Below are 72,089 nucleotides of genomic sequence, written 5' to 3' on the forward strand. Positions count from 1 at the left end.
CTTCTGTATGACAGAATCCATTTGCATGATATTTATTAGAATGTGTGTCTTACAGTTGCGCAAGTTCTAAGACAATTCATAAGCTTTCCTTAGGCTTCATACGAATAGTAAAATTGCTTCGCTGTGTTGCCCAGTTAATAGTAGGCCTTCAACGCTCTCTCTCTCTTTCTCTCTGCTTGTGCCATTATTTACTGCAATGTGCGCTTACTAAGTAGGGCCTACTAACTGTGCTTTAATTGTATTTGGATTGTGGTAAATAAGTGCAGCAGCATTCTCAACTGACATGTCATTCAGTTTGAATCAGTTTTATAAATAAAGAGCAAACGCAGTTCCAAGGTTTCACTTCTGACATTTATAGAATAAGACCTTGGAATAACAGAATAGCTTGTTCCTTATTAAGATTTATACAAGTGTTTAGTAAACATTTTTAATTAAAGCGCAGTTAGGTACGTTTATAAATTTAAATATTTGTGTTTCTCATAATAGATAGACCTAATGTTACAGAATTTCTATTCTTTAACCATGATTCTCCTTAAACTAGGCAAAATTAAGAAGTGAATAAAAATAAAAGATGGTATTTGAGTACATTGTTTATAGGTTTTTAAAGAAATTGACCCATAATAGATTGATAGCAAAATACCCACCGTACATTTTGCTCGAACTCGACAACACTTAGATCTCCGGCCTGTGACATAAACGTGTGTATTGTATGTTATCGTCACGAAGTCACTGAAAGTGTGCGTTACAGATTGCTAGCCAGTGGCTCTGAAAACGAACGAGGTGACTATGCGAAATATAGGCCTATTGGTGGCGGTGGTAGATGATATGATGAGACGAAGATTTGGCAGTTCATTTTAGAGTGACTACTGCCTCAATAAATAAGGAAAGTTATAACTGGAGACCAGATTTTAAAGGGAATCCCTTTTTTTATTACGATGTTCAAAACTATCTTCCACTAACCAAATTATGTGGCTTTGAATCCCCCTTTTTTCCCCCTTTTTAAGTCCATATTCCCTTTTTTCTCCTTTTTTAAAAACATCTCTTACTTTGATCCTTTTTTGACAGAATATAGCAAACATTTAGATAATTTTCCTATACTTTTTCCGATAGGCCTATAACTTCCTGAGCAAGCGAAAATAAATATCGTTCTTCTTCTGATTCCAGACATTGAAAAACTAATAAAGTGTGCTGATTTTATAGTTCATTATAAAAAGAAAAATTTCACCTCCGCTTTCAGTTGATGTTGAGCTGTCATTTTTTGTTTATAAAGACATTCTGCATTCAAAGAGCCAGAATCATATTGAAACATATTGAAATGTTGAATGTGATCAAATACAACACTTTCCTTATGTTGTGAAGCGATAAATATAAGCTTGTGTGTGCTGTGTGTATCCATGAATGTGCTGAATTGCGTTTTCAATTAAAATATCACCCTTTTGAAGGAATAATATAAGTAGTCCTTTTTGAAGTCCCTTATTTGACTTATAACACTTTCCTTATGTTGTGAAGAGACAAATGTAAGATTGTGTGTGCCTTGTATTTCCATAATGTGCTGAAGTGTGTTTTGGGGAGTAATATAGACCCTTTTCAAGTCATAATTTATTTATTTATTTTTTTTTTTGCTATAACTTTTTCTTTCTTTTTTTTTTTTGCCCTTTTTTGATGAAAAATTTCCGCTTTAAAATCCGGTCTCTAGTTATAACACTTCATTTAGGAACCTTTTTGTTAGTTTTATTGTTTTTAATAGACCTACATAATAAACAACGTTGGGGAAATTAACGAAAGAGAGTTTTAATTCGGAAATATTTGTTACTTTTGGTTTTTAGTTTATGCAGACTAATTACGCAAGATACGCTCGGCTCTACTACGTATCTCTCCTTTCTGTCGCTCCTCATACGCGTAGAGTAACAACCGCTCATTTTCGCTCTATCAGTAGACCTATTGATAGAATCAAGCTGCATCCATAAGTTGTAGCTCGTATGAGTATTGTTAATTTTCTCATTACTCTCAGTTAGAGAACGCGTCGCGGAAGTCTACTTGGCGCAAGGACGCAGATCGGAACACATCCAGCGCCGAGCGACGTCGACGTCGGGTTGGACCGGCTCATTGAAAGCGGCGGCTGGCCGGCGTTTCCGCCTTGAGGCCAGGTTTTAACAATGATTGTTATATGTCTGCCCCCTGCGTGATTAGATTGGGCCGCGCGCGGCGTGGGAAAATCTGTAACTACACCTGGCTTCCTACCCAGGGCCGCTTAAGTGGACATATTAATAATGAAGCGATTGTGTCTAAGTGGCTGCAATTCGCCACAATAGACTAACTGCGCCCATCACGTTATCTCTCTCATTACGTCACGCGCGTGGATTCTGCCTGCCTCCCTGCCAGCTTGTTTCTCACTTTTGTCAACTTATTTTGACAGCCAGGTAACCCAGGGGCTTGCGCTCATTCATTTCAGGATTGCCATGTATCGCTCAAGAAAGTTCAGATACTCGAGACAGTGTCAAACCAGTACTGTACAATATCAACGCTGGCATGTAGATAGGCCAATTTTATGCTTGTACTTTCTCACTTTATATGCAGTGCGTATTAAATTAATAAGTACTGCACAGTAATTTGAGCCAGACGAATTGTTCTCATTTAAATTTTTCTTATTGTATCCTCCTTCATTCTTCATTTTCATTCCTTCTATTTGCGCTTACCTTCCATTCCTTTTCTTCTTCTTTCCTCCCGTTTCCATTTCTGTTCTTTTCTTTTCATGTTCTTCTTTCAATTTGTTTCTTTTATATTCTGCTTTCATTCCTATTTTCTTTTTTCTTTCCCTGTTCTTCTCTTTACTTTCCTTAGCCTTCCATTTTCTATTCCTTTCTTTTCCTTTTCCATGCCTTTCCTGTCTTCGTTTTATTTTTTCTTATAAGTTGGATACCTCTCATTTTTCCAAAGCTACGTTAGTCATTCTTATTTTTCATTTTAATATCTGAAAGAAATTTAAACGAAGATGTCTATTTCATCACATAGTTTTAAACTGATAGGAAATAATGTAATTCGCATTATTTCGCATCATCACATCGTCTTATCGCAATGGCGATTGTGGTTGTCGTTTTAGTAGAAACAATACAGAGTATTCTATTCTGCTTCGGCCGGGATCGCATACGAGCCATGCATGGGTGGTCGGCCTAGATTTCGATCCATATCTTCCCTCGTAATTCTAGTCATATAACTTTGATTAAAAATAGCATGGACAATTATATTTTAGGCCTAAATGTAGCCTAGTAATTAGCGATAATACTCCATGAATTACGATCTCATGACGATGTAAGTCAAGTGAATTTCAGCAATTGAGTTTTACAAACTTTATTGACTATGTTGTTGATCCACATTTAATAATTTTCTCAATGACGAGTAGTTTTATTTAGGCTACGTGGTAATGTTGCAAGACAAATACTAAGAACAGAAAGAGAACCTTTGCGTATGAATGAAAATTTTGTCAAAAGATGACAGAAATAGGTGAATGCACACGGTCATAATTTTGAACAATTCCTATAAAGCAGGCTAGTATTAATATTATGAAATAATAATATAATTGTGTGCATTATAAGCAAACTTTTATGACTGTAAATGCGAGGAGGATTACTTACTTACTTACTTACTGGCTTTTAAGGAACCCGAAGGTTCATTGCCGCCCTCACATAAGCCCACCATTGGTCCCTATCCTCAGTAAGATTAATCCAGTCTCTACCTTCATATCCCACCTACCTCAAATCCATTTCAATATTATCTTCCCATCTACGTCTCGGCCTCCTCAAAAGTCTTTTACCCTCCGGCCTCCCAACTAACACTCTATATGCATTTCTGGATTCGCTCATACGTGCTACATGCCCTGCCCATTTCAAACGTCTGGATTTAATTTTCCTAATTATGTCAGGTGAAGAATACAATACGTGCAGTTCTGTGTTGTGTAACTTTCTCTACTTCAGCCCTCTTAGCCCCAAATATTTTCCTAAGCACCTTATTCTCAAAAACCCTTAACCTCTGTTCCTCTCTCAAAGTGAGAGTCCAAGTTTCGTAACCATAAAGAACAACCGGTAATATAACTGTTTTATAAATTCTAGCTTTCAGATTTTTTGACAGCAGACTGGTTGATAAAAGCTTCTCAACCGAATAATAACAGGCATTTCCCATATTTTTTCTGTGTTTAATTTCCTTCCGAGTATCATTTATATTTGTTATTGTTGCTCCCAGGTATTTGAATTTTTCCACCTCTTTCAGGGATAAATTTCCAATTTTTACATTTCCATTTCGTACAATATTCTGGTCACGAGACATAATTATATACTTTGTCTTTTCAGGATTTACTTCCAAACCTATCTCTTTACTTGCTTCAAGTAAAATCTCCGTGTTTGCAAGGGGGATTATGGATCTATAATGGCGTAATTAAGTCGGCCATGCATGCATGGCTTATGTGCGCGTTCCGTTCGGGAGCCGAATGGAACTCTGTGCAATACCAATAGAGAAATGAGTTTCTTTTAATTCATTGCTCTAAATGAACAGAGATTATTAAACATGTAATAGACATTTACAGTTAGGACTATTATTAATCTGATCATGTTAACATGACGAATTACATGCATGTCCATAACCTGATTATATTGTTATGTGACTGGGATCTGCTGCCTTTTTAGAAAGAAGTGCCATCATCACGTGCTTAAAATTGTTATGCGAAGGGATTAAGAGGAAGCCAAGATAAAGTGTAAGATTTTAGGATTGGAAACAAATAATTGTTGAGACATTTTCCGAATTGTGGCGATGGACTAAACGAAAACATTCCTGCGCGCTCATTATATGTGATCGGAGCCGTGTGTCAGCAAATAGCAGGGCTGCGTGGCGCTCGGCAGATGTTTCATTCACGAGTGAGCTACTTAGCTCTCTGATTTGCACTCCTTCCAAATACAATGCAGACATACTAACGCTCGGCTGGCGCCTCGTGCTCCGATTGTTTTACTTCATGTTCTTTTTCGTGATTTTTCTCGGTCAGTATAAACAATTGCTACAAGGCACTTCTCGTAATCTCATTCACATTTGAATCCAGCTGTAACAAATGGGACTTCAAATCACAATGAACTAAACAATACTACAGGAATAGAACGGCAACTCTTAACTGCTTCGACTAATTTTAGAGTTCAATAGTTACAATGGAAACCAAATATAGTTATAGAAGCATAGAGCAGGACCACGTGTGCCAAAATGAAGGCCTCAGGCACCGGCCTACCCGTCATACAATTAAGCATGTTTAAATCGCTACTAAGTAAAAAGCTGATATTTTAACATTTCAGTCTTATTCACTATGTAATCCAAAGAAAGATATAACACTTTCGACTGTCATTCCTTCTTCAGGGTAATCTGAAATGACTTTGTGACACTTAACAAGCAAATGTTCTGAGGGGGGGGGCAGACAAAAAGTTCATTTTTTTTCTTTCACCATGTAAATAATGTCAAAAGAAGTATTTATACAAATTTTATCCACTCGACCGCAATTACGAGAGCCGTAAAAAAAATACGTTCGCCAGGAGCCGTTAACAAAAAAAAAAAAAAAAAAAAAAAACAATTTCATTGGAAAATTTCATTGGGATAGACAGCAATTGTTGAGATATTTTTCAACATATTCCTCACCAGAATTGAGACATTAGTCATATGGAATGACAGACAAGTGCAGACGGCTGTCAAACTCTGGTTCCGATCCCAGGCGGCTGACTTCTACGACACAAGGACACAAAAATTGATCCCATGGTATGATAAATTACTCAACTGCAGTGGGAGATACGTTGGCAAATAGCGCAACATTTTCTGTATCTGTTTCAATAAATCTTACTCTGCAATTGTGCTATTTTTCTGCAAACGGCCCCAGGGAAAATCACTTTCTGAACGGCCTCGGAATTGTGGTCGAGTGGCCAAAATTTGTATAAGCACTTCTTTTGACATTATTAACATGGAAGAAAAAATGTAAGTTTTTATCTGCCACCATCAAAATGTTTGCTTCTTAGACAGCAAACGACAAGGAATAACCACTCACTCCCGTGGAGGAAGACAGGAATCGAACCAAGGACCGCTTGTATGGAAAGTGCATATAGGCCTAATATCCAGAAAGCCACAGCGGCATATTCATTTCTGCCGGGCGTGGCGCGACAGCCCATGAAGAGCCAAGGTCGATCAGCCTTACGTCCACATGTCTAAGCAGAGGTAAACAATCAGACAACCATTACGGGGATATCGTGTAGCCAGCATGATGATCCTTCCCGGTCGTTATAGCTGACTTTCGAAACCGGATTTCCCTCCCCAAATTCATCACGATGCTAGGTGAGCACCGGTCTCATACATTGACCGAAATTTCTTCTCCATGAGGACTCAACTACCTTAACACTAGTACAGACATAACGCCCTAGACCATGACGCTACGGCGCGGGACACATATTCATTTGCAATTCACAGGGATTAAATAGCTACGTCATGCCAAGTAATCTACTGTATAAACTCGCAGAGATTGATTTAATTCCTTTGGAATCGTCCGCACTCAACTAACACTTCAGAAGAAATTTGAAGAGTGCTGCATTCAGATCAGGGAATTGGGACAGGTTATATGAAGAGCTTCTTCCTTTCCAACCCTTCGGAATTTCTTGAAATTTCTATCATTTCTTTGGCCATTGGAGATATCCGTATATGGAAACGCTAGGCCTATGTTATAATAAAACACATAAAAAAGTAATAGAGTTTAAAAATAAAGTCCGTGGCGCGACATCCCATGAAGGGCCAAAGTCGACAAGCCGACTGCTGGCCTCATGTCCATCTGCTTCAGCAAAAGCGAGCGATTATGCATCCAGTATGGAGGTAATGTGTAATTAGCACGATGGTTTTCCCAGCCGCCGTAGGTAGCTTATGAAACCAGATTTCGTTACTTAATGTAACTTAATGTAAAAAGCTCTCCGTGGCCGCCTCTGCCATGCAGTGGTCGAGATTTCATGAGAATTCTCTCCTCCCCCCATGAGAACTCGAGCTAGTACTCATTTTGTCTCTCCACTGACGCCTTACACCACGCAGTTACGGCACGGGACAAGTAGCAGAGTTTGAAGACTAGATTTTAATACAACTACAGTAGATAGACCTAGACTGAAAGTCATTATTTTAAGAAATGTCCTTCAAAGCGATGCGTCTTTAGCTTTTCTGACTACGCACCATGTAACCTGATTCTATCACTAGTTCCAGGCAAGTAACTAACGCTACGAAATAGTACTTTGAGATCCTAATTTCGAATCTCCATACCCGAATTTCTTTTTTTGCTTTATCTTGCGTTTTGAATGATATATGAATGAATGACTGAACGAATGAATGACTGAATGAATGAATGAATGAATGAATGAATGAATGAATGAATGAATGATGTGCCATGTTGGGCAAAGGCCTCCTGTGCTGGGGGTAGGACCTACTTTACACGAGTGGCTCATGAGTACTCGCTTAGTGAGCCGTTCCAGGCGAGTTGATAGTTGTCGTAGATAAGTCGTGGCACTGCAAACTTTAACTAGTATCGGTACTTTGTCCTTTGGTCCTATTATGCACTGTCCACGTATCATTAACACCAGCAGACACTGAGATTACTATTTACAATATTTTAACTAGCACTTTCACAAACACTGATTTACTATATACAATATTTTAACACTATAACAAACACTGGCTTTACTATTTACAATATTTTAACTAGCACTTTCACAAACACTAACTTTACTACCTGTCATTAATAATCTATTTTTATGTTACCGGTAATTTTATACCTTATCGAATTTAACATTTCTTTAATTAATTAATTCATTCATTCATTCATTCATACGTAGTATTCTGCCCAATGTCAGGTCTTTCACTGAAAACCCAGCATTCTCCAAAGGTATTTCCTAACTTCTCTTCTGCAATTCAGTTACAAATTTTCAACCGTTTAATCAATGTTCTTACACCACCAACCTCCCAACGGACAATCAGCGAGTATAATGCCTGATCCAACTGGTATTAGGTATTTGGATTTAAATTGTAGTTCCCATATAGGCCTAGGTATAAAGACTTAAAATCAAACAAAAGTGCTCATCATATATTTGAGTGTATTACAGAATAGAGATTTTATATCTTATGTTAGCTATAGTAAACCAATTGTTTCATTTTTAAACACTTAAAGAGTATTAACTGTAAAAGTGTTAAATTTAACCTTAATTTATTGTCTCTAATTGAATGAACATTTAAAAAGATTTACTACACATTTGCAGCGTAAGAAGTTTCACTTCTGTTACAGATCCTACATTCATTGTGTTATAATAACCTTTTATCTTACACAGTCGAAATTTTGGAGTTAATAGGTAGGCCTAATGGAATGGAATTTAACTGAGGGGGCACGGATGGCCCAGCACTGCGACCTGTTGAGATCTATTGCGCTAACCCTCGATATGGAATGAGTTGCCTGCCATAGATCCCCTATGTGCACCAACCCTAACCACATGACTCCCTTAACAACCGGTCCCTACAGCCGACAGAATCCATATACCATTCCTGCTTCGGCAACTTCCCCCAAGGCCCTCCTGTCGGTCCGAGGCGAAACTCCTCCCCCGAGTAGGTCTGCCTCGGGTGCTCTTTGCGGAAGCCATCCAACGTCGCTTAACTACATTCCACGGAGGCCGGTCGAGAGAGTCAGCAGCTTCGTGAGGCCGCCTGTAGAGTGATCTGAAAAACCAGAAACAGGATGATGAGGAAAGGATGATGGGGGGAGAAAAGGAAGTGGCGGAAATGAATGGGGTTCCAATCGCCTGATAAAGTTACCTGATGTTCATCCATAGGAGTGAGGGAAAAACCCCGAAAAAACCTCACACAGGCAACTCGTCCTGACCGGGAATCGAACCCGGGACCACTGGATTCGGAGTTAGACTCGTTAACCCCTCAGCCATAAATTCTTCTATAATATGTAAATTTGTCATTTAAATTTCTTATATTTAATTGCATATGAATCCCTGTCTTGATTATGTTTGTCATGTACGTATCACTTAAAGATAGTTCGCATATCTATAACACTGGTCTGCGTCATTTTTCAGGTCAACATTTTTCCAGCTCTTCTTTTATATTTAGTGCATGCTGAATTCAAAATAAAACTCATTTTGCTGAATCAGATCAGGTTTTCTTGCTATCGCATTTTTTTAAAAAGATGATATTTCACGAATAAATTTTAACTTATAGTTATAAAACTATGGTAATTATGTTTTAAATTCAGACTTATATTTGCATGAATAGTAAACTATATGTTTAATGAAACATCAATTCAATTATTGTGGAAGAAAGGGTCTTTTCAAGGACTTTCGTGTGTGTTTTGCTTCTGGAACATCCCTCTTGAGGCACCAGAAATAGTCTCCAAACATGTTCACATCCCAACGACCCTGGTACCTTTCTTCCATCACTCGAATGTCTCTGTGGAAGCGCTCACCTTGCTCCTCGCTGTAATCCCCACAGTTTTCAGGAAAGTAATCTAAATGCGAGTTTAGGAAGTGCAATCTTTATGGACATACGTGCACCAAGAGCCTGGTAGCTCCGCAGGAGTTCCTCAACAGCTTGTTCGTACTCTGGGCTTTTGTGGTTGCCTAGAAAGTTCTTAATAATAGACTTCAATGACAGCCAGGCATTCCTCTCTTTATCCTCCATAGTATCATCGAATTTACCATCACTCATAAGCTCCCTGATTTGAGAGCCATCAAAAATACCTGCTCTTAATTTGGTCTCACTGATGCGTGCAAACTTCTGATTTAGGAAAGCAAAAGCTCTACTTTCTTTGTTGAGTGCCTTGACAAAATCTTATTTCCATTGTAGAGCAGTACAGCTTTCAAACTTCTGCTTGAAAAATCTATGAATAGTCGCTACTGTGTAGGGTCATATGTTACACCCAAAGCTTCAATGAGACCACTGATGTTGTGACAGTAAACCAGAGAAGTCTCGTCATCCTTTCTGAAATATTGTTGGAACCCTACTTCACGACTGCGATACCAATAGAATGTCGTTCTATTTTCACGAAGACGTGACCCTAACAGCTGATTCCTTAGATAAGCACAAATCTCTAGTCAAGTCATTCAACTCAGCTTTGGTCAAGAGTTTTGGTTGATAGGCTATGTCTCTGAAGAAGTCTGAAATGATTCACCTTTGTCACTCTCACATATTTCTTCCTCTTAGATTTGTCACTGCTGTTGTCAGGTGGTATTGGAACTAGAATACCTGGTCCATGAGGCACTGGCTTGATGGCAGATAGTATATCTGGATATTTCATATGCTGTCTGTTTTTTTATTTATATCTATAAGATGAAAGTGAATATTGAATATTAATATTTTAAAGGTACGAAAGAGATTTAAACAAATCAAGGAAATGAGAATCGCAGTTTAAATCATATTTTTACCCTGTAAATTTGTCATCCAGAAATAGCAATCAGTGGTATGATCTTTTCCTTCCCTCCAAACCATAGGTACACCAAAACATACACTTCTGTTTCTTTTTGCTCCAGCACCGGAGACTTTCAACACATGTTTTGCAGAACACATGAGGTGCGAAAGGTTTGTCCTGATCACCAATTTTAACGCCGAAGTAGGCATTATACATTTTCCTAACAAAAGGAGTTATTTTCAACTTTCGATCTGGCATGGTAACTTGACCACAAATGTAGCAAAACCGATCTGGGTGATTCTTGCACTTTCTATTCATTTTTAAGGAAGTTCTCAAATCAGTCATCACTCAGAAAGCTTAAGCCAGACTACCTTCTCTCTCCATTTTACTGAGTTGTCACTATACAGAGTTGTCAGCTATGGCTCATGCCTCAAACTTGATTTTCAAGTTCTGAAACATAGATGAAATTTCAATGAAAATGCCCTTTATTCCACATTAACTGAGTTCATATACTATATATCACATATTTAATGTACATGTGATGTTAATTTAAGTATGTTTCGTGACAGTAAACATCATAGTTTCTTATCTGATATATGTTCAATTTCTGTAATGCATTACTATATAAAAAAGTCGATATAAAAAAAAACCTGACCTGATTGAGCAAAATGAGTTATATTTTTGAATTCAGCACGCAAGGAATATAAAAGATCAGTTATAAAATCCTTGACCTTTGAAAAAAAGTTTTGAAACGCAGACCAGCGTAATGTATGTTTGTAGGGCCTATGTGTATGGCGGAGGGGGGGGGGAAGTGGGATAGGAAAGAAGAGAGATAGAGTGAGGGAGACACTCGGACAGTGACATATACTAGAACAGAAAGAGAGCGGTTGAAAAAGGCCCAGAGAGATTGAAAGAGAGAAAAGAAGTAAAAGAGCATTGCATTTTGTTACTTTCTGATATTTTCCTGTTTCACTAAAACACCGAACAACAAGCGTACGAGCTAACACGGCCGTAATCCCTTTCCGGGGGGTGTCATTATACCGCCACTGGAGTGAATGGGTAAACATAATAATTACTAAAGTTGCGTTACTATAGAAGCTGAAGATAACGATGTAAATCAAACTGCCTCATAAAATCCAGTGTTACTGTGATTGCTTGACTTTACGCCAGGGGTGCACATATCTACCCTGAATAAGCTTTTAATTTACTTCTAAAATTATGATTTACGGATGTAGCCCAACAGGTCTAGACTTTGACATTTTTCGTGTTATAAGAGTGGCCCCAGTGAGCAAAATTATTTCATTTCAATTCTTGTATTCCATATATCTTACATCAACATTGCAGTTTTGAAATGTGTAAAAAGTCTAAAGTAATACAAATTATTCTTCTAGTCTACTCTGTATTTATATTTGTAAATCATACGTCAGGAAAATCTACCTCTATTGGGAGGCAGTTTGTAATAATAATAATAATAATAATAATAATAATAATAATAATAATAATAATAATAATAATAATAATATATTACTAGCATAATCAATTCATCAATTTAGTAGAAGGTACGAATATGGAAAAATTCTATGGTCGCGGTAAAAAGAACATGTCATAAATTTGCAAATTTTCGGTAGAGCAGAAGCAAAGTTTCAAATGAGGACCAGTATCATGATGAGATGGAAATCTGAAGCTCCATATCATTATGGTAGAGGATAGACACATGCCCTTTATACCATCTGAAGAAGTACATTTACTGTATTGTATTCACATGGTCATAACTCAAAACCACCAATTTCTGTCTTGCGCCCTTTTTACCTCGCACCATATAATTGTTCTGAATATTTTCTCTTCAAAGCTTTAAGATAATTAGACAGTGCACTGAATACCATAATACATTAATAATGAACTCCTTTTTGTAATAGCTAAGACTAACAGTAGCTAGGTGGGTAGGCTCCATCTAATTTGTGTCTTGTATTAAAATTATGAATGTTTTGAATAGTAGGTACTAAATCCATATTGGTGTTTAACATAAAATATCATCAGGGAAAGATTGTACTCACAAGTTTAGGTCAAGTTTTCTAAAATATTATTATAATCCAGAACGAAAACGAGAATATTGCCGGGGATCCAGTGTTACATATTTAGGCTCAGCTCACACTGATCACAACTTCGCGATTATTTTGCAATTTCTGTGTGGTTGTACTGTCGGCGGAACCGATTACACGCGGACTTCTTTTTTGTGGTCGCTTGAAGTCCATTTCGACCACAGACATAGCTTAGCTATATGCCGTCGGCAGTTTAAGAAAGCGTCTGTCCTTTCCAAGGATAGGTGTAAAGCGTCTGTCGTTTCCAAGGATACGGTGTAAAGCGTCTGTCGTTTCCAAGGATACAATGTAAAGCGCCTGTCGTTTCTAAGGATACATTGTAAAGCGTCTGTCGTTTCCAAGGATACGGTGTAAAGCGTCTGTCGTTTCCAAGGATACGGTGTAAAGCGTCTGTCGTTTCCAAGGATACGGTGTAAAACATTTGTGGTTTCCAAGGATACGGTGTAAAGCGTCTATAGTTTCCAAGGATACGTTGTAAAGCGTCTATCGTTTCCAAGGAAACGGTGTAAAGCGTCTGTGGTTTCCAAGGATGCTGTGTCGGCGGTGAGTAGTCGGCGTGTCGCACTGTGTGAGTTGCGCTCGACCACCGACAGCGACAATTCTGTGGTTGTTCTGTAGGTGATACTGACCACTCATTTCGACAGACGTCGACAATGACTTCAATTTGTTGTCCGTGTGTACTATCAGCTGTTTCCATACTAATTCCTGACCGGCCACAGCTCAACCACACAAACCTTCAAAATAATCGCAAATTTGTAGTCCTTGTGAGTTAAGCCTTATGGAATTTAAAATAACTCTGAATCTATTCGCAGGCAAAATTTAATGGTCAGCTATTCCTCGCCCCATAATTCTGTACTTAGTAAGTAGATGTCTCTACGAGCCAACTTCTTTTGAGACAGCAGACACACCTGACGAACACAAGGAAAAGGAAGAGAAGTTTCCTACCTGCAGTATCAACATGATCAGCACACAGTTTGAACCGTTTACAGACCTGGGGAAGACAATGAAAATAAGCGTAAGACAAGGAGAATAATGGCAAACAAAGAAGAATAAGGAGAAGAAAAGAGAACTAGAGGAAGACAAGGAGAACATGGAAAAGACGAGGATAGTAAATGGAATACAAGGAGAACAAGAGAGGGAGTTGCATTTTTGTATGATGATCAGTTCCCAAGTTACGTCTTTCCACATCTAGTGAGGAAAAAGACGTAGTTCTACGTCAAAATATTACAATTTCTGTTGCTGGAACTTTAATTGGGTTTAAGGAACTCAACCATTGTACACAACTTTAACAAGAATGCAATCCTGTGGCTGACTGAAAACAGTAGGCCTACTGTCATTAAATTCAAAGCTGACAGATTCTCACACGACTAACGGTGATAAAAATTCTTTGGAAGGGAAGTAAAGCCAGAAAGCTGAGTCATAGATTCACGGTGCGTGGCAGAATCCTATTCCTTAATTACAGATCTCAAAAAAAAAATTCTTCTGTTTCTCGCGTACAAAGGTTCCTGTTTTGCACAAAGATACATCTTCAGGTTTTTTAGACTTACCATGACCTCTGGCAAAATAAGACAATATTCTATGGCGCGTCCAGGGATTGTGCCATGTTAAACATAGAGTATCTTACACACAAGCAACAAACGAAAAATCCCTGAAATTTAATAACTTATCAATGCTTGCAACCAGAAAAGACAATCGAAGAACAAGAAAATAAAGAACGAAGGTAGAGAAGACAAGATATAAAAATAAATGAGTAGATAAAGAGGAAAACTGAATAAGATAGAAAAAATGGAGGAAGAAGAAAAACAAAGAAAAATAGAATTTAGAAAGCGTCGTCACTATTAACAACATAGTCTACCTTCGAGAATTAGTTTCTGATATCCATTCTATCCTCACTTTTGTGATTCAATAGTGACGAGCAACGATATTATTTTCATATCTTCAGCATGATACATCAGAAAAAAAAACAGAAAATAAACAGATATACGTGTCTATCCTTGAATTTTATTTCATTCCTAGAAATCACGCTTAGATCTTATAGATTTGTAGGTCTGAGTAGTAACGCTTTTGACCTATATTTAAGGACGAAAAAGAAGAATATGGTATAGAAAAATGAAGAAAGAAGAGTAGAATATTGGTACTAAGACCTGAAATCAGTCAAAATAGTTGGAATTGAAGATTAAAAAGAAGAAGAAGAAAAAAGGTAAAGTGTAGAACGATTCAAGTCTTCAAGTCAAGCAAAGCAGTTGATGAAAAAGAAGCAAAAGAAAAAATTAAATGTCGAACAAAGAAAAAAGTATGAAGATAGAAGACAGAAGTAAGCTTAGAGGAAAGAAGAAAAGAACAAAAAAAAAACCTGTTTTTAACATAATATTTGTCCATCATAAATTTGTTTTTTATGTCTCCGGCGAGAAAAGAAAGTGTACCGTTCAATTGGCTGACGGCATCTCGTACATAAAAATAAAATACTTACCATAATAAAACTGTTTCTGTATCATTCTTGACTGACAGAAGTTAAGTCTGGAATTTGGAGCGTTGTCTTTAGATAAGAATCATTGAACTTGAAAGCGAAACGTGGCTTAACCGTTAATGAACATCGATCGTCTGTTTGTAGAGCCAATCAAAGCTTATCAATATATAAATGGCACATTACGGGTCTGTCCATTCGTCTAATTTGAATGTTGATCGACCTATTATTACCATCCCTTTGATTTCCACATGTCGGGCGTCCTTATCACGTTATATCACAAAGACTAGTAACCCTCAATGATTACCGAATACCCTGGAAAAAAAAAAAGCCTTTTATAAAAAGATAGATGGATCTCTCGTTTGTAATTGCTTTTCAGCCAATAAAATTAATTTCCATGTTGAATATATTCCGGTCTTTCAAATCTGGTGCTCTAGCTTCGTGGGGTCGAATAGTAGGCTGCATGAAATTCACAAGCACATCAACTCCTATTATATGACATATTATTATTATTATTATTATTATTATTATTATTATTATTATCGTTATTATTATAATTATAATTATTATTATTATCACCATCATAATCATAATGATCATTATAATCAATTTTTCTCCCGATAAAAAGTGACAGTGATTGCGTGAATACATCTTTGTTCTGTTGTTTTTATCTACTTCATTGTTATTTTTTATAATAGGAATAATGTTTTATTGTTTAATATTTCTATTTTATTTTCATTAAGATATTATTGAAGTTTTTATTTTATAAAAAATATGAATGACTAACAAACGTTTTGTGTTCATGACAGAACAATATTAATTAAATTAATATAATTTTAGTCTACGCCATTGCACATAAATAATAAACTTTCCAATTCCCCTCTAATACATGGACTCGTCCAGTGACGCTATAACTTAGGCCTAATACCGGTTATATGTAGATAACGTTAGTTGTTTAGGTGAGGTAACGACAGCTCCTTATTCGATAACGTTTGTCGCTGATTTACTTGAAATTACTTCGTAGATAACTCAATACTTCTGTGATAGTGGCACACATACTCTTTGGCATGAGCAGTATCTAGTGGAGACTTCTTGAACTTTGTGTTACGCTAAAAAAATATATATTTTTTTTTATATCACCAATTGTTGTAGACTACTTTAAACAAAGACGTATTCACGTCAATAAAGATTTAATCTTCCTTTCATTGGGACTGGGTGTATCTGTCCTGTCATATTACAGAAATTTTAGCCACGTTGTGTCACGCTGATCACATGACCAGAGCGTCCTACTGCTGAGTAATGTACATCGTTTGTGCCATATCTGAATAAAGTGAGAAATCCTGTGAACAAGAAGTTCTGTTCTTAACATTTATTGGCGATTGTGTTTTTGTCAGGCTGTTTAAATTACGGTACATTATTCCTTCTTAGTCACATTTATGATTAATAACCTTGTAGCATTGACGGAGATAAAATTATGAAGCAATTACCTCTGATTGAGTTTTTGGCTAATATGTACATCTATTAGGCAGTACATCTCAATTGATAAATACATGAGGAAGAACAATTGCTTATACATTTACCGTCCTTTACGGAGCTCATTTCTGAAGACATTTTGAGCAAAAAATGTCACATAAGCATAGTTCCTATTCTCAATATTTTCAGAGTTACACTAATTTAAACTTGTCTGTAAAATACGTTTTTTCTTTAGTTTGAAGGTAAAAAAATAATGAAAATATAGAATGAACCATTCAGAAGTATCTAGTATTTAGTCTACTGTAACCTATATAAATTAAGTAATGCCGAAAATTTAGGAGTACTTGTATTGAACTAGGAAAATTACGATTTATCCGTACTGACGTTTCATAATAGAAGCGTCTATTTAAGATAAAGAAATGCTTCAAAAACGTAATTTTATTCTCTAAGTGACATTTACAAGTTGTCCTACTTCCGTTTCCCGTTAAACTACTGATTGATATTTTGCGTGTGATCAGACGTCCTACGCGCTTTCTTTGGTGTCTGTCATTACGAATACAGAGTTACTGAATTCTGCACTCTCATCTCTTAACGATGTCTTTGAGGAAGTGACTCTTAAAAGGAACTTGCCGCCTTTTGGCTGCCGCATTAAGTTTTCTTTTGTTTCACTTACGTGTAATATTATTCGTTCACACTAATGAAGCCAAGTCGAGCCTACCAGCTCAACCACAGAAAATATCCTTTTTTTTTTACGGCACGGAAAATAAAATTGAGTTAACTTTCCATTATACATACTCTTTAACTAAGTTAGAAGGGCGCCTTCTCTGCTATCCCCCTCTACTCAAATTCTCTCTCACTACCTTTTTTATTATTCTATTTTTTCTCGCTAAATTTCTGAGCTCACCCACGTATACATAAAACGTTAACTGGGAACAAAGTAGCCCTTAATTCTCGCCATAAGCGATCCTTTACAGTGCTAATTTCTCCTCTTCCCCACCTCCACGCCTCAGTTTACTCCCACCACTTTGCCACGATGGGAATTGCACCTCTTACCTTTTTTCAGAAACTTTTTTTTTGTTTTATAATTCAGGGTGGGTTAGGGTAAAGGGGTGTCTTCACATAATGCTGGAACGAGTCTGCAAAGAGCAGCGATTTCTTCTTGATGAAGTGTGGGTATGTCGTCACATCAAAGAAGAGTCTAAACAGCTTTAATGTGTTTCCATCAAGCTCCACATCCTGGCTAGATTTCTGTTCCATTATTTTCATTGTCGGACAAGATGTGATAAGACAGGAATAAGTTACTCTACCGCAAGATCAACATCATCATCATCATCATCATCATCATAATCATCATCATCATCATCATCACTAGGGGGCGGATGTTGATGAAAAGTCATCTTCTTATTTTTCACATTAGGACGATGCCTATTAATATGGAAATCCTTTCTATGTCAATATCAACGTAAAAAAAATAATTTCTTGTATTGCATTTTTTGCTTTTTTTTACGTTTTTTGAAATAATAGGTGATTTTTATATTTTTTTCGGCATTTTTTGGTCATTTTTAATACTTTGAAGAACTTTTAGATCATTTGGAATGCATTTTACATTCTTCTTTACCGATAAGTCTATTAAATCATTTTCTAACCAAATAGGTCAGTAGTAATTACCTACTGATTAAGTGAATAACAGTGCAGTTTGAGTTTTATAGTTTGGAACAGACTCTGAAGTCCATCCCTCATTCCACTGAAGACTTCACTTCACACAACGGAAGTAGTATAAAATGTTTGACAGCAGCGTAGTTTAAGTGAGGTCTGCTCTTTTGTAGGTACGAGGGTGTCTTTAGAATTTATGTTTGGAAGGGGGGAAACTTCACCATGTCCTGGACAGGACATTATGTCCTCAATATGGTTCGGAAGGGATGTCTACTGTAGTAGACAGTATTTTTAACACAAAGATTGCAAGAATGCATGCTGCGCCCACCCTCATCTGGAAGATCTGGTAACAAAAGTGAAGCGCGGAAGGAGGAGGAGGAAACGGAAAATGAAGGCACTGACATGAACCACCTCTGATTGAAACACATTGTAAACTCTCATTAAAATCTATAGTTAAAACATTCATTTTGTTGCATGTTATTTTCCTTTATCTTAGTCAAATTCCAGGAAGTTGCCTCCTCTCTTCGAGATTTGCAGGGCAGTCATTGAAACAAGGTGACTAATTTTTAAGAAGTTGTGGTGCGAGTACGGTGAATAATATTTAAATGTCATTTTCTTTTACTTTTGTGTCATTTTTTCATTATTTTAAGGGCATTTTAATGATCACTTTTAGTAGATTTTTAGATCATCAACATCCGCCCCCTAATCATCACTATCACCACCACAAAAAGATCGTCACCATCACTACCACCAACACAACCATCACCACCACCTTACCATCACTTTTATAACCGCCGCGCCATCCCATCTTCACCATTATCTTGACTGTTATTACCGCAACCATTACCATCACTACCATCATCATCGTTATAAGTTGGACATTTTTCATCATTTCCGTCCTCTCTTATTAGAATCTTGCATGAGAATCATGTATTCACAAATAATGGAACTCGTTGGCCATGTGATCAACATAGTGCAAGTCCACCGAGGAGAAAGCCAAACACCAGACAAAGGACAGAGACCCAATCTCTATGGACGCGCCGATTAAAAATTTCATGGCTTCAGATCTCTACTCTTATTCGTTGTGAATATAATACATTATAGAGAGTGGAAGTAATATAACTGTGCATATTTTATCAGCTTATTCTTTTGATGAAGTACAACAAAGAATTCTAATATTTTTAGTCCAAAATGAATACTTTTCTAAAAAAAAAAAAAAAAAAAAAAAAACCGGAGAAGCTGTGATATTGCGCATGCGCAACACACAGGTAAGTAAAGGAGCTACCATCCCATAGATAAAGCTAGTGACTAACAGTGTCATGTACTTATAACACCATTTTAGCACGTACATTTCGCAGTAGCTGAACATACCAAATGGCGGCAGTTATGATGCAAACGTTTACTGTTTGCAGCCTGACCAGAGTTCGAGAGGGGAAAGAGGGCGGTATTTCCTGAGGTCGAGCACAATAAATGTATTATTCTTTATAAGGAATTCCTAGTAAAATGGGTTCAAACTGCAGACTGAGATTTAACAGAGGAGGTTCATTATGTATACAAGTTTTTAGATTTGTCCTTTTTTTTTATACCTATAATGATGAATTATATATTTTCGGGGCTCGAACTCGGCGTTAATTGGTTCTTATGTTGGCGGTTCCATAGATGAACTTTCCCTACTTCAAACATAATCTTTAGAATATGACTGCAGTCTTTTATACTCTTCGCGCGTCTTCTCCTCTCTGTTCGATCTGAAGTGGGTTTTTTATCGAGAGGAAGATTGGCATAAGTAACAACTTTCGTCATAATGAAGGCAAATGACCTTAGGTTGCTAGCGCAAAATGCGTAAGAAGTATGTTGGCACTCCTTCAGATATTAGAGCATAGCGGGACAAATACTGCAGTTGAGCCTAATTTTCTTCTAAATGTTAAAACTGTTTTACTTGATAAATATTATCCGTACGATTCTGGTTTGTAGTCTTTTTCATTAGAGAAATTTATAATGAATGATTAATCCCTTTGCAGTTTTTAAATAAAATGGACAGTTTTCTTATAAATGAAATAAAAATATTTAATACGTATCATTCATTATTTCCTGCCATTAGAAAGTCTGGCAATCCTACTGCAGACTTTCAGCCTAATTGTCTAATTAACCATTACAAAACGTATAATAGGTTTTTATTTATTTTAATTTATTCTATTTTCTCCTTCAACTTCCACAGTTATATCACTTCCACCTTGTATGTATGTCTTAGGCCAGTGCCTCACAGAGTGCCCTACACTGCGCAATGCACTTTGTACGTGCATTAACAAGACAATACTGAGGGGATGTCAGTGCAAACTGTATACGTGAAGGCGAAATAAATAAACGTATGTTACATATTTATTTACAATTTTTGTTTTTATTGAGTAATATCTGACAGGAAGTGTGTTGAGGTAACTTGAATGTTTTTTTATTGACAAAAACATAACACTTAACATAAAACGTACCTATTGATGTTTCTTTCGTTGTTTTATTTTTTTGCGATGATACCAGTTATATCAGGGGCAATAGTACGACTGACAGAAACTCTGAGAATATGGTTTAAATTAGCATCTGAAATACTCGACCGCAAGTTTGTTTTTGTACACTTGAGGACAGAAAAAAAATCGTTCACATTATATAAGTTGAGTAAAATTTAAAGTAAACAAAGTTAAGCTCCGTTCAGTGATCGATACCACACAATTATCTTTACATGTTGTGCCAACCTAAGATTTTATTTATCTAATGTAGCCTAACTAAACATAACAAAAGTATTTTTTATTTATCTAAACAACACTATTCTGAATGTTAGAACAAAAAAAAGATCGATCGCTAAACTGCGTAACCTTTCGACTCAGGCACCGCCGTCTAGTTCCGCCCCCTGGACGTCCTGCAATAATTGGTGAAGATGTCTTTGGATACCTCACAGCAGTACTCTTTACTTCGTTGCACTATGCACTGCATCGTTGCACGGCTATTTGCACGCTTGCAATTTTGAGCATTTGTGAAGCCCTATCTTAGGCAGACGACCGGAATCGCACTCACCCCAAGAGACGGAAATATCACTATTTTTGTGTATAATTTCAAGACAAAAAACATTTCAGATGTATTTTATTCTTATTTTAGTATGTTATTTTACGACGCTTTATCAACAGCTTAGGTTATTTAGCGTATGAATGAGATGAAGGTGATAATGCCGGTGAAATGAGTCCGGATTCCAGCACCGAAAGTTACCCAGCATTTGCTCATATTGGGTTGAGGGGAAAACCCCGGAAAAAGCCTCAACCAGGTAACTTGTCCCGACCGGGAATCGAACCCGGGCCACGTGGTTGGATCCTTTTTTTTTTTTTTTTTTTTTTTTTTAAGATTTATTTAGCCGGTCAGTATATACCGTAGAAATCGTCACTGTCTTGCAGTCGTCCATTTTAGGTAATAAATCAACCGAAACCTGATGCACAGAGTACCCAGTATTCGTAAAGAGAACAAACTCCCGCGCAATAACTCTCGATACGATGTAAACAACTGGATACACTAGAAGTGACCAGTGACATAGACCGTTGTTCCAACCAATAAATTCATGGTTGTAACCCGTGTAGAAGCGTCTCTCATACAGATATTGAGAAACAATTTTTGTGACAGCTGTGTAAGACTATACAGAGCATTATTCCATTAAAAATTCGATTTTGAAAAATTGTAACATAGACCATTACTCGGCCCAACGCTTCATTTGCTAGTGGGTTTGATGTCATTATAGGGCCTATGGTACTTAAGTGGACCTAAGTTGAACCACGCTAAGGAAGATCTCTATTCTAGAATGAGGTTATATAGACCAACAGCTCGCCAATAGCAAAATCGTCAGCAAATCTTGAAGTTTCTGAGAATTGTGGCTAAACGGCGACGATTTGACGAGTCTGTATTGACCGAAGCACAGTTACAGGAAAAACTTTTGAGATTACCTAAATGCACTGTTCATTATTAATTAGTTGTAGTTATTTCCGACTATTTTTAGTTTCTGTGGGCTGTGTGACGTCAAATGTTCCCTTATGTTAGTTCTCTGTCCTGATGCTAATAGCGGAGGATCGAACTATCTGATCAGTGTGTTTGATTTATATAGGCCTTCCAAAGTTTGGAGAACGAAATTCAGGCGAGATCCCTCAAATGCGACGTGCCGAGTGGAATGTTGAAGCAGGGATGTGAAGTCGCTGTCAATTTTTTACCTAGTCATGAGTCTGTTAAAATAAACTGACTCCAACTTCGATATGAGATGTTTAAATTAAAACATTTGAATATTTTCGCTACACTCTAAGTCTCTGATAGCTTTACAATTAAAACATTGGCTCATTGAGGTGCATGTTTTAAATATAACGCTTCATAATATTGTTTCTGATACTTCAAGTACTGATTTATTTTAATTTATGCTTACATATATGTAGCAAAGTAGCCTGATGATCCAGTGTTAATTTTAATCGGACTTATTTTTTTATTAGGTTTTTACGACTCTTTATCAACATCTTAGGTTATTTAGCGTCTGAATGAGATGAAGATGATAATCCCGGTGAAATGAGTCCGGGGCCTAGCATCGAAAGTTATCCAGCATTTGCTCATATTGAGTTGAGGGAAAACCTCGGAAAAAACCTCAACCAGGTAACTTGCCCCGACCGGAAATCGAACCCAGACATGATAACAGTTACTCCACAGGTGTGGACAATCGGATTTATTTAACGGCACTTATTAAATGCGTGATTATTGGTAGGATTGGTGATAGTACAGGGACCAAACTCCAAAAGTTAGCCAGCATTTAGCCTTTTCGAAGGGTTGAGAAAAAAACCCAACCAGAATTCCATTCAGGAGCCGCGAGTTTCACAGTCAGGCACGCTGAATGGTTTGTGAGTGAAAAAAGCGAAGTGGTATAAAAGTAACATAGTGACATTAAACATGATTAAAACTATGATGGAATCGATTGGGAAGAAAAAAGTTGACAAGTGATTTAAGGAAATCCTAATGTCGCTGTGAAACACCTAGAATTACAGTAAAACAATTAAATACAGTTTAAGCACTTTCTTTAACACTGTAGTCTATTTTAGTTGATATCCATGTACACAGACATAACCCATATCCTCAGTATTTCCATGAATTGTGTGAAACACTCGAACGAATGAACTTGGGAAAAAGCCTGAGTGAAGTGTGATGGCCGGCAGAGTATTATCTCTATGCCTGCATGTTAATTTTGAATCAGTGCACTCATTATAAGTCGTTAGACTTGTGATCTTGCAGTTTATTTAATCCCTTTATGTTGCATTAACTTTAAATGTTTTCCTGGCTCCGTCTAGAATATCGTAGGAAAATCCACTGTCTTTCCCTCCTCTTTCACATATTGTATTTCTCCACTCCTGTCTATCTTGCGTCTCGTTTTCAAAATTAATCCACCCACCATAACCTAGACACACGATCACAACACTACTCAATATTATCCATTCCCTCCCACCGAACATCCTTATATTCATTCATCTTCTTTCACTGTGGCTGTTCCTCGGCTTTGGAATTCCCTACCGAGTAATGTCAGGGACTGTCAGACATCAAACCAATTTAAGAATAGACTAAGGAAATATTTTACTAACAATTATTGTTAACAATAATAGCTGTTTGAGGTTTCTCAATGTTTAATGGTTATATGTATCACAGAATAAATATTTAAATTATCTCATTATTATTATTATTATTATTATACTATTCATTTTCAATGTTTATTATTGTTTCATTAACATTACTTATCCATTCATTATTTATTTTCATGTTGTTTTATGGTCTAGATATTAATGTAATAACTATGTAACCAATGGTATTTAATTAGAATTAGAGTCTGGCTGGGCGGAAGAGAAAGCCTACTGGCCTTAGCTCTGCCAGATTAAATAAATAAATTCTTATTATTATGAAATTATAAAATTTTCTGTAGAAAAATAGATTTTGTAATATTGAATGTGTCTATTCAAACAAGCATGTCGTCATTGTTCCTGCAGTAACTCCTCTGTGACATATTTATCGATTTTCAGATTTTTGCTCTATTAAATAACTTAAATAGTGATACAGCAAATAATAAAATCTCCTCTATGTATTTATAGTTCTTTCTTTCAAAAATGTAAGAATTCACAATCCCCTATTTTCGGCTGCCATAGGAAGAATAAATGTGTTTTTTTTCCTCCTACTGAAAAAATTGTATATTTTGCACATAAAAGTTAATGCAGGAACAACGACGATGTGCAAAGTAGTTCGCCATTTTAACGTACTATTGCAATTATTAATCAAGTTATCATAAGACTTTTAATTTTAAAAACTATTTTAAATTAATCTTTACATTGTAGCACACACTAAGGGCCCGGAGATGGTTAGTCGCTTGGTAGATAAGATTGACGACGAAGTCAATACCCGAAGAAGTATGAGTCAATCGGAAGAAGCAAACGACGAAAATTTATAAGAATTTACTAAGAAATGTGAGGGAAAAATTTTCCGTGGTCCATTTCTTTAGATCTCATCCCGACATTTGTCTTAGCGCTCTAGAGGAACCTGTGGAATATCAATGTCAATGGAGGAAATGGAAGGAGGAGCATTAAAAATATACCTGGAAACACGTCCTTGCAAGGACGTTTGGGACTGAGAAGAACGAATATGTGAGCTCCAAGCCTGTTGGTCACTTGTCTCACTCCAAGAATTTCCGCTTCACTGAAGAAACGTTCGAGAATTTTGTGAGGGAAACCCGAAAAGGGACCTAATCTAAGCTACCATATGAGAAGGGCAGAAACATGACAGAACAGCAACAGGACAGGAACGCCGAAAGACGTTATAGAAGCCTGCATATTGAGTGGGACTGCCGCAGCCTTCGCAAGAGGAGGATTTCGAGTCCCTGCATTATGCAAGTGGCATTAGAATAAACGTGCCTCAAGTACCAAAGGCTATATGCGAAAATCAAGGCTCCTATTTTGAGGGCTTTAATTTGGAAACATGATTAAACTTGTGTGGGGAGGGACCTGTAAACGTGTTGAAAATCTCGAGACGCGTTAAATAGAGAATGGAGCGAGACGGACCTCGTGGAAAGCTACAAGACACTAAGTTCATCTTACACTTCCGTTTCTATGGCGCCACGAATGACATCAGGGTAAACCTTTCATGTCAAAACGTTACAACATTTTCTCCCTTGTAGCGCGAACATAGATATTTTACGTCAAAACTCAAATAACACACTGTGACCATGGCTGTGTCCGAAGGGACTGGGGGACAAATACTACTGTAGAGTAGTAGACAGGTTACACGAATAGCTTACTGCATCTTTGTACGGAGTCTCGGAGCTGTAGATAAGAAACTGTGTGAACTCCAAGTCTGTTGGCCGTTTGATTCGTTTCCAGATACATTATTCCACAGAACCAGTGTTGCCAACTGGCTATCATTGAATCCCGCTAGGTGGAACTTAAATATAAGCTATTTTCGAGCGAAAAAAAAGCTAGATTTTCATAAAATACTTTAAAATAGAGTAATTCAAAATTTCATTTATAGATACTGTTACAATTATCACATGTTTTAATACTGAATACTTGAAAGTGATTTAAATAGAGTCTTCAGGGTCAATGTCTGGATTCTCAAAGTTCAGCAGCAATTAAGAAATACTTGCAGTGGCGGCAATATCTCTGCTATGTATGTGAAATACTCGATGAGTCGTCACTTGATCCCTTCTAGTATGCACACAGGGTCCCTACTTTACGTTTCACGTCTATTGGCAATATGTAATCTTTACAACTGCCCAATTTTCTTGATGAATAAAATGCACTGGATGATGTAATGTATTTTGGGTTTCCATTGTTTTCATAATATATGGATCACGGGAATCTCGCCACCTCAGCAAGAAAGGGAATGTGTTGAGAGGGAAGCATGATAAGCGGATCATTTATGTTCTTGCATGATGAAACATGTTTCAACTCGTCTCTGCATTACAACATATTATTACGTGCTTACCATGAATAGTTTGAGATTAATATTAATACAATTAAACCAACGAAGTCTACTAGGCGAAGGACATAAGCTAGATTTCCCGCTAAGCGAGATGAAATTTTTTTGCCGCTAAGCCAAACATAAAAAGCTAGATTTAGCTTGAAAAAGCTAAAATGGCAACACTGCACAGAACTTAGAACATTTGATAAAATCCGAAAGAAAACGCAACATACTAAGTCATATAGGAGGCAGGAGGAAAGTGTATCACAGAGCACTATGCATTGATTTTTAATTATCAATCAATCTTCTTAATGTATCCAGCTGTTTGCTGACAACATAAATTCCACTGTTGTCTATTCAGTTGTTGTTTTTCACGAGAAATGAGGTGTATTTTGATCGGTCTTCATTAGCCTATAGATGCCTGTTGCTAGTAGCCAGAGTTCAGGTGTAGACAATATACTATATACTGCAGGGCTGTGTCTTCTGCAACTTGTACTGATGATTTTAATTTACTTCTTTTGTGGTTTATGGATGGACAGTATAGAAGAATGTGTTCCAGATCTTCATCATGATTATTACACCGCAAATAAGTAGGAGTATCAGAAATGTGAAATCGGTGTAGATACAATTGAGTGACAATGTGACCTGTTCTGGCTCTTGTTAAAAATGTTTGAACATGTCTGGGCAAGTTTTTAATTATGAGATAATAAAGTAGCTTTCAAGTCTGTTCACTTGCTGTTGCAGATTTGAATGACCTGGTTTCTTATTCCGGAATCGAATCACCTGTGTTCTAGCAGCTCTACGACTAATTCAGTTTCACTTTTGATTGTTTTAGGCCATTGTCTACCTCGAATGTGATAGGTTATTCCTCATTGCGGTATTCTTCAGTCGAGCATATTACAATGAGGAAGGAGGCTGAGAGAGGGAAGGGAGACGATTTCCAGCTCACTTTGTTTCCGTGGCGTTTTATACTCGGTCGGTAGTTTATAGGCAATCCCGGTAAAGGTCTTGGCCCATATAAACGATACTCAGCTATTTAATGGTCGAGGATCGCCCACCGGTAGTAGTCGATGTTTAAAACTATCGATTAGCTAATAAGCCGTTATCCCCGTAGGTGTGGAGGGGACGGCAACTTGCATTTACTGCCTTTGGCCGGCATTATACTGCTTCAACACCCTGCCTCGAGCTGTATTGTCTTGCACTTACACCGCCAGAACCTTAACAAGAAGCGGACTCCTTTATGTCATATCAGTCACAGCAGACTTGCAGAATTATTTATGACTTTGTAAAATAACGGCCTCTCGAGGTGCGCGACAGAATTAACTCCAGTCATACAGAGTGCGCCTCAAGTAATTTACCAAAGAGAATAAGTGAGAGGCCTATTTCAGACGATACATTCTAAATTTAATAAGAAGAAAACATGTCGGTGTCGTAAAGTTGAATGATGACACATTTTGTCAATATCGTTTACATATGAAGAGTCCACTGCAAGAATGATAGATGTCACTTTCTTGTCGAAAATGAACCAAGACTGTCAATGCATTGCTTAAGACATATAGAATGTACATAGAGAGTTATGTGGCATTAACACTGATAGTCATTGTCCAGTAATGATCGAAAAATCATAGTTAAGCTTTGAGCGCTAAGCATTTCAAACTTTCAATTGCTTCTCCTGCAAAATGTATTCCAAATGACATCATCATTCTTGCAGTGGACTCTTCATATTTCAGAAACATTCACTTCTTTATCATAGTTTTAGTCGGTCGTTTAAGTCTCTGTGTCAACTATTGAGTTAAGTACCATTTAGCACCAGTGGAATTGGTAGTAGCGAAATGGTATTTATCAAGATGAGGCTGAGAATTCGCCATGGATTGCCTGACATTCGCCTTACGGTTGGGAAAAAACCTAGGGAAAACCTCGGGGAAAACCCAACCAGGTAATCAGCCCAAGCGGGAATCGTATCCACGCCCACGCGTTTATTATGATAATAGTGATTTTTCTGTTTATATTTTTTCCTTGAGTTGTCGCTAATAAGGCATATACAGTGGACTCTCCTAAGTTCGACAAAACAGAATTGAAAGTTCAGTCCAATAAGGGTAGTGGGTGTGGCAGGTGAAATGAATACAAATTCTTATTGGTTAGCCATCAACGAATACAGTACTGTACTTTCATTTTCTGCCCGCCCCGAGACTTGTGTGTGTGCGCTTCTAGTATCACAGTGGGTTTCGACAGTTCCGTCTCACAAACGGCACAATTCTCAAATAGAAAAAGAAGAGGTCATTAATTTAAAATCATTGATCAATATGGATGTCCTAATCAATAAAATATTCTGTTTTCCTTTAACAAAAGTATCACTACAAGACAGAACCAATTCCCATTTAAATGGCAGACCCATTTCTTAGTGCCCGTATAGGTGCGTGTCTAATTCTCCTACGTAAGCAGTCGAACTGTAGGATGGTCGAACTTCATTTCTGTCGAACTTAAGAGCTTCTAATGTATCAAGACAATAATTAATTTGAAAACAAGTGTAAATATATAGTTGAATTCCTGCATTGCATACTGAAAGCATTACTTGGCATTTTAAAACGAATAATACCTGATTTCATTTATAAATCGTGCGATTTCTGTATGTTTTTTAGTTAATTTTGTAACGACTCATTCGTATAATGTAAACATTTTTAGTAGGCCTATTAGGCTACTTCGCTATTCACCGAAATCGATATTAAGAATCATTTCCTTTTTTTTAATTAAAATAAAATATTAGTCCATTCAATGTTCAATACACTCTTTTAACACGTCTTATAATCACTGAATAACTTTGATATCTTTACTGTGTTAACTTTGGCACTTTACTTGGCTGACTAGTTTCGAAGAGTCGAAGTGGTATCCTTCATTGACCGAAGCCTACTCTAGACTTCGGACAATTTAAATATAAATTTAATTACATGCGTATTTCTTTAATGTTTTAATAACTTGTTTTATTTGGCTTTAGAGTTCCACTATCTTAACTTTGTGTATAGCTTATGATGCGTTTCCCATCCAAGCCGTCCGTCGTTTGATTCTCGGTGAGGGTAATGGGAGAGATTTTTCTTCCCGTCCACAGGATTGAGTGTTCGTTTTCTTCTCATTAACTGCCCAACGTTGTCTCAGCGGTGCCCGTATGCCGTGCTGAGTACAATAATAGGGAGGTCCACAATGTGCCTGTCCAGTGTTGGTCCAAAAATATACCCATATCCACCCATATACATTATTTGATTGTAAGCCTGTATGAAAGACGGATGTAAAACATGACTAAGAAAGAAGAAAAGGAATTTGGCTTTGGCATCTGATGATATTAATTGTCCATTGTGCTAATTTCATAATTCTAGTACAGTAGTTTAGTCTATAACTTAATCATGTAAAATTTAAAAACAGTAACCTAGGCCTTACCTGAGAAAATTGTGCCGCAAATTTAAAAATGCGTTTTTTTATGAAAATGATAAAGTTCCCCAGGACACAGCTACTGCCGTCTTCCTGTGCCAATCCTCCAAAGCCTTCTGTCTTGTGCGTCTTCAGTCCTCAACCCCCCCTTGTGCATGATCACCATTACTTCGTTGTCCCAAGTTCTTTTTGATCTACCTCTTCCTCTTCTTCCTGGAGGTTTCCACTGGTAAATTTGTTTAGGCCACCTATCTTCGCCCATTCTCATCTTATTTTCTATTCTATTTAACACTGTCTCTTCAGCATCTATTCTATGCCTAATTTCTTAATTTTAATGTGGTCCAAGCGGGCGAGACTAGCACTTCGTCTCAAATAATCCATTTCTACAGCCAAAATTCTTTTTCTATAATATGCATTCGTTACCATATTTTACTTCCGTAGTGTAATACAGTTTCAACTAAAATTTTGCCAATATATTTTTTGGTATCCTTGTCATACATGCCTATAAAATTATGTTAGTGTCAATTTAAAAAATTCTTTCATGCATACATCACTCGATTAAAAATCGCATGCGCAATATAACTGTATGAAACGAAAAAAAAATATTTTTTTATTAATTTCAACATCCTGATTCTTTCGATCTCACGATAGTTCGTAATATTAATTTATTGTGCTGCAAAAAATTGAAATGTATTCATCATACATCTTGATTACACAACTTTTAACACTATATCACTTCGGAATATGTAATGTCTTTCTCGTGTTAAATGAGCCGTTCAGAGCAAAAGTGTTGTAAGTCAAAATTTGATAATGAGGTTTAAAGTAAAAATTCTGTAAAATACAGCGCAATGTAGCAATTAATAGGGTATGTCATTCTTGCTATCCATTCACTACTAATAGTTTAAATAAAGTGAATATTAATTGCTACTTTGCACTGTATTTTACAGAATGTTTACTTTAACCCTTATTACCCATTCTTGACTTACATCACTTCTGCTCTGAACGGTTCAAATATTATTGTACCTGGTTAACATGAAACAAAACAAAAGGCGCCAAGACCAGCAACAACCAGTTCTGAAGAAGGTCAATAACAGACCGAAACATGTTAACGAGGTACAGTAATATTTAACACGAGAAAGACATATAATACATATTCCGAAGAAATGTATTCAATTATGTATCTAAATTTCTATCATTTGTCCCGTATTTTTGGAATCCGAAAGACAAACTTTCATTTAGAAATGGAAAATTAAATGCCAACAAAAATCCGTTCTTGAGGCACAGTAAACTGTGCGCTGTGAGTTTTGCTGTGCTACGAGTCACGAGGTATGGTTCCATTTCTGGAGCATGCAGCTGGTTTTCTAAAATACGATGCACAAACTACCTTGGAGAGTTTTATATACCATCCAGGTGTGCTGGTATGGCTGCGAGGAGTGCGACGGCGGGCGGTAAAAATATCCGCGTCTCCCCTCCGTTGGGTCGTCAGTCAGCGACCGTCCCCGTCGCCTGGAGGCTGTTAGCGGCATCTCAGTGGGCAGATCTATATAGCAGCCAGCCAGACTGGAGCCGACCATCGCGATCAGCACCACGCACTTCATTGCAGACAGAGACGAGATGAGAGGCTGCATATGGACCACACACACCTTAGCGATGCCTACCGTATGTCCTGTCCGACTTTGCCTCAGTTGAAAAATTTCGAACCCAGTCCTTTTTAGGTGTGGCATCTTTTACATTATATAGATACCGCTAATTATAAAGTATCATCGTATTCATCTCAACCGTCCTCTTCTTCTTTACCATAAATCATCATTAGCATTATTGTCATCGTCATCAATATGAGGATAATGATCATTTTTGTTTTCTTCATTACTGTCACAAACATAATAATCGCGATCATATTTTCTATAATCATTATACACATACAGTAGTCACGACCGTAAGTTCATCATCGTTAAAGCCATCGTTATCATCGTCATCATGATCCCTAGCTATTAAAATCATCGTTATCTTCGCTTTTACTGCCATTGTTAACATCGCCATTGTCGACATGGCTATTATCACCATCATTGTTATCGCCATTGTCAATCATGATCATAACCATTATCGTCATCGTTACCATCGTCATCCTCATCATGATCAAAGCCATTACCGAGATCGTTATCATAACCATAGTCATCATAATAGTAGCCATTGTCGTCATCATCGCTATCGTCATCGTGACCATTGTCATTATTGTCATCGTGACCATTGCCATTATCGTCACCGTTATCATCGCCATCGTCATCGTGACCATTGACATTATCGTCACCGCTATCATCGTCATCGTGACCATTGCCATTATTGTCATCGTGACCATTGCCATTATCGTCACCGTTATCATCGCCATCGTCATCGTGAACATTGCCATTATCGTCATTGTTATCATCGTCATCGTGACCATTGCCATTATTGTCATCGTGACCATTGCCATTATCGTCATCGTGACCATTGTCATTATTGTCATCGTGACCATTGCCATTATCGTCACCGTTATCATCGCCATCGTCATCGTGACCATTGCCATTATCGTCACCGTTATCATCGTAATCGTGACCATTGCCATTATTGTCATCGTGACCATTGCCATTATCGTCATCGTGACCATTGCCATTATTGTCATCGTGACCATTGCCATTATTGTCATCGTGATCATTGCCATTATCGTCACAGTTATCATCGCCATCGTCATCGTGACCATTGCCATTATCGTCACCGTTATCATCGCATCGTTATCGTGACCATTGCCATTGTCGTCACCGTTATCATCGTCATTGTGAACATTGCCATTATTATCATTGTGACCATTGCCATTATCGTCACAGTTATGATCGCCATCGTCATCGTGACCATTGCCATTATCGTCACCGTTATCATCGCCATCGTCATTGTGACCATTGACATTGTCGTCACCGTTATCATTGTCATCGTCGTCGTGACCATTGCCATTATAGTCACCGTTATCATGGCCATTACCATCGTTATCATCGCTTTTATAGTCACTTTCATCGTTGCTATTATTGTCATCGTTATCATTGCCATTATGGCCATCGTAATTGTGGTCATTATCATCGTTGTCATTGTTTGTATCGTCATCGTGATCATCACTATCATTGTCATTATCGTAGTGTAGCAGAATTGTGCCGAGTTATATTTTCGATGACCAAATAGTACAGTAGGCTGATTTCTTTCGTGACCAGTTCTGCAATTTATTTTTAATTTCAGATTACGATCTTGAGTGTCTTTATCATCCCTTTTTTATTTTTGTACTTCTATTCCGTTATTTTATCTGACGATTTTAAAATCTTCAGTTCTTTCTGGTTGCACGGTAGTGTTGTGGTTAAGGCGTTGTGCTGAAAGCTGGATGTTTGCAGGTTTGCAGGTCATAGATTTTCTTGATTGGTATAATCCACCATGCCGCACTATGGTCCTGACGTTCTCTCATCTCTAAGAATTGAGTACAGTCAATTCCATTAATTTCGTCAAGTTCTGAAGTTCTGTTTACAGTCAAAACTTCAGCCCCCTCCCACTGCTGTGCTAGTAATTGTGGATACAACAGACACACAGATAGTCATTCATACGAGCAGTGGCGTACCGCTGCATCTCTGAAATGTTGATATTCATCGCAAACTAGTTCTAATTGCGTAGCCTAGCTACCACTCTAGTATGAACACCACCGAAAACTGGAATATACAATACAGGCGAGTCAAACCGCACGTGCACGGTAGGGATGGGGGTATAAGATTCAGTTTCGTTATCAGTACGGCTAAAGAATGAAACGACATTAATGGAATCCAGTATACCAAGGGCATTCTCTTGGGGTAAAGGCGGCAAGCATGTAGGACTGACATCCCTATTGCTACTCATGCCGGTTGTCTGCAGATGTGGGAACCTTAACCTCCCACTGTCTTGTGGGCCTCGATTGCATGTAGTAGGAATAACTTTACCTGTTTCAGTTCTCTGATTCTTTTTCTTATACATAAAATATTATTTATAAAAAACATCAGTTCTCCTGATACATTGCTTTTATTCTTTGTAGGGAACAGAATTAGGACGCATACATAAGTTTACGTTTTTCCTTCCTTTAGAATTTCGGTTTCATAAATTTAATCCTGAACGGCTCTGACGTAGACTACTAAAGTGATTTTATTTTTCAAAATAACATTTTCGGTTATCATCTATTTTCAAGATAGACTAAGTTCCCCGGTGTGACTCAGTTACAGGCCTATATGAAATACAAATACACACAACAGCTGGAGACAGTATCCATAGTTTCGTGGATAGAATGTACCTCCTACTCCTGTTTTGGCTCGCATGGAATCTTACAGCAAGCGTGTGATAACGTAATGGGTGAGCGACTAGCCCATTAAACAATAGGGAAAGGAGATCGCGGTCTCGTGCCCGCCCCACGTATAGGACCTACAGCACATACTTCAATGCCAACCCATCGTATCCTAAACTTAATGGACATAGAGCTAGTTAAGATAAGACTTAAGTTTTTTATATTAAAAAAATGAGATTTAGGTTGATATTATTTTCATTCATTTTTTAACTGCTTTGAGAGAGAGAGAGAGAGAGAGAGAGAGAGAGAGAGAGAGAGAGAGAGAGAGTTGTCGTAGTGTAAAAACCGAATTTCAAAATATTCACGGAAATACTTTATTATTATTATTATTATTATTATTATTATTATTATTATTATTATTATTATTATTATTATTATTATTCAGAATCCCTGGCATGACAAAGTATTAAATTTATATTGAACTGTTGATTTTATCTCATTTTCACCAAATTGTCATCACAATCATAATACACAAGCTGTATAGTAAGCCAGTTGGTCTGTTTGTTCTATAAGATGCCATTCCAACTTGTTCGTCCAAAGCCTCCAAATACTGTTGGTTTGAAGTGTATTACTTTAGTGTTTGTATGTTTGATGATAATGTTGCGATTAAGACATAGCGCTGCAAGCAGAAAAGTCGCAGATTCGATTACCAAAGGGGTCATGGATTTACTCCATTGATCTAGCATTTCTGGCAGCGCTATGGTCCTGAAATTTATTCATCCTCTAACACAGCGGTCGTTAGCAGAGAGCACCCTGGGGCTGGCGTCTCTTGCCCGCGGAGAACACAGTGCACTATGGTGCACTCGTAGCTGCTAGCGGGTATGCTCTCTACCTCTTCCTGCTGCACGACGGGGCGCACGGGATCCTTTGCACATTTCAGCGAGTGCTGACGACCACTGTAACAGAAATGAGTAGGCCTACTATGGGGTATTTCATTTGAGCAGGCTTGCAGAACTCGGCGCCAGTTGTGGCGTTGCGTCACTCATCGGAATACGTCACTCATTCCTTCCTTCCACCTCCGCGTCATTGACTTGGTAGGGGAGGGGATTTGTATTTAGTGTCTGTGTTACGTGATTGCGTACTGGTCACAGTGACATCATTCAACACCGGTGGACTATGGACCAGAACTTTCCCCATGCTTTCCACCCCTGTCTGGCCAATTCTGTATCCCTGCTTTTGAGGGTAAAGACAGGGAAACGTACGACTAACATCCCTACTGCCATTAATCGCGATTGTCTCTACAGCTGGGAGCCTTAACTTCCCGCCACCCTATGGGCCTTCATGACCGCTAACGAGGATGACATAACGTTATTTTGTGTCTGATGTTTTGGTACCGGTTAAGTTGCATGTTTCAATTTCATTGTTTAAGTTTGATATTTAATTATATTGAACTTACCACCATTGTGGGCTGCAGCAAGTACAAAAAATTCCAAATTCAATGAACATTACAGAAATATAACTGATCAGGAAGAGGAAAATGAATTGCTTGGGTCACTGGCTGAGAAGAAACTGCCTACTGAAGGATGCACTGGAAGGAATGGTGAACAGGAGAAGAGTTCGGGGCAGAAGAAGATATCAGATGGTAGACGACAATGAGATATATTATGGATCATATGCGGAGACAAAGAGGAAGGCAGAAATAGGAAAGATTGGAGAATGCTGGGTTTGCAGTGAAGACCTGTCCTTGGACAGAACATTATGAATGAATTAATGAATGAATGATTGAAAAAGGTTTGATATATGACTAATATTTTATACTTTATAAATGAGTCTACAATTATAAATATATACCACACAATAAACAACATGGAGTATGACGAAAGATACAAAAATATATGATACGAGTACGTATGGTTGAAAAAATATATTATTTTTATAATAGAGGATTGTGTTTCTTAAAATTTGTATATAGGCCTACTATTTAAGGGCCAGAAGGGCCAAATCTTTACAAATTGAATTTTGTACAAAGGTTTAAATTATTTTCTGACATCTAAATTTACGTTGTTTCAGATCTCTGAGATTGTGTCCAGAAAAATATATCGAGAATTGCATTTCTGTGGTTTTTCGCCTTCTCTTCCCTCTACAGCTCTCAGAGGAGAAGAACAATAATTTTATCAAATACAAGTGTTGTACCTTTACATTATCAAGGATTTTTTTAAGCCATCACAAATGTTTTAACATTTGTGCAACATTTACTTTAGACTACCTAATCTAGAATTAATTATCGTCTCTCGATTCCCGAAAGAAAAGTGAGAAGAGTGGACAGGATAGAGATTGAATAGCCCATATGGCGCTGCAGTTGTTGAACGCACTGTAGTAAAGTGAAGAGAAGCGTTTGAACCAGTCGGTAGCTCCAGAACGTGAGGTCAGCGCACGTCGCGTCGTCGGTCTGACTCAGTTCGCACCTGGGAACCGAAAGAATACGTCTTCTAAATCTGTCCCTGACGCATGCAGCCGAGTATATTACCCACCTTTATAGGTCTATAACAGCACGTTCCATCAAAAATTACTTTTATGATTTATGCCCTCACTAAAAGAAAATCGCGCCAAAAGTTCACGAAGAATATGAAAAAAGAAAATGTATTTGCGTTATGATTTCCTGTTACGCGACCTACTTTCAATATCGGTTGATAGATGTCGTAAATAATACCTCCTCGCGGCGGCACTTGGCATCGCTACTCCAGAGATCCGTGCTCTTGGTGTCAAATGACGGATGTGTTTGCGTCTGTCGTACAGAGCAGAATCCAACCAAATATACAGTACTTCCACTTTAACTAGCGTTTCATTAATAATTATGAGAGAAGAAGTATAGGCCTATTAATCTGGGAGTATAATAATCGATAAGTTTAATTGAACTTAAACACGTTTAGATAATACGAGTATCTTCAATAAATTTTAACTATTTTTAGTAATGTCTATGTGTGAGGTTGTGTTGAAACATTTTACTCCTGGTACCATTATTATTATTATTATTATTATTATTATTATTATTATTATTATTATTATTATTATTATTATTACTCGTATTAATCAGTTATGGTTCCTTTTAGGTTATATTATGTTTTATTATTAATTGTAGTTATTGTGTTAAACTGTATTGTGTATTCTTATTGTATTGTGTATATAATTGTATTGTGTATTGTAATGTTATTGTGTATTGCTTATATTGTGTATACCACTGCCACCGGGTGCTTGCCCACTTGCAGTATAAATACATACGTACATTATTGTCATTATCATCTCATTCATTGTTATCTGCCCAAGGATAGATCTTTCACTGCAAACCCAGCATTCTTCAATCCTTCCTTTTTTCCGCCTTCCGCTTAGTCTCTGCATATGATCCATAATGTCGTCTATCATCTGATATCTTCTTCTATCTTGAATTTTTCTCCCGTTCACCATTCCTTCCAGTGCAACCTTCAGTAGGCAGTTAGTTCTTAGCAAGTTACTCAGCCAATTTTTTTTTTCTCTTTCTGAAGTTTCAGCATTATTATTTCTTCACGCATTCTTTCTAGCAGAGCTTCATTTCTTATTCTATTTGTTGATTTTACACGCTCTAATTCTCTCCATATCCACATCTCAAATGCTTCTAGTTGATTTTCTTCACTTCATCTTAATGTCCATGTTTCTGCTCCTTACAATGCCACACTCTATTATTATTATTATTATTATTATTATTATTATTATTATTATTATATTATCATCATCAAATGCTCTTCGGATTAGACCGTTGGGCCTGTTCCGTCTCCTGGATTCAGCTGGTCCCTCCAACGCTTCTTCGGTCTGCCGATGTTTCTCCTTCCTATTGGTGTGTAGTTTAGTATATTTTATGGTAGCCTATTTTTTTTCTGGAGAGATTCTCATCACATGGTCGTACCAACTTCTTCTGTATGTATCTAGAATAATTGTAGTTATGTTTTGTATTTTTAATTTTATTATTATTATTATTATTATTATCATTATCATCATCATCATCATATTATTATTATTATTATTATTATTATTATTATTATTATTATTATTATTATTATTATCATCATTACCATCTTCATATCTTTGTAATCTCAATTATCATAAATATCGTCGTTAATAATACTAAATTAAATCTTAATCTCTAAACTGAAGGTGATAATGCCAGTGAAAAGATTATCGGATCGAACGCCAAAAGTCGCAGCATTTGCTCTTAACGCGTTGAGAGAAAAACCTCAACCAGGTAACTTGTCCTAACCTTGATTTCAATCCGGGCCTGCTCTTACTGCACTCGAAGATCGGAAACAGTTGTCGGATATACAGAATGTTCCTGAAATATCTGTTCAATTTTTGGGGGCATGTTCTACTGACTTTAAGGATGAAATAAGTTCACATGAATGTAGGACCACGAAAGAGTCTTATCCGAATTAACTTTCAATCCTTTAATCTCGACATCTGCACTTCACATAAAATGTTTTAAGTAGCGTCTCTCAGCATCAATACAAGCTTTATAGCGTAACTTGAAATTCTGCCGAACACATCTGAGAATTAAAGCAGTAGGATTCCGAAAGTGATGACATAAAGAAGTTGTCTGGGTTGTCCTAAAAAGTAAAAAGAGTCTAGGAATTGAGGTCCGGAGAGCGCGCAGGCCATAAAATCCAACGATCAAAGTAACGTCGGTCAAAATAGTTCCTGGCAGTTCGACTAAAATGGGGAGGTGCCCCATCACGCATGAATCACATTTCTCAGTGCGTTTCTAATGTAACGTAGCCTGATGAGAAGATTGTGTGGTTCTCGTTGCCATAGTTATTGAAACTAGGACTGGAATCGTTTCTTTTTGGAGATTGAAGGTCTTTAACTCAGTCGAGAAGTGTTTTCGGATCTCGGTTCATATGAACTTATTTAATTTTCAGTCATTATAGTATAACACTATCACAAAATGTGATAGACATTTTAGGAACAGCCAGTATATAAATGTAAGTGCAATTTTGAGTATCCCTTCATTTAGACCTACCTATCTATTGAGCACCTCTCAACTGAAGTTTGTTGAACTGCATGATCGGTAACACATATGCGGGTGCCCGCACTGCTCAGATCCATGCTAACGTATCTTACGAAGTTAATAAAAGCAAATTGGTCATCTCTTTCGTATGACTCATCTGCAGTCTTTGCTTTCGTCCATTAGTTGAATTTAATCAATGTAGCTCAATGTGTACTATCTTGTAGAAGATTATAGCGGGGGGGGGGCTTCCCTTCATATTTCAAAGAAACAGCTTCAGTTGATATTTTATCTCTTTTACTATAATAAAGGCAGAAGAAATAGGCGGGTTTTTGGTCTTGTGTGGAAACTACTCACTCCACACTTTCTCTAGCGGTTTATGACCGTAACAAAGAGACCTTCCTATCACTACGTTCGAATGCTAGTTCTTGACAAGTGCCGTCTGTAATATTACTATGTTATAGCTTGACCGCAAATAATACTGTATGTAATAATAAACAGTATTTCAAAATACTAATCATCCAAGTAATCGCTATCATGTTTCAGTCAAGCCCTGATATCAGAAGTCATACTAAAGGCGTTATTTATCTAGTTTACTGTTGCTTGAAAGAACATTGTAAGGACATTAAAAGTGTCCTATCATCAACGCAGATAGCACTGCCAAGGCGTGTGGTGTTTCTCTAAGATCGAATCAGAGAATTTATGCAGAACGATTTTTTTTTAGTCATTCTTATTGTGTTATTTGTTTTGTTAAGCTAAGCCATTCTTAAGTGTGCTTCTAATACACGAGTATTTTTTATTACGAAACTCATTCATGTTACAATAATGTACATTTTCTACACACAGCAAAAATATATTCAATTTTTGCACTTTAATTTTTAATTTTCTCATGATTCACAAAATTGATAAGTATATAAACATTATTTATTATTTACTATTTCAGTACAATATTCTGAAAACGCATAAAAACAAAATATTTGTTGTAATTTTATTTCTCGTATTAGGTTTACATTACATAATGTCCACACCTGTGGAGTAACGGTCAGCGCGTCTGGTTGCGAAACCAGGTGGCCCGGGTTCGAATCCTGGTCGGGGCAAGTTACCTGGTTGAGGTTTTTTCCGGGGTTTTCCCTCAACCCAATACGAGCAAATGCTGGGTAACTTTCGGTGGTGGACCCCGGACTCATTTCACCGACATTATCACCTTCAAATCATTCAGACGCTAAATAACCTAGGTGTTGATACAGCGTCGTAAAATAACCCAATAAAATAAAAATAAAAATTACATAATGATTATTATTACATTTGTGAAATGGCTAACTTGCGAAATAATATAAATGATATCATCATCTAAAGTCTGATTAGTGTAGCCTATGCGATGTATGCAGTGGCAGAGGAAAGAGAACTGGCCACCATAACCCATTGTCTCCTGGCTCAGTTACCTCATGAGTGATGCCTTATTGTTGTTACTTATGAGTTTCAGACCTGTGTTCGGACAATTGAATAAACAAAACAACAATATTCAGTAATATAGGTATTTGTAGTTACTAGAAATCACGTTATTATTTTATTTGTTCTTTTAAGTTTTCCTGTAGTGCAAAATTTGTGAATAAAACAGTAAGTTATTTGGGACAGAACCATATACCAAGCAGGTTCTGAGGGGTATAGGAGTCGGGGTAGTGAATGAGGAGTTCGCCATACCCGCTTATTTCTTCTGCTCCTAGTATAGCAACATTGAGAGTTGAATATGAATCGGCGTATGAGCTCTTACTGAAATAATGCGAAGGTAAGAAAGTAGGTAATGTTTAAAATCTGTTGTATGATTTTAGTAATATTAGGCTTATTACAATGAATTTACGAATTACAAATTACTAATACTAATAATGTCTGTTGGATAATACCCATCGTTTTACTAATATTATTAGTGACTTTCGCTAGAAATTACAAGTACGTCAGAGAAACATAGGCATGTTACGGTCTCTTGAACCATAACTGTATATATCAGTTCCATGATAATCATGACAATTATAATAATCTCTATGGCAGTGAGTGTAAATAAACAGTATTGTCTAAATTTTTTGCAATGGAGAAGAGAGAAGAGCAACGAAAACTCAAATTGTGTATTATTACTATTTAAAAGAGAAAAATTCGTACCGGCACCGGGAATCGAACCCAGGACCTCTCAGCTCTGCGCGCTGAGCGCTCTTTCCAACTGAGCTATGCCGGGACACGATCCACGGCGACGGCCGAACCCCTCTCGTAATGCTTTTACGGCCTTATTACCTGAATTTGAGACGATACACGTCATTTATGCAGGAGCGCATATTTAAATGACTTTATGGCCATATTCAACATCAGTTTGTGACAACTGCTAACAGTTAATACATCACATATTCATTTTGTATGAGGTCACGCCCACCTCATTGAATATTACACGGCTACTATGAAGTAGCCAATATGTATTATTACTATTTAATACGAGCGCAGAGCTGAGGGGTCCTGGGTTCGATTCCCGGTGCCGGTACGAATTTTTCTCGTATTAAATAGTAATAACACATATTGGCTACTTCACAGTAGCCGTGTAATATTCAATGAGGTGGGCGAGACCTCATACAGAATGAATATGTGATGCAAATTGTGTATATTAAACAAAATTAAATGCAAAAAATCAATGTTATTTGGCCAATTTAGATGGCAAAATTAATGGTTGGAAAGAAATATGTGAATATGGAAAATCAATACTGGAGCAATACTGCAGGACAAAGGTTGGACATAATTTGAGATGTTTGGTGGCAAAAAAAAAAAAAAAAAAAAAAAAAAAAAAAAAAAAAAAAAACATCAATGGTAAGAAATAAGACTACTAAGAACATTATATATTATTGTTATACACATTTACCGTCTGGTTTGGTAAGTTTTCATCTGAAGAATCCAAAAGTAGATAATTAATCATAATTTAGTTTACTATTATTGATTGCAAAAAAAACTAACCTTAATAATAGTCGGTAATAATAGGTGAATGCAAACTTGTAGAAAAATATTAGTAAACACTAATAACTAATAATATTAATTTCAATTATGCAACAAGATCTTGTAAAATTCACTAATAATTTAGTATTTTTACTAATATTTTGTAAGTTTTCTTCTTAGCATTATGTAACAGAAAAATTATACAAATTGCAAATCACAAGTAAATTTACTAATATTATAAGTTTGTAAATTATTATTATGGAACAGGGCCCTGGTCTTAATTTAAATAAACACGAGGAATGTGTGATAAACGTTCACACAGTGAATAATGCAATGTCTATGTGCGGTTTTTTTTTTCTTCAGGAAATTGGGAGTTGATACATGTTACTGTATTTCTTTTTCAGTAAATTTAGAGTTGATTAACGCACTATGATTTTTATTACTACACTAATGGCCAGTTTTTCCAAGTAATGATTAATTTGGCTTAACAAATGTTAAATTAACAGCTGGTTTATTTTAAACGTTTTGTTAAGATGTTTTCCATTTTTCCAACATAATTTTGTTTAAAATAACCAACACTTAACTTTAACTCTTGTTAATACTATTCTAACTACTCAACAGCAGTTGGTAATGATTTTGCATATATAAGACAACTTCTTATTGGCTGATATTATTATTTAAATTCTGTACTGCAGAGTAAGTCATGAAACATGTGTAAAATCGTAACCTGTTACAGTAGCCATGATTCATACAGTACAGAGAGTTGATAAAAGAAAGTTGCATTGACTGCTATTGAATAATAATTATTATTATAAGTATGGTTATATTTTATAATGCTAAATATGAACTATTTCCGCGATCTGGTGGACTCAATGCCCCGAAAATGCCAGGCAGTGATAGACGCCGGTGGCATGTGGATGAAGTATTAGATCCAGGTATGTATTTATTTTATTTTTCTTTAATTTGTTTGTCTATCTTTGTTTTATTTCGGGAAGAAAATTGATCTCCCAAGAGTTTTTTAAATTCTCCTAGTGGAGCCAGAGTTGCGAAATAATTTGTTCCAGTACACAAAATTAAAAAAATGAAGAAAGGTAACATGTATAAAAATTAGTTGTGCTAAAAAAAAAAAAGTTACCGCCAAGAATCGAACACGGGTCCATGGGATGGCAATCCAACTCGCTACTGACTACTCCATGGAAGAGTCAGACATTTCCAGCGCGACGGGGCACATCTAGCTGCTCGGCTTAAGGTTTAGGGAGACAGCGCACATATGAACGTACTTGTGTAAATATTTTAATGTTCAGTATTAGTTAATGTTTCATTTGGACTGATTTACTGAAGTTTGGTGAAACCGGCCCTTAATTTTTTTAGATTTTAATTAATGTTTATCATATTGATGATTGAGGCGGTGATGAATCATGGTGTACTTATCAAATATGGTTACTTATATAATTATGCTGTAAGTGTATGCATATATGCTGGTTTATATACATTTATTACATAATACCTACATACAAGGTGAAAGTGAAATAGTCTTGCAAATTTCCAGAGGGAATAGTTCATACTGTATGTAACAAAAACCTATAATATCATATTAGTGGAAAGTTCATAGTTTTTTTTGTCGGAAAAAAAAATGTTTTTCCCAAATGTTTAACAATCTCTTATTCGGTAACTATTGCGAGTAAGATCGTGATTTTTGCCCATATCGTTAGGAAATCTAATAAAGAATCATTTATCCTTCTGGAGTATTTCAATAGCGTGAACGGTTTTCGTATAAATTTAATTTTAAAAACTCCTAAATTCAAACCATTGCACGAAGCGAACGCGTGAAAACGTCTTAGCAGCTTACGCACAGAGAGTCACCGAGTTCGTTGCCCTCTTACATCTGTATACGAGTAGAGTGTTTAGCGACTATGTAGCCGGACTGCTGAAACTTCAAACTTAATTTTCTAATAAACCTTGCATTTAACTACAAAACGTAAGATAAATTTTATATTTTATATTCATTTACGTGTACCCTATCGTCTCTTTCAATCTGCAAGATTATTTCACTTCCACCCTATATAGTAGTTACTTATGCATGTAACTTATGTAAAATGGACTTGTGTGTCCATATTTATGTACGTAATGTATGTATGTGTGTATGTATGTATGTATGTATGTATGTATGTATGTATGTATGTATGTATGTATGTATGTATGTATGTATGTGCAGTTTTGAAGCCAACAATGGAAAGGTAGAGATAATAATTAAGGAACACCCTTTTTCTCTTTTTATAGCACAACAATTTTATTGCATGTATATTCCATACTTTTTTTTTACATTTTTGTTTCTTTGTAATATATAATGCTGCAAAATAAGAATAAATTTTATTATAACTATATGTACACACTCAACGAGAAAGACTTGAAATTAGACATTTTTATTGGGCAATAGATGACTATCATTTTCACAGTTGGGATCCCGAAAACAATAACACTGAAGAAGAAGAACTGAGTCGAAGAGAGAAGAGTGTTAATGACAGGTCTAGCCAGGGTAGGAACGGTGATTTAGGGGGCGGCGGGGCCGACGGGCAGGTTGGTGGCAGCCACGCGGAAGCCGAGGGCGTCAGCGTGGTATTTGACCATGGCCGTCCACGTAGGGGTAGCCGCCGTGGGTGATGCCGTCAGCGGTGCGCACCTCCTGCTTCTAGGAGTTGCTGCTGGCGTATCCGTAGCTGTACTGTCCCAGGGTGTCCTGAGCCTGGTACTGGCTGGAGCCGGACACCGCGGGAGCGGCAACAGCGTAGGGAGCGGCGACGGCGTAGCGAGCTGCGTGGGCAACAGCGACGGCGGGGGCGGCGTGACCAACAGCGACGGCGGGAGCGGGGGCGGCAACGACGACGGGGTCGGCGTGGGCGGAGACGATGGAGTTGCCGAAGCTCCTCACGGGCTCAACGACGGCGACGAGGGGCAGGGGTGGCGACGGCAACGGGATCGGCGTGGGCAGAAACGGTTGAGTAGCCGAAAATGGGAGCGGCAATGGCGACGGGGGCGGCGACGGCAGCGGGACCGGCGTAAGTGGTAACGGCGGCAGGGGCGGCATAAACGGCAACGCTACGCTTCTTGCGGCCCTGCAGAGCAAGAGCCTCGGCGTGGGCGGCGAAGTGGGCGGTCTTGGCGGCAGCTACTTCGGGGGTGTCGAGGCGCACTCCAGCGTGAACAGCGGGGATGACGTATTCGGCGGCGTAGTGAGCTGGAGCGGCCACGACGGCGGGGGCGGCGAAGTGGGCGGTCTTGGCGGCAGCTATTTCGGGGGTGTCGAGGCGCACTCCTGCGTGAACAGCGGGGATGGCGTAGGCGGCGGCGTAGTGAGCTGGAGCGGCCACGACGGCGGGGGCGGCGAAGTGGGCGGTCTTGGCGGCAGCTATTTCGGGGGTGTCGAGGGGCACTCCAGCGTGAACAGCGGGGATGGCGTAGGCGGAGGCATAGTGAGCTGGAGCGGCCACGACGGCGGGGGCGCCGTGGATGACGGGAGCGACGAGGGCAGCAGGAGCGGAAGGACCGACGGGAAGGTTTATGGCAGCCACACGGAAGCCGTTGACGGGATCGGAGACGTAGCTGGCGCTGTGAACGAGGCCGTGTCCATCGATGTAGGAGTAGCCACCGCGAGTGATGCCGTCAGCGGTGCGGGTCTCGGTCTTGGCAGATGGGCCGCCGGAGTAGCCGTAGCTGTACTGTCCCTGTGTGTCCTGGGCGTGGTACTGGCTGGACACGGAGGTGGCCACACCAATGGGGGCGGCTACGACGGAGGGAGCGGCGGTATAGCACACGGCACCCAGCAAGCCTGGCTTGGCGGCAGCCAGAGCGACAAGGCAGGAGACGATAACCTGAACAGAGAACATACGCGAACGTCAAATCTGGCACCCTGGCACCTGGCCTTCCCATGTACCAATCTTCCTAGTTCCAATCATAGTTGGGGCAGTTTACTTTTCAGCAGAAAGATCGTGAAGATTTGCGGTGTGGTACAGTTTTCTTCAACGCATTATCTAGATATTTTCATTTTACTAAAGCACCGAATAAAAACAACATCTGCAGTACAAGTACATTGTTAAAGGTACTCTTTAAAGAAAGGAATAATTTGCAGGTTAGTATGATAACTCCACGATCTGAGTTTATGTTAATAAGAGAATTGCCATTAACTGATATATAATTCCCCACGGCGTTCTATCAGATTTCATAAGCGTTCATTTTGTTAGTCTCGAGGACAGGGAGATTCTGAGTATTTGCAGTGTGGGAATAGTTTTCTTTGAGTTCCATAATTTCAGCGATTATTACCATATATATATATATATATATATATATATATATATATATATATATATATATATATATATATATAACTTATACTGTAAGTTGAAAGTGTAAACTCATACCTTATTGTTGAGGGGCTGGGGGAGGGGGCGAGGACGGTTCGTCGTCCCCCTTCTTTGCATTTTGGCCCTGTTCTTCGGGAATTTCTCGAGCTAATTCTTCTGAGTAAACCCTTTTCAATTCACCCCCCTCCACAACAACAAAGTGGCCGGTGTTTCTCTTGCTGTGAGGAATAAAGATTGGCGGTGGGGTTTCTTCTCCTGCCAACTGCCCGCCCTGACCACTCTGGCCTGGCTCTTGTCCTTCCTCTGGTTGTCGAGGTAGATATTTAGAGTAGTCGGTGACCTTGATTTCTTACTCAGATGGTGTATTCAGGTCCTCCTCGCGCAGTTTCGGGCGCCTATGCCAATCCTTGAATAGGATGTCTTTGGGATAGGGCCCCTGAGGACTAATGCGTTTCTCGCCGGTGATGATTTTATCCCGTATCCTGTGCCTAACAGAGACCCTACTCCGATTGATGTTGCTCCAATATCAAGTAGTCTTCGATTATGAGAAAAATATTTGATAGCTGTTCTGAACGAGTTGAACATTTTTCCTAGTATTCAGAACGTATGTAACACAGCAACGGCATTGCTATTGTTGTCATGCATCGTCTCCATAGAGACCGGAGTTGTTTCATGTAGCCTAGATCAGCGGTGAACAAACTGGGTATCGTGTTCACATCGTGTAATCAAAGTCATTCATACTGGTAAGGGGAGTTTCCTGTACATTGCTCTCTGTCTCGCTCACGTACTGAAGGTATCAGTGTCGGTACCATGTCGCTCTACAAACCCTCTGACTCTCTACGAGCAGGAAAGAACGTTTCGTACAGAATGAGAAGAGGAATTTATTCGATGTTCTGTCGGAGAAAATGTTATTGTTCAATTAGTAGTCGTATATAGAAGCGACATTACAGAGCATTACGCTGAATACACAAGAATATAGTGAGGAATACATGTGAGGCTCTTGAGGTTGTAAGGAGAGAAGAAAACAACTATTTGCTAGGTGGAAAAATTGTCTGGAAAAATATATAATGGCAAATTTTCCATCTCACGTCACAATATTAATTCAATAACTTATATTAATAAATCTTTAAATCTTCATGAAGAGACTATAGTCGCTTTATAGCTTGTGAACTACACTTTTAATTTCTTTGAGTAACCTCCCAACTTTTCGATACTTGCTCTCAACGTTTTCAAATAAACTATATGTGAATTTAAATTCTAAGCTTAATTTATATTTATTAATATTAATATGAATATTAATTTATATTGACATACACCAAAGAAATAATTTCAGTGTAAAAACTTCACAATGTCCTGAACAAGAAAAACAATATTGTTATGTTTATATTTTTTTCTCTTTCTAATCTGGGTCCTCCAGTCTTTGAATTCTTGGCACGTCAGGTATATCAAGTATCGAAAAATTATTATTTTAATAAGCTTAACAACACAAATTATGCTCAGTCACAAAAATAAATTATTATTATTATTATTATTATTATTATTATTATTATTATTATTCTATCTGTCTCACTCATCACACCCACTGCTATTGTCATCTTCTGCCACCTCAGCATTCTCCTCACTCTGATGATTTGCTTTTTTTTTTTATCTGGTTCATTTTGATCATCATTCATTTGTAAAACGAAATATTTAACCAATAACACCGACAATAACAGCTAATATGGCGGTGAAACAAAAAAAAAAGACAACACTAATGATATCTTCATGATATTTTCTAACAAGAACCGGATAAGTTTGTGACTTATCCGTTTTTTGCTAGAAAGACGTTGGACTAATCAACTTTTTGCAGAAACGCTACATTTTCAAACATCCATTTCAATGGCACAAATCTGGCGTTTGTAGAAACTTGCTATGTCAATAGATGCCGCTTGAAATGAAGTGAAGAGAACTGTACTATGCTCAAAATTGGAATTTTTTTACTTGTCCGGTTTCTGCTATGCTCCAACAATGTTATAAAAAGCTAATACGTACAATACAGATTTTAAGGTATTTTTAAATGTGTTTATTTCTTGCAGGTCTTATTAGTAGCTAATTATTTCCTCTTTAAGCTTTTATTTTCAGTTTCTACTTCTAAGAATTCTTAGGGCCTAAGTGACTTGATTAGTAATTTCGTGATTCTAATGGCCAGTTTTTCCAAGTAATATTTAATTTGGCTTAACAAATGTTAAATTAACAGCTGGTTTATTTTAGACGTTTTGTTAAGATGTTTTCCATTTTTCCAACATAATTTTGTTTAAAATAACCAACACTTAACTTTAACTCTTGTTAATACTATTCTAACTACTCAACAGCAGTTGGTAATGATTTTGCATATATAAGACAACTTCTTAATGGCTGATATTATTATTTAAATTCTGTACTGCAGAGTAAGTCATGAAACATGTGTAAAATCGTAACCTGTTACAGTAGCCATGATTCATACAGTACAGAGAGTTGATAAATGAAAGTTGCATTAACTACTATTGAATAATAATAATTATTATAAGTATGGTTATATTTTATAATGCTAAATATGAATTTCTGTTCAGAAAAATCTCAGCATTATGACCACCAGGTGACAATAATTACACGAATGTGTGTAGTCAACTGTACATAAAACCCCGAGGAGAATTTCGTATCATATAAAATTCTCTAATTCAGGTCCATGTATAAATTATATGTAATTTCGTCCTAAAGAAGCAATTGCTGCTGAAACATTTTATTATTTACTCACTGCGTATTTTGAAGTACTATTGACATCGGCTATACTTGAAGAGCCAGTAACATAGAATCTAGAGTTAATAGTAGCTGGTGAATTGGAACAAGTGGCCTATTTCTGTTTGTAGGATATTCAAATCTGACTTCAATTTCTTGCCACGTTAAGATCGCACATTTCCTCAATATTAAATGGATAATAGCTCAGCATCGAAATAAGTTGACTTATAAAGATTATCTTCCCTATATTAATATTCCAAAATATCTTTTAAATTATATATTACCAGTCTTATGGTCGGTTTCACAAAGCTTCATTAAGGTTTTAATGATTCATTAATTTATTTACTGGTTCATTAAATCATTTTTATATCTCACCAAGCATCTTTAGCCTAACGAACCGGTAAAACTATCATTAAGTTTAGTGATAGAAATTTCCGTCTTTAAATTTTTAATTATTTATTAGTTGCAATATAAAATGCGGAACGTTTCGACGCAGAATTGTTATATCTGGAACTGCTCGAAAATTAAGAGTCAACTGGAGATAATGTTAACCATTTAAAAACCGATCATTTCGAAAATTTGAATGACACAAAAATTCACAAAAGATACCGCGTCACGAAGATCGTGGTACCGGTACTCAAAATTTTAGAAGAAATTGATCATAGGTTAGAATATCATAAAAACGGCTGAGACAAAGCTGAAACTAGTCAACTAAGTAGCATACAACTGAGTTTTATTTTAAGACATGAAAGTGATTATTATAACTACATACCGGTACCTAAGAAATATTGGTAAATTAATACATAATGTGCATTCAAACATAACAAAACTTAATTGGTATATTAACTTTCATTTATTACAATTATATTGTAGCTAGCGATAAGATATGTTTACACTGGCTTTAAAACAGAAGCGAAAGAGCTGGATTCTTGGAATTTATAATCGTTTTCTTTCCGATGGAAATTTAATTTTCCAGCAGGATAATCACCCCGCGCACACCGCCATAAACGTTCAAAGACGGTTCACGGAAAAGAATGAAAAAGAGGAGGATTGACAAATATCGAGACATCCCACCTCAAAATCCAGATCAGTTCTGGGATCAAGTTCTGGCTACCTGGAAAGATTTCGCTAAGGACCAGAACTATTTCCGCGATCTGGTGGACTCAATGCCCCCAAAATGCCAGGCAGTGATAGACGCCGGTGGCATGTGGATGAAGTATTAGATCCAGATGTGTATTTATTTTATTTTTCTTTAATTTGTTTGTCTATCTTTGTTTTTTTTTTTCGGGAAGAAAATTGATCTCCCAAGAGTTTTTTAAATTCTCATAGTGGCTCCAGAGTTGCGAAATAATTCGTTCCAGTACACAAAATTAAAAAAAAATGAAGAAAGGTAACATGTATAAAAATTAGTTACGTTAAAAAAAAAGTTATCGTCAAGAATCGAACACGGGTCCCTGTGATGGCAATCCTCCTCGCTACTGACTACTCCATCGAAGAGTCATGACGTTACTAGCGCGACGAGGCACATATAGCTGCTCGGCTTAAATTTTAGGGGGAGAGCGCACATATAAACGTACTCGTGTAAATATTTTAATGTTCAGTATTAGTTAATGTTTCATTTGGACTGATTTACTGAAGTTTGGTGAAACCGGCCCTTACTGTAAACATTCCTCGAAGAGAAACATAACATGTTATTTTCACAACTTTTTTCTGAACAGCTGTGGTGTTATCCGCCATGTTTAACTGTTTGTTAAATGAGTTAACGGCCTGAAATCCTACATTTAAAGTTAACAAACGGTTAAGAGTCTGTTAAGCCAAACTGGTGTTGAACAAATGGAAAAACTGTATTTAACAAACTGTTGAAGGTTTAACAGTCGTTAAGTGTTCTAACAATACTTGGACAAACCGGCCATAAGTGCTGTAATCATTGTCGTTTCCATGGTGAAATGGGTGTAAATAAGTATGTTTTATTAAACGATCGTAAATAAAGAATTTTTAATGCATATAGAGTGTTTTAGTTGGAAGGCCGAAGGGAAAGAGACCTTTGGGGTGGCCGAGACGTAGATGGGAAGATAATATTAAAATGGATTTGAGGGAGGTGGGATATGATGGTAGAGACTGGATTAATTTTGTTCAGGATAGAGACCAATGGCGGGCTTATGTGATGGCGGCAATGAACCTCCGGGTTCCTTGAAAGCCAATAAGCTTAAGTAAGTAAGTAAATAAAGAATTTTTACAATCTTTGAAAATCCAGTTCATTTAATGGGACTGGACCCGCGATTCTCGAATCTATAAGCAATCATGGTAACCAATCGACCATCGAAGGTGGTTCTGGGAGGAAATAATAATCGTGTAGCTTCTTTGACTCAAGACTCCTGTGACACAGACGTTGCAAAGTGCATTAGCAGTACATTAGCCATAGCACTAAGGAGTGTCGTGATCTAGCCCAAGGTAATGCAGAGTAATTGCTAATTAGTGTTTCTGCAACAGCATTCAGTGTGGCTGCTAGACAGTACTGTGTGCGTACTTTCCCTATCCCTGTAGCAGTCGTACAGTCGTAAGGGTTAAGTCCATCGGTGAGGGAGCTATATTATTATATTCAAAGGGGATATTGTGCAGGAGATTGCAGGACCCGACTCTGTTCACGCCCTGACCCATGACCCCCGGGTATTGAATACCAGGAAATGGACGCTGCGAGATAGAACCTATGTATTCCATTCCCAGACTCTCTTATGACAGGTTCATCCTACATCTATACGCCAGATTTTTTTTTTTAAGAATTAATTCATCTTTTCCTACGAAATTCGTGAACAACATTAAGTACATACGATGATTTTCGTTGTCCATGGTCTGATTACCATATTACATATTGTTATTCGACAGTTCAATCCCTATAGCAGTGGTCGTCAGCACTCGCTGAAATGGGTAACGGGTAAGCAGTGAATCGGAATATGCACCCTCGCGCAGAAGGGAGAGATATAAAGCATACCCGGTCAGCAGCCACGGATGCACGATCGGGCAGTGTCTTATCCGCGGGTAAGAGACGCTAGTCCGAGGGTGCGTTGTGCTGATGACCGCTGCCTTACAGAGTGCGTTGTGTTTTTAAAGACTATGAGTATAGGCCTAAACATACTTAGCATGGCTATTCATGGGAATATGTGGATGATCAGATGAACATTTACGAAAGAAGGAATTTTGTCCCTGAACGAAAGAATTCCAGGTAAATTACAGTCTATTTCTTCACCCAAGTTTCCTGTTTCGTTGACGAATGTTTCTGCCGGCTCTGTGGCTCATTTACTCGTAAGAAAATTAAAACAGTTTCGTAGAAGATTCTGGAGACGCGCATAATAAATAAAATTATAATTAAAACTCATGGGGAATGGCTGTGTTATAATGAGGATCACGTAAGCGTAGTTCCTAACCGTGCTATTCTTAGACATTTCGCTAGCCCGCGCTACGAGCATGCTAAACTAGCCCCGGCTATCGACTGGTTACTTGTACAGGATTCATATCACATCATATCGCTAATACTGGTTTATGAATACGAAAAACGTTAGTTCGCTGATCATCCACCGGAAGCCCACGCTAAGGATAGATTAATAAATTATTTAGAAAAACATAAAATCCTCTCTAAAAATCAGTTTGGTTTCCGCAATAATATTTCTACTGATGATGCTCTTATTAATGTTACTGGAAAAATTATCAATGAACTAGATATCGGAAACAAATGTTTGGGTATTTTCTTGGATCTACGGAAAGCTTTTGACACTATCAATCATAATTTACTTTTGGACAAACTACATACTATTGGAGTTAGAGGTATAGTTTTAAAATTATTCCAATCATATTTTAGTAACAGAAGGCAAATAACCAAAATTGAAGATCAATTTAGTGAATACAAATATATTGATTATAGGTGTACCGCAAGGAACAATTTTGGGACCTATTTTATTTCTAATATATGTTAATGATCTGCTAAATATAAATTTAGAAAAATTTAATGGATCTATATATTCATATGCGGATGATACAGTAGTTATTTTCAGTGGCTTTTCTTGGCAGGAAGCATATAGAAATGCTAATATAGGTGCTAACATTGTTAAAAAATGGCTTAATTCCAACTTCCTTTCTTTAAATATATCTAAATCAACTATAGTTCCTTTTTCGTTAACAGCTGCCGGTGTTCAAAATTTAAAATTTAGCGATAAATATCGACTAATAATACACAGTGAAAATTGTTTAGATCCCAAAAGTTGTAAATGTCCACCTTTGAAAGAAGCCACGTATGTCAAATATCTGGATATCATTATTGATCAGAATTTAAAATGGCCTCATCACATTACTTATCTTTGTAAGAGGCTTCGTAAAACAATTTATAAATTCGTTAATCTTCGATGCTACTTACCTATTAGAGTTATACAAAATGTTTATTTGGCCATTATTCAGTCTATCATTCAATATGGTATAATTGTTTGGGGTGGTAGTACAAAAATTAATCTTAGTCCGTTAAATTTACTACAAAAACGAATAATTAAAATTTTTTTGAAGAAACGTTTCGATTATCCAACTAAATTAATTTATTCTGAATTTAATGTATTTAATATTGAACAAATTTATAAGTATACGCTGTTAAAATTTTATCATAAAAATCGTAATAAGTTTGTATTACAGACACAATTATGACACAAGACAAAATATTAATTCAACATTAGTAGAACCTAAATGTCTCACATCTGCTGGTCTAAAGCATAGCATAAATTTTGGCCCTCGGTTGTACAATGCTTTAACTAAATTACACCCAGAACTTCTAACATGTAACCTACTAACATATAACAAGAAAATTAGAAAAGTGTTAATATCTTCAATTTGATTAAATAAATTTATATCCTATGTGTATGAATTAATTAACCTATATTATATTTGTATTCTATAATTTTGAAATATATATTAGTCCTACTTTTCACGTGCGACATTATTCTTCTCTAGTGTTAATATTATATTATATAATTCCATTGCCGCTGTAATTATATTTTAGTTCCTATTTTATTTTACTTATTTATTTATATTATTATTATTATTATTATTATTATTATTATTTATTTTAGTATTATATCTGAACTGCGACCGAGCACGAGCGCTGCTCATTCGGTCTCAAATTTTGTTAATACTACTGTATCTTCTTTTTATACTGCTTGTATTATTTTATTTGTATTTCTCTTTGTTTGTTTTGTAAATATATTTCTTTATTCTGTATATTTGAATTTAAATAAAAAAAAAAAGATGTCTATGAATATGGCCCTAAAAGACTAATTTGGCCTTCTCTTCAGTGTTGCCAACTAATACCAGATATCACCAAAGAAGGTAAAATCACAATGCCATGTACTGAAATACTGTAATAATAATAATAATAATAATAATAATAATAATAATAATAATAATAATAATAATACATTATTTTTTCTGACAGAGTTAAGACGATGAGGTTCTCTTTCACTCAGAGGATGAAAAGGAAATACATAATAATATAATGTTAATACAACAGAAAGTTAAAGATATGTCTTAAGATAAGATCGAAACACAAAAATATGCATAAGCCAGAGGATTATCGAACTTAAACTATTTACTTACACTAGATGACAAATTAAATTACACGTTTACTTTATAAACTAGTTACAAATTGTGAAATTTAATATATATCCTGGGACACTGTGCGTTCTAAAATAAGATGTTTCACTTTGGAATTGAAAACGTTTAAGGTCGGGCAGCCCCTAACATCTGTAGGTAATGAATTCCAAGAACGGATAGTGTCTATTGTAAAAGACGAAGAATACGCGAAAGTTCTGTGGAAAGGCACTGACAATAGAATGTCGTGTTGTGACCGGGTATACAGATTATGATATGTGGATAGATTATGAAATCGTGATGCAAGGTATTCAGGGGTTGATGTGTGCAAAATCTGATAGAGAAGAGAAAGGCAATGCAAACTGCGTCTGTCAGCCAGCCGGAGTCAAGACAATTCATTGAAAGACGGCGAGATATCATAGAGACGGATAGTACATGTAAACCGAACACAAGACATTATGGACACGCTGTAATTTTTGAGTCATATCATGGCTAAGATCACTTAACTTAATAGAACATCGCAGTAGTGTCTTGCTTAGGCCTATTTACTTATTTAACCACATCTTATCTTTATGTTGGAAGGTGTTTTCTAAATAATTCAATAATTTGTGAAGGAGTATATTTGTCTCTCGCACATTATGTTGGTAATTAGTAGATTAATATGATCTAATATTAAAATGTATTTTGTCTGAAAACATGAAATTCATTGCTTTGACTAAACAGTTCACGATTCACGAGACCTAACCTAAAAATGTATTTTGTTTGATCACGTGAAATGAAATGATTTGTACCAATTCCGAAAGCAGAATACCACTTAGAAATGTATAACGATAAAGTAAAGTCTTTTTATATCCCTGTGTAGGGCAATGTCTTCCTGTTAAGGGTTCAGCTCTTACAATCTAACGTGGCAAGCTGTTCAGCGTTAGTATGATTATTGTTTGAAATGTATACTCTACTTAAAATAAATACTCCTAAGTCGCTACTATACTATTTCCTCTCTTGGACATTTAAATAAAAATCTGAACAGTAAAAAATATATTGCTGTCCATTAGCCACTACATGTTTCATTTCAAGTAGACCTAGGTCTACAAGTTATATCTTATTTAATTACACTTACCTGAATATAGTATTGTATTGAAATCACAACGCAACATAACTGAATTATGTAGGCCTATTGATATTAATATTAATTCCGGTATTGCTTAGACTATTAATTACATTCCAATTTCACAAGCTTAGTTAGGTACTTTCATTTCGTCAGATTCTTTGCACTTAGTTACTTAGTTACGGCGTTTAAGGAACCCAGAGGTTCATTGCCACACTCACATAAGCCCGCCATCGGTCCCTATCTGAATAAGATTAATCCAGTCTCTACCATCATCTTTCACCTCCCTCATATCCATTTTAATATTATCCTCACATCTAAGTCTCGGCCTCCCCAAATGTCTTTTTCCCTCCGGCCTCCCAACTAACATTCTATATGCATTTCTGGATTCACCCATATGTGCTACATGCCCTGCCCATCTCAATCGTCTGGATTTAATGTTCCTAATTATGTCAGGTGAAGAATAAAATGTATGCAGTTCTGCGTTGTGTAACTTTCTCCATTCTCCTGTAACTTCATCCCTCTATTAGCCCCAAATACTTTCCTAATAAGCACCTTACTCTCAAACACCTTTAACCTCTGTTCCTCTCTCAAAGCGAGAGTCCAAGTTTCACAACCATACAGAACAACCGGTAATATAATTGTTTTATAAATTATAACTTTCAGCTTTTGAGCGCAGACTGGATGATAAAAGCTTCTCAACCGAATGATAATACGCATTTCCCATATTTATTCTGAGTTTAATTTCCTCTCCAATATAATTTCTATTTGCTACTGTTGCTCCAAGATATTTGAATTTTTCGACCTCTTCAAAGGATAAATTTCCAATATAAGTTATGTACTGTATATAAGTTATAATATATATCCATATCGTACAATATTCTGATCACGAGACATAATCATATACTTTGTCTTTTCGGGATTTAGTTCCAAACCTTTCTCTTTACTTGCTTCAACTAAACTTTCCGTGTTTTTCCTAATAGTTTGTGAATTTTCTCCTAACATAGTCACGTCATCCGCATAAACAAGCAGCTGATGTAACCCGTTCAATTCCAAACCCTCTCTGTTATCCTGAACTTTCCTAATGGCATATTCTACAACATAGTTAAAAAGTAAAGGTGATAATGCATCTCCTTGCTTTAGCCCGCAGTGAATTGGTAAAGCATTTGACAGAAACTGGCCTATAGGGACTCTGCTGTATGTTTCACTGAGATACATTTTAATTAATCGAACTAGTTTCTTGGAAATACCAAATTCAATAATAATATTATATATGAAACTTCTCTCATAACCGAGTCATATGCCTTGCTTCCCGTCTTTCATTGAAATAAATAACTTTATTCGCCTCAACTGGATCCTTTAAGAATTTCAATTTTAATTGACAACTTATTTCATGAAATACCCACCGTATTAACTTATTCCATGAAATAGTTGCAGGTTTAACACCGAAATCACGCATTTAATTTCACCAAAAATATAGTCCCTAGCAATATACCGAAGAAAATGACCAGAACACAATTTTCTGAAGATATATAAATAGAACTTAATTGATGCTGTCAAAAAATGAAGGAAATTACTAAAAGTAGAGATATACAGGTTTACTGCAGAAACATTTGAAATGTGTAGCAACGTCAACAAAAATATAATTTACACCAAACAAACAATGTATAAAATAATAATTAAAACATATGAATTTACAACAGTTTTTAAATTTCTAATAAGCTTTCACGCACGATCAAGAAATCTAGGAGTCGGGACGCACCTTTGTTATTCCCAAAATCATTTCACACATAAATTTCTGATAGTTGGAGTGGGGAGAGCTCTTTCAGTAATAGAATGTTTGAAAACTGATATATAGTTCTTCTAAAAGTAACATAGTTAAAATCTTTTTAAAACGTCAGACAGGAACAATATCGAAGCAGCTGAAATTCCAGTTAATTTAAATTCAGCCTTGTGTTTTGTATTATAACGACACAAACCTCTGCAACTGCAATATCAATCTGATACGTAGCTAGTAGCTACTGTACCCTCGGTGCTTTTTCTCTTTGGCTCGCAGTCAGTAAAACAAAAATTTATAGTCGTATATATTACTTTCACAATTACAGAATCAATCCTTTCTCTCACAGTTTCGACAATTTCTTCGAAAGAATTAGTAGATTGTTTCGCATCACTTCAATTGCTTTTCCGTTCTTGCAAAAGCAAAATAAAAAAGTTAATTCAAGCTACTATAATCAGAAATCCGACTGTTTCTGTTGTATTTCTATTAAAAAGCCTAGTACCGGTATTTGAAATTACTCTATCGCTAGCAAAATCTTAATAACCGAATCAATTAACTTTTCGGAATAAGGATAAGCAAAACAGAATGCTGAATTATTTGCTTAATAGTATTTTTAAATACTGAAAATCACGTTTTGACACTAAATATAGAAAAAATCATAACCAATTTCAACACTTGCTCCCTCACAACAGTGTTCACTGATTTAATAGTAGCCTACTTATTTGCATACAAAATGTAAGGACATCAAAAGTAGATTTTTGTATTTGGGACAAACAAGGAAAATAATCTGTGGAATTCTTCTTCTTTTTCTTCTTCTCTTTTTTCCATCCCAAGGAACGGATAAAATTCATTCCGAACCAAAGGCTTTCTTTATAATTCTGTGTTGTTTGAGTAATGAGAGATCAGTCATAAAAATGAGTTTGGAGATTAATTAAAATTAAATTTCGGACTCTTATTGCAAATAATTTTCTACACAAAGAAAACACACCAAATGCTAGTATTCTTTTGATTTTTTGCCCACTCACTTGTATAATTTAACTTGTGTGTTCATCTGGGGGAACAAAATTCCATCGCACAAAAAAATGACTTATCCCCCTTTACCCGATCACCCCAGAGTTGTTCCCTTCATCTTTTCCTCTGTCGTCCAATATCCTGTCTTCCAACCGGTTTATAATAACATGTTTGCCGTGGTAGACAGCCTTCTTAATATGACTGTAACATTTAATTTGACTTAAACTTTTACTACGTCAAACCACTTTTGACTAATAAAACGGTACAAAAGGACGTGGTTCAACAAATCACATTATTATCTAGCTTTAATTAGTGAGGTAATCTTTTCGTACTTTGATTTTTATTGTAATTGTAATTGTAAATTTAATAATAATTGTAATTTTATTCTTCGTATTACAGTTGGAATCTCCTGGTAGAGGGGCAGAGAAGGCCTGACGGTCTTATCTCTACTAGGTTAAATAAATACTAATACTAATCATGCCTGTTTATAGCTACAATTTTATCATTTCCCTAGCATTTGTTTATTTTTATCACTTCTGTAGCATTTGTTTCTTTGTTTGCCAACATTTAAAATTGCAAATTCTTTACGGTATTATAAAACATGCTTTGCGATCGTCATTTGTTTCCCTCATAGATAGTCGACTGAAAATGGCGGCTATGTTCAAACGTTTTTGGCGAAAGTAACATTAGTGAAATAGAATTTTAGTAAGTCAATTAATATATATTTTATTGTGTTAGAGTACTTTATTTCTTCTAATTGTTGTATACTTTCTTCTGTTTTATCACCTCTCTACCAAACTGTTTATTTGTTCGCCAACAATTCAAACTGCAAATTTTTTACAGTACTATAAAACATGCTTTCCGATCGTCATTTGTTTCCCTCATGGAATGTGTGATGTTGAGGAAAATGGGGAAAACACCGGGAAACTCTCATCGTCCGATCGGGTTCATTACGAAGTCATTAGTCACAACCGGGGTTCGAACCCGAGATCTTGACAATAATGTATTCTCGTATTAATACTGAATTATTGTAGAGGCGGGAAGTAGTTCTGTGATGACCCACGGGTACGACTAAAAGCCTGCAACATTTTTATATCTCTGTCTTGGTGTTGAACCTACGTTTTCCTCCTCAGAGTCTAACTGTAACAAACTGAGTTACGTTAGCTGTTCTCCACAATTGTCCTATATTTCAATCATCTTACTACATTACTATAAATATTTATAGAATTTCCCGAAAGACTAAGACGGCTTGTTTCGCTAATTCTTCTTCGGAAACTTGAAATTGAATACTTTAGTAGTTGTAATTACACCTAGTACTTAACTGCCAAAGAGGAGTAAAAAAAAAAGAGGTTTAGGGATGGAGAGCAAAAGTTCCTTCCTCTTACCTCGTATTTTCATTTAAAAAGCAAAGTTACAGCTACTTGCTTCATAATCAGGATGATCATCGCCATCCTGTTTCCTCTCCAAGCTCGTACTAAGACTACAAAATTAACAAGTTAATGTATTACAGATTTTACCTAGATGGTATAAGTTGAGTCTTACGTAGCCCTTATCCAAATTAGCTGTGCGACTTGTTAAAAAGTTTGAAGCTTTTTTGCCTCTAACTAGATTATACATCACTTTAATTTTTTATGTATAAATTTAAACTCATCCGTTCAGGAGAAGAAGTTTATAATTTCCACTTGTAGATGGCTCTTGAGATAATGATTGATACATTGGGTCTCCTTGTTACTTTCTTCATTAGTACAAAATGTAATTGTCAATTAATACCAGTGTAAAGTTGAGGATAAAATGGTCCTTATCTTAATATATATACTTCTAAATAGCGTAATGGTTAACCTGCTTCCTTCCGGACTCAAGTGCCGTGAGTTCAAGCCCCGCCGAATGCGAAACTTTCCTCCAAGAAGAAAGTATAGGCCTAGAAAGGGTCCTACGTCATGTGAGTATACAAAAAGAACCTTGTAGGTATTTAATAAGGAAATTTCTCAAAACGACCTATGTATCGATTGCCTACAGTTCCCACTCCGCTAATATTTAGGCCTATTCTCGTTTGTGGTCTATTATCAAAGTAATGACTCACTTTTAAAATATAATTTAAATCTGTCAGACCAGTAAAATCCCAGATAGGTCTTAATACACTAACGGTCTTACTCATAAAAACTCTAATATACAGACGTTTAACTGTCTTATACATATACAATGAGGAGCTCGTTTATAAGTCGTGTGCAAATTCGTTACTAATAATCACTACATACGTCGTGTATAATAGTATAACTGTTACACAACCACGTTATAGTTTCGTCATTACTTCATTACGAAAGGCAATAGAATATCTGAGGTACTCTATTGCATCCGGTAGAATGCTCTAGTGTGCCGTATTAAGTATCTATAGTACAACTGGCTCTGATCGATTGTCACACTATACTATATTTTGGTCAAAGAGTACAAGTTACAGCAATATTATTCTTATTATTCTGTGCTCTTTGGTTTGTTCTTCTGTGGTTACAAGGCAACCATCACCATAAAATGACAGTCGATACGAACAGCTGTTAGAGGGGCGGCCATTTTTTTCTCTATATACAACGCTTAAACAAAGGTTTCGTGTAGGCCTATATAACTACTGCAAAGCAATTCCTATGTACAGTTACAGGCTGTTTGTTTATACATCCATCGCTTATGCACGGTTTATTAGTAACGTTTTCTGTCTCAACTCTGCATAAGTCTCGTATAAAAACTATGCACGGTTTATTAGTGAGACCTTAAATGTTGTGGCGTTCATTGATATTAAAGCCGTCTGTCCATTTTGTTTTTGGATATTCCAAATCTCTAGGCCTATGTCTGTCGAATTTGTATCACAGAGCTTCTCGGTCTGGAATGGAATGGATTTCGAGAGGGGAGATTATGACCCAGCACTGCGACCTTTCACGCTCTATTAAGCTAACTCTCAAGCCAGGCGTATTTCCAGACTCACACCGGCTGACTACACTAAGGTTCGCTGCGTACCCAGATTTCGAGCAGGTAACCCACCTCGCCCCTAGGCCAGCCACCTCCGTGCGTCGCCAACTGGCGTTCGGGGAATGCTATGGAATGTGACGAAATGGAGAAATGTTGACGGAATGATGTAGATACCTAATGCAGGGAAACGGGAGAAACCCGAGAAAACCCCCAACTGAAACCTTGTCTGTCACAAGTGTCACTGTGGATGGGAAATCGACTTCTCAGGCTAGTCTGCAGGAATTCAGTAGTGTCCCTTTATCATTGAGAGAAATTTGTATTAAGTCTCGCATACGAAAGAGAAGAATCTAAAACAGGGGTCGTCAGCACAGAGCACGCTGGGGCTAGCCTCTCATACCCGTGTAAAACGCAGTGCACTCGTAGCTGCTAGCTGGTATGCTCTCTATCTCTCCCTGTTGCACGACAGTGCACACGGGACGGCATAGCGTACCCATTGCACATTTCAGCGAGTGCTGACGACCACTGATCTAAAGTTAGAGGAGAAGTAGACGTAGAAAGATTTTGATCCTTTGTTAAAGAGAAGGTGTAAAGTTAGAGGAGACATTTTCGTACAATGGCATTGATACTTTATTAAAGAGAAAGGTCTAAAGTTAGAGGAAATATAGTTGCAGAAATGTCTTGATCCTTTGTTAAAGAGGAAGTCTAAAGTTAGAGCAGAAGTAGTCATAGAAAGACTTTGATCCTTCGTTAAAGAGAAGGGTCTAAAGTTAGAGAAGTAGTCGTAGAAAGATTTTGAGCCTTTGTTAAAGAGAAAGGTGTAAAGTTAGAGGAGAAATAGTCGTAGAAGACTTTGATCCTTAGTTAAAGAGAAAGATCTAAAGTTAGAGGAAAAATAGTCACAGAAAGGCTTTGATCCTTTGTTAAAGAGAAAGGTCTAAAGTTAGAGGAGACATTTTCGTTCAAAGGCTTTGATCCTTTATTAAAGAGAAAGGTCTAAAGTTGGAGGAAAAATAGTCATAGAAAGGCTTTGATTCTTTGTTAAAGAGAAAGGTCTAAAGTTAGAGGAGAAATAGTCGTAGAAGACATTGATCCTTTGTTAGAGTTTGTTTTTGTATTAAGAAAGAGAAGCACTTATTTCGAGAAATCAAAACATTCATTGAGCTTATTGTGTCATTTTATATCCTACAGCGGCACTAATAGTCCTACATAAAGTCCACAACAAAAATTGACTGTTCCCGCATCATGAGCATAATGAATCACATTAGGCCTATGTCTGTTAGAATAACCTATTTATGATTCATGAATCTAAAATTTTTAAACTCATTTTTTAATTATTCTGTGTTATACGAGATTTTGTAAATTTTATACAAACTTTAGCGTTCCTTAGACTACAGAAATGGGAAAACCATTTGTGTTAGTCACAGACTGTCCTATAACACACGAAAAGAACAAGAGAGTGTTTGATGGTTTTCTAAACACAACGATAGATGGCAGTAGTTATGCTGATGCATGTAAAAGTGTGAACTACTAGCAGGTTACGACAGGAAGGAGGAAAGAGGAGGTGGGAGACTTTTTCTAAAAGTGGGTCCTAAAATACTGCCGTGCTGACAGTCACGCTAATACACCTACCAGCTATTCAGGTCAGACTGAGGGCTTTTCCACGCTGCTAGACAAAAGGTCACATGTTTCCTTTTTACCTGATGATTGAGGTAAAACAACTTGCCAAGAATGTCTCAGAAAGACAGGGTTTATGTAACCTATGAACCAAGTCTGCGACCTGTAGTTAACGAGTCAGTCCGTTCTGGATTAAACGAGATCTGTACTGTATTTAGAAATTGGTGCAAGTATGTTCAAGAAGCAAGACTCACATTTTAATACGTTTTACACTTAACTTAGGTTTCTTAGTTGATTACGGTAATAATAATAATAATAATAATAATAATAATAATAATAATAATAATAATAATAATAATAATAATAATTCTTCGAAGAGGTGAAAAAATTCAAATATCTTGGAGCAACAGTAACAAATATAAATGACACTCGGGAGGAAATTAAACGCGGAATAAATATACGGGAAATGCGTGTTATTATTCGGGTGAGAAGCTTTTGTCGTCTAGTCTGCTGTCAAAAAAAATCTGAAAGTTAGAATTTATAAAACAGTTATATTACCGGTTGTTCTGTATGGTTGGGTGAAACTTAGACTCTCACTTTGAGAGAGGAACAGAGATTAAGGGTGTTTGAGAATAAGGTTCTTAGGAAAATATTTGGGGCTAAGAGGGATGAAGTTACAGGAGAATGGAGAAAGTTACACAACGCAGAACTGCACGCATTGTTTTCTTTACCTAACATAATTAGGAACATTAAATCCAGACGTTTGAGATGGGCAGGGAATGTAGCACGTATGGGCGAATCCAGAAATGCATATAGAGGGTTAGTTGGGAGACCGGAGGAAAAAAGACCTTTGGGAAGGCCGAGACGTAGATGGGAGGATAATATTAAAATGGATTTGAGGGAGGTAGAATATGATGATAGAGACTGGATTAGTCTTGCACAGGATAGGGACTGATGGCGGGCTTATGTGAGGGCGACAATGAACCTCCGGGTTCCTTAAAAGCCATTTGTAAATAAGTAATAATAATAATAATAATAATAATAATAATAATAACAATAATAGTGACTTTGGAATGTTTCAGTAGAGCCTATATTATGTCATTTGCAAGTTCAAGAGCTAAAATAGACAAGTCGTCATGTCTCGGTACCCTTAAGTTCATGTAACTTTATAAATGTTATTTTGTAACCCTAATTTCAAAGATATGTGTGAGGGAAAATTTATTAGCACAGAAGTTAGAAAAACATAATATGTGTTCATATACCTGCACCTCTAGAAAAAGGACTGATGAGGTCGGAGGGGTGAGGGAGATCGAGAGAAGGCGTGTGGTGGTGATAGATAGAGCTACTTAGTGTGTCGCCTGTATTGTGTACGGACTGAAAGAGCAGGCGCAGATCGAGAAGGCCATGATCAAGGAGAGTAGAAGAAGTAGCAGAGTGACTTGGGGAGGAATGATAGATGACCAAACCTTTACAAACGGTTGGCAATACTAGGTCCGCAAGGTACAACATACGGCACTCCATGATGCAATCAAATGGTTCTTTTCCGAAATACTTTGTTATTTAGTCAACTGTCCGGAGACAGGTTTGAACCTCGTGACACCAGTAAGGCATCGCTCATGAGGCAACTACGCCAGGAAACAATGGAGTAGGCTGGCCAGTTCCTTTTCCCCTCCATTGCATACATCACTGACTAGTAACATATTATTTTATTATAGCTTACGTATTTCATTGTATTATCATTGTATAGTGCATAGTGTAACATTTAAAAATTTGTGTAGGCCTATTAACTTGATAAAAAAATTAATTAAGCTTGCCAGACAATCACCTCCGATATCATAATGTAACTCCTATAATATATAACTTATATAACTCCGATGTCGTAATATAGGCCCTTAACGCCTTTCTTGTTTTCAAATCATGTTTTTTCAACTGAGATCTCTCTTTTTAGATGTATTGTTTTGTTGTTATTTAGTCAACTGTCCGAAGACAGGTCTCAATCTCACAAGTGATACCAACAAAGCACCACTTATGAGACAACTAGGCGAGAAGATAATGGGGTAGAGTGGCCAGTTCCTTTCCCCCTCCATAGCATACATCGCTGACTAGCTACATGTTACATGCATACAAACAAATTGTTCTTCCTCTGACACATTGCTTTGCATTTGTCCACTAATAAGGAATATGGTAAAGGTTGGTAATATTTTGATATGAGTAATATTGTGATAGCTCTTTTTGAGAATTTATTACAATTTTACTGTTTTTTTGCATCAACGTATTAAGGGAATGTTCGTGGACAAGTTTATCCACAAAACCGGTACTTCTTTCGTTCAGTAAAATTGTAATAAATTCTCAAAAAGAACTATCACAATATTACTCGTATCACAATATTACCAACATTTACCCTATTTATAAAGCAGAAAATGTTGTCTGGAGCCCTGTTATTAAATGATCGATTTTTTTTAGCCTGCAGTAGTTTTCAAATATAGGTCTAAACTCCTTCGAAAAGAAGACATGCTAAGGAATACGTTTCTGCACGAAAAGGAGTTTGGAAAGCGTTCAAAGAATTGTGTAGCTACATAAGCTTCTTCGTGTTGTCGACGATGTGAGTCAAACTGGTCACTACAAAATTAATCGTGTAAATGCGACTGGTGTTGGGGGAATATTTCGTGGTAGTGAATCGTTTATTTGCGCTTGAGATTCAGTAATAAGTCATGCACTTTCATGGTCTGTGACACAGACTATTTGCAGTGAAATTGCTTCTCGCAACACAGCCTTGCCAAGCAATTCAGCAAACATTCAAAACACCGTGAATTTTGCTCTAATGCTGTTCCAACTCGTTTCCAAATTGACGTATTGGATAATATTAGTGTTACAAGTTTATCACGTCCGTATGACGTAGCACCATATCCTCCAGTTACAAATCTTAATATGTTGACAAAGATTTACGTCACAGACATAGATCTACTTCAAGTTCGTTTTACATTTTACAGATATCGTACTACAATCTCCGCAGTTCCTTTCATACATGTGCTATTCATAAATTAGTAACAGTAAGTAGAATAACAATCAGTAGAAAATAAAGTAGCGATAGGCAGGAATGCATTAGAATGAGGTTGCTAAGCAAGTCTTGGAATGTAGAATGAAAGAAAGTAGGAGTACTGGACGACTCAAACTTGGATGAATAGATGGATTATTTATGAGTATAATGACGTAACAGACGGTCTGAAGATGCGTAGGGTAAAAATTTGGTGGATAGTAGCCAGGGATAGGGAATTCTGGAGGAAATTCTTGAAGGAAGTGGAGGTCCATACTGGACTGACTGACTGACTGACTGACTGATGATGATTATGATGATGATGATGATGATGATGTTGGTGATTATGAAACAGAGGTTCAATTTTTTTTGTAGAAATATGCGAAATCAAGAAATCGACAAAATTTAATTTTGACAATCTGTAGACCTATATATTTACAAGAAAAGGAGTGACACAATTTTAGCCTATATTATCATTGTAACGACGTAATGTGATAATTTACAGTGTAAAAAAAAAAAACAAATTTTATTAATATAAATGTTAACATCTTCATGCCAAAATTCTTATAAACAATGTGAAATAGTAATACCTAGTAGCCTAGCCTATTACGTAGGCCTACATGGTTAAATAAACACAAACAAATATACGAAAAGAGAGATTACAATATACTAATAAGGAGAAATATGTTAACTTCCTGTAAATAGATTAGAGTTCACGTATCTAAAGAGAGTTCATGTGAAAGTTTATTTCTTGATTTGTTTTATAGATATCGATAGTGTATTAATTGCAAATATTTTTGTGATACCTTATAATGGCTACTTGTGAGTAAAAAGATATTAATGTCATTATTTCTGGTATTCTACTGTTTTATTTTAAAAAATCATGGATTGTCATAAGTAATATTACTGTAAATAAATATAAATAAAAAAATAAATACTTTAGCAGAATGTCATGATTACCTAGTCTGCAAACTGATTTAGCTGTGGCAGCTGTAGTGCAACATTCTGAATTTGAAGGAAATTTATTTCAGTTCCAAAGCTTTTTACCTGAAAACTTGTGCATACCTTCAAAGTTTCGATGAAACTTTTTGAATCATTTTACACAACTTATATCCTGTATAGGCCTATATACAATAGGCTTATCCTACATATGTCGCGTAATATTATTTAGCAGGTACTTGAGGTCTAGGCCTACGTGTATAAAGAGAAAAACAAATTTAAATTATCCTAGTCCATCAACCACAGCCTGTAGGCCTAAGTCCATCCGTGAACTGCTTTTTACATTGGGTTATATTCGTACTTCACTATAAGATTCCATGCACATGGGAAACGTCGCCAACCTTTTGTTTACGATTCACATTTGTTTTAAACACGTTGACTGGTGCTTAACTTACTCTTCGGAATGTTTATAGGCAATAATCTTAACGTTCCCTGCCGTGTTTAAAGTAGCGCCATGTGCACCAGCTTTCACATCCATTTCACTTGAATATTTACGTCTATCTTGCAGAATGATGTACCATCAACGGCCAATATAATTGAGGACATTTCGTATCATTGCATTGAATTGAAATCTGAAGAAATTACTCTTTAGTAAATTAATTCCATCTTACAAGTTCTTCTTTTTAAAAATGGAATTTTTCACACTGTGAGATTAACAGAATCCAAGAAGGGGCTAATCGATGATCGGCCTATGTAGAAACTTTAAATTTGCATGCCCAGGAAGCGAGACTGCCACGCGTCTCTTACGCAGCCTCGCTTATTGTTTGCCTCGCGGTTTTGTTCTTTAGGTAACGAGGCAAGAACGCAAAGCAGTGTGAAACCAAACGTTTCAATGTGATCAAGCATTTCTTTCCATTACGAGGACATTCTTTTCTGCCCAATGACCGGTATTTCGGAGTGGTGAAAAGGCTTGTGGCAAAACATGGTAGGATTTATCTCTCAAAAGAAGTTTATGAAATAATAGTAAAATGAAGTTCCTCCCGAAAGTTCTCTGTTACTACAGGGGTGACACTGACCTTATAATGAGCTTCAAAGATTGGTGGCCTCATCTTTATAAGATAGTTAATTCTTTATCTTCCAAGAGACAAGCGTACTTCATTTCAAATAAGTACTTTCAGATATTTTAAGAACACAAGAGAGTTCCCTGGAACTGTAAGAACAGTTACGCCGTTTATTGGGACCGTTTTTGAGCACACATTCATTTTTCGAGGCACTTGTAAACTGAATGTAACTTTGCCACAAACTAGGACTTACAGGGATGAACTGAAACTAAATGATGCTAAAGTGAGTGACCTTAAGAAAATCTTGGAGTATATCCCTGAAGAACAGAAATCATTATTTTATACTGATATTTTGGAAAATAATTAATAAAAGTAGTGTGTTTTTTTTGCGTTGAATGCTAATATAAACCTAAATTGTATTGAATTAATTTTCACGCACAATTTTTTTTCTATGTATAAAAATATGAGAACATCCATGTCAAATATGTAATAATCTCAAATAATTTTGTTTAGTAATTGACAGTTGCAATATAAAAAAGTATCATTTGTAACAGTTCTTTGATTTATTTATTATTTATAGTCTGGAATTTAATTAAATTACAATATAAGATAAACATTTTGTCTGATATTTTGTGTTAAGTTTAGAAACAACGTAAATCCTGAACTTTTGGGCTTAAATTTAATAGATAATAAATAAATAAATATGGTTTATTTAACGACGCTCGCAACTGCAGAGGTTATATCAGCGTCGCCGGCGTGTTGGAATTTTTGTCCCGCAAGAGTTCTTTTACATGCCAGTAAATCTACTGACATGAACCTGTCACATTTAAACACACTTAAATGCCATCGACCTCGGCCGGGATCGAACCCGCAACTTCGAGCATAGAAGGCCAGCGCTATACCAACTGCGCTACCGAGGGCGACAAATTTAATAGATTATATACTATATTTCGTATTTGCATTATATGTTACATAATCTGTTTAACAGTTCCTTTAAATGTGCAAAAATTCCGCTGAAGTAGCTACCGGCATAATTTCATAAATTAGTTTTTTGTCGTTTGTGAAAAATTTATGTTTCGTGGAGTTACGTTGTTTCTAAAATTACCGATTCAGTTTCTCAATGCCCCGTCAAACAAACACCTTTTCTAAAAAGTAGAACGCTTCGTGGGGGGGGAAAAAAAAGATAGGTAAATTCGGTAAATTTTACCTGAATTCCTCTAGATCAATTACAAGCTTCACTTATAACCTAGTAAATTTACAAGTGATCCCTGTTTTTATTTTCACTTCTAAATAAATCTGTTCTAAGTATTGTTCGCTCTGAAAAATCAATGACCCTCGGATCAGTTTCAATCGGGGCATGAAAAATTTCTCTACAAAAAATATGTAAATAATCGCTATTAGTCGAACCAGTCATTAAGCAAGCGCTTTTTCAAGTAAAGAAATGTGTAGGCCTACTATAATATAATGCAATGTTGCTCCTGTTAGTTTTATTAGCCTATAGTCAATGCTGGTAAAATAAGAAAGGAAGAAAACAAAATCCTGCACACTGGCAATTTAGCACGAATACGACATCACTATTATGGTAACTGCCATCTTTATGTAAGCCAATGCACCCGTAAAATTCTGCTGTAAGTGTTGTACCAAAAACATTGAAGCGCTTCGAGTTACAACGAATTACTGTGTTACTCTTTTCGTTAGATCTGAATCAGCATGTTTAGTCGATTATTGGTTCGGTTAGAAACACGATAAGGCCTATTAGTGCTTCTTCATATAGCAAGTATTTTTGCATACGTTTTAAAGCTTTTGGACCTTGTTGACTTCAGATCCGTAGTTTTTCTTAACTTAAGACTGTTCTGACCAACTTCGCTTCTCTGTTATCGACTACTACTTTAATGATGGATTCTTCATGGCAATCTCGCATCATCCATTCGTATTGTAAGTCCTTTTCGTTTGGATGTTTTGTAATCCTGTATCTTAATTTACATTCATGTATTTCAATTTGTTCAGGATAGGCTACTAGTGAAATTCCATGAAATATACAAAGACATCGAAATATACAAATAAGCAGAAAATTATCGTACACATAAATGTGAAAAAGAAACAGTAATATACCTTTTAAAATGCTCATTCAATACCCAATACTCTGCAGAGAAGAATTTTCAGGTTCTTAGGAAACGAGATAAAAAAATTGAGATTAATTAATGAAATAAAACTTTTGAGAAATGTAAGTTACACGATATCCCTACAATAAGCCTCGGAATAGGACTGATTCTCCGGCACGACCACAGCAAAGTGAGAGAGGAACATAGGTTAAGGGTGTTTGAGAATAAGGTGCTTAGGAAAATATTTGGGGCTAAGCGGGATGAAGTTACAGGAGAATGGAGAAAGTTACACAACGCAGACCTGCATGCATTTTTATTCTTCACCTGACATAATTAGGAACATTAAATCCAGACGTTTGAGATGGGTAGGGCATGTAGTACGTATGGGCGAATCCAGAAATGCATATAGAGTGTTAGTTGGGAGACCGGAGGGAAAAAGACCTTTAGGGAGGCCGAGACGTAGATGGGAGGATAATATTAAAATGGATTTGAGGGAGGTGGGGTATGATGATAGAGACTGGATTAATCTTGCACAGGATAGGGACCGCTGGCGGGCTTATGTGAGGGCGGCAATGAACCTTCGGGTTCCTTAAAAGCCATTTGTATGTAAGTTACACGATTTCACTAAATGAGATGAGATCAGAAAAGGGAAAGCAGAAGATATCTTAACGCATTTTATAAAATAATATGAGATGTTGGGCCTTCACAAATTATAGGTTCTGAAGAGATTTATATTTTCGCATTTAAAACGACTTCTTATTGATTGTTGGGGCCAACTTCCTCGTGGAGAAATAATGCTCTTGGGGACTGGAGGATTCGATTGGAATGGTTGTTCAGGCGAATGATGGTCATTTAAAACATAATTTTTGATTCCTTATTTCGATCAATGTAAATTTATAGATCTAGATTCATTTTCCGGGCTGAGAGGCCGTGGTCTATTGGTTGGTTTTATACCAGACGTTTCGTCTGCAACTGCGGCAGACATCTTCAGTGGAGTGGTATCCGAGGTAAATGTAAATTTAATTTCTAAATTTTTCAATTATTGTAGCCTAATTCTAAACAATAAATTTCCTCGAAAAAAAATGGACATTTTTGTACCTCGGAATTTGCTTAGGCCTATCTTATAATATTCTGTTTAATGTACTGTACTTCATTTTGAACAAATTAGAGACTTTGAGCTTTCGACCAGCGAAAATTACATTTAAAGATTATCTTCCAAAGATAATGTGAAATAGGCTACAATGAAATGAGTTTTTAAGAATGACAGGTATCCATAATAGATATAGGCCTATGACTTTCTTTGGAAGGGAAGTTCAGCTCGTAGATTTACGGCATGCAAAACAATTCTGTCCCTGAATTGAGGGACTCCAGCCAAAGTTTACGGGCCATTTCTCGTCCAGGTCAAAATACAGAGATACAATGGGGCCAAATCTTGCGCGTAGATTGTTCTACACTCCACCTGCAATCCATATTATACCATACCATACCACACCATACTGTACTCCAACGAGGAGAAAGTCTCAGGGGAATGAGACGCAGCGTGGTAATGCTGGTTTCTTCCGAGGTTTTCCACAGCCGTGGGGCTGAAGCCGGATGGTCTATGGCGAGTCCTTGGCATCAACCCCTTTGATTTGATTACCCCCTTTGATTTGATTACCTGGTTGGGTTTTTCCGAGGTTTCCCCCACCGAAAAGGCAAATGCCGGGTAATATTTTGGCGAATCCTCGGACCTCATTTCAGCTCACTACATCTCGCCAAAATGTAAAAAAATTGTACAACATTGTAAAAATTGCAGAAAATTACTAAATTGTAAAACTATAAAAATTTGTAAAAATTTTAATTGTAATATTGTAAAATGTTGACATGTTCCACATCTTAAAGCTTCATTCCTCATGTAAGAT

The sequence above is a fragment of the Periplaneta americana genome, chromosome 2 (assembly GCF_040183065.1).
Source record: "Periplaneta americana isolate PAMFEO1 chromosome 2, P.americana_PAMFEO1_priV1, whole genome shotgun sequence".
NCBI lineage: Eukaryota > Metazoa > Arthropoda > Insecta > Blattodea > Blattidae > Periplaneta > Periplaneta americana.